Below are 72089 nucleotides of genomic sequence, written 5' to 3' on the forward strand. Positions count from 1 at the left end.
ACATCTGAACTACCCACTTGCTTTGATTTTCACTTTTTTGGTATATTCCCACTTCTACGAGCAAAACCTTTTGGAATTCTGATCCATTGCCCTTAGATACTTTCCTCCATTTATTAATTATAAATTTGACCTTGTTATATATTTCATCCCCAGTCATAGGTATTGGCGATGGTAAGAACTCTTGTTCTCCATTGAACGTCCTCTTTTATCTTCTTAACGGGTGGTCATACGATAGATATGTATGTGACCAGCGTAACTTTGCTTATTTGATTCAGGGAGTCTATGTAACATCCCAAAAATCATGACCAAAAATTTCGTTTTAAACCATTAAATATAAAACCGTAGTTATTAAACCATTCCATCAAATCATGAGTCAAATTATTTCAAAACATTATTATCAAAGTTTCCAAATCAAAACATCAGAGTAAACATCCCAGCCTAAACATCATGGTGTGTGCAATGCAGTCATCCCGAGCCCTTCTATTTGCAACTAGAAGTACCAGAAACCAAAACTGAAAACCATAAGCATGAAGCTTAATGAGTCTCCCCAAACTACCACACACCATACACATAACCACATATACTGGGCCCCCGCCCGGCATCGGACAGTATCCAGCATTAGGCCCTGCTCGGTATATAGATTTGTTTCTCCCACGCCCCGCCTATGACTGGGCCTTGCCCGCTATACACATACAAACAATATCATATAATCATGGTAGCACATAAAGAATCATACACAGTACTACATGCTCTAGTGCTAAGACCTCACCTATTATGGGCCCTGCCCCTACTTTGATAATGATGAGATATGGAACCCCATCCACACTCAGCTAATGATGAGATACGGGACCCCACCCACACTCACCTCCCTACCAGGCACATACAAGTATCACAAAGACAACAAGTATAACTAAACATGCACATAGTCATCGAGTACCACCCTGCATCGAACCGTAGTCCAAAATCATACATATAAACATTCCTCGGGACCCGCTCAGCATTGAACCGTAATCTGGAAAGCACACAGACATTCCTCGAGCATCGCCCGACATCGAATCGTAATATGCAAACATACAAATGCAGACACATGCGAGAATCACGAAGACATCAAGCATACCAACATTCATCGGGCACCACCCGGCATCGGATCGTAATCTGGAAACACATAACATAAATACGGGTTGGCATTGGTGCCTTCAACCCGTTCAAACAGGAGGAAACTCACCTCGAATGTCAGATGATAGCTGAAACGTTTATGTCCCGAAATCGGCTCTACTCACTCTCTGAACCAAGTGATCAATCCATCAAAATCCAGAAATACTCAAAATGCCCTCAGAAGTCAAACTTGTTCAACCATGGTCAAAGTCAAGGTCAACAATCCATGTTGACCCAACTCGTCGATTGCATCTATCAACTCATCGATGTCCTTCCGTCTTCAGAAAACCGAGAAAACCCCAGCCAACTCGCCAAGTCATCTCAACAACTCACTGAGTTTGCTCAAATTCAGAAAGGTCGGGGGACCACAATCCAACTCGCTGAGTTGGAGAAGCAACTCGTCGATTTTTCCTAGTCTTAACTCATACAGTCACTTCCAAGCGAGTCTAATGCCTCCAAACCATAGATATGGTCCCCTAGGGCTGATATACCACGTAAAGTTGCTAATTTTACGTCCATGCATGGTATCAAGAGGCTAATAATACTAAAACTAAGCTTCATAAGAGACCTAGGGCATGGAGGAGCGCCAAGACTTGATAAAGCTGGCAACTTTAAGTCTAAAAATGCCATTAAATGTCTAGATCTAAAGTCATTACTTCAATACATGCTCAAATCCAAGAATGACTCCAAAATAAGCTACTAAAGGCCATAAACTTCTCAATGAAGAGATCTATTTAATAAATGGTCAAGGTATCGACTTTAGACCTTAATATGGCTACCACAAATAGAGGAATTCCTGGATCCAAAGCTTCTCCCTTCAACTAAGCAACACCAAACTTCAAGCTCCTTCAAGAAAGCACCAAAGAAAACACTCTTTACACTCTCACACACTCAAAATGATAGAAAGCACGAATTAGGGCTTTACTGGCCGGAGGGAACGACGAGGGAGGCCTTAATGAAACATTAAGGCCTTTAAATAGGATATAAATCCCTGAAAATTTGGGTTTCATTTCTGCCAGCCTAATTGTCGAGTTGAGGCCTCCCAACTCATCGAGTAGGTCACTTAAACTATGCGTCCCTTTGATGTGTTATGAGCATTCTAACACCCCTAAGTGTACATGCAACCGTAGAAAACCTTGGATCTATGTTTGTCTAAAAGACATGCAAAATATGATTTCCAAGGTTCATAATCCTATCTAGCATACATGGGGAACTTTTAACATAAAAGATGGCTAGAATTACATACCTTGTAGTTGATTTGATTCCTTGAAAAACTTGAGAGCCTAGCACCCCAAGTGTGATGCCTCAAATGTTTCACACAACACCAAATGCTTTGGAATAACTTTGAGAGAATGTATAACACTTGCAAAAATCGACTTGCCGTCTCTTATGCTTCTAGTGGCCGACTTTGGATGATATCATGTTCCTTTTATAGTGTGTCACATCTAGGGTTACACCATGTAAACCCTAATGTGACATGACTCTTCATTTCCATGACCCATGGGGTTATAACTCCCATGGAGCATCCCTGGAGCATCCTATGGGTTTTAACCCAACTTGATAATCCATGGAGCATTAGCCCACTATACAAGTTATGGATGATTTACATAATCAACCCACATATTTAATTCATCATCTTTTGATCACTTAATTAATTCCAAATTAATTTTTGATCAATACTAATTAAATAATACTATTAATATATTAGAACTTATAATATATTAATAAACCACAAGTGTTATTTCTCTCATTTAGTCTATCCAAATGCATGATGCCATGCAACCCAAATGGGCCATGTCGGGTCGGGTCAAGTACATACCAAATATAGTTATGGACTTAGACACCTTATCCAACAGTCTCCCACTTGGATAAGTCTAATAACTATAACTGCAAGTATGACTTCAGGAACTAATCAGCAATCGTAGCTCTTTCAAGGTCTCTCGTAACTGAGAAGATGATGTTACACCATTTAAGATAAGTGATCATATAATCCTCTGTTCTAGATATCATTCGGACAAATACATGGAACAATGTCTTACTTATTGTCCAGCAGTTTGTTTCCCGATTTCTGATTTGTTTGCATAGAACTAAATTGAACACATCACTTCGGTTCTGACCGGTCCCGGTACATAGGTCAAAACAAAATCATCGAGGGGCCCAGATATCGCTTCTAATCCAAGAAGGAACAGATAAACTTCGACTCATATGCTTATTCTACTACTTTTTGAATCACACACAAAAGTATGTTTTATAACATCGAGTTACCAATGCGGTTTCATACGATCAATGCATAACCAACTCATAGGCAATAAGTCATATCTCTAGGTTTGAAGACTTATATGATATTACCGTCTCACGATCACGCGAGATAAAGTCCATGAAGTGATATCGGTGAGCGTGGGTTGAATCCAATACTCATAACTTATAAGCACTCATGAGTGTTGTAGCCATGTCCAGCAACTTAGACCTCTGCAACCAACTCATGACAGTCTTGATTTATACCTACTTCCAACATATGACCGACTGTGGAGAATTTGAATAATATGATATACCAAACATAATTATTCTAGAAGTCAAAACCTACAAAAGAAATATAGTAAACGATTGACAAAAGATAGTAACACTTTACTCATAAATAAACACAACTTTTATTCATCATCAAATGTCAATTACACTTTACAAATTTCAAAATTATCTAACTACTAAAACTAATATCATCCTTCAGCCCTATGCTCCGAGCATGTTGGAGATGCTTAACCCGACTCAGTCCATTCGTGAGGGGATCTGTTGGGTTCTTATCCTATGATATCCTCTTTGCCACGAGGAGTCCTTCTTCTATTCGATGTCTGATGAAATGGTATTTTCTGTCGATCTGTCTGGATCTCCCGTGATCCCTTGGTTCCTTGGCTAAGGCAATTGCACTTTCACTATCACAGAAAATTTCCACTGGTTCCTTTATAGCTGGTACAACTCCAAGGTCTCCAATGAAGTTCATTTCCAAGTGATTGCTCCTCCGTTTAAGGTAACGACCCAGCCTGACTGAGAGCGGAAATTATCCCTATCAGTCTGAAAGCTAGCATCACTATACCCTATAACTCTCAAGTCATCACTCCCACCGAGGGTAAGGACCCAGTCCTTAGTCCTCCGTAGGTACTTGAGGATATTCTTTACCATAGTCCAGTGAGCCTTGCCAGGGTTCCCCTGATATCTGCTGACCATGCTCAAAGCAAAGGCTACATCAGGTCGAGTACAGGTCATAGCATACATGATCGAACCTACTGCAGAAGCATAAGGTACTCGACTTATTTATGCTATCTCGGCCTCAGTACGCGGGCTCTGAGTTTTACTCAGTCCGGCGTTACTCTGGATGGGTAAGTCTCCTCTCTTGGAGTCCTGCATGCTGAATCTTTTCAGCACCTTCTCCAAGTAAGTACTCTGACTAAGTCCAATTAGTCTTTTACTCAGGTCTCTTATAATCCTTATCCCTAGAATATAGACAGCTTCTCCTAGGTCTTTCATAGAGAAAGACTTCCCAAGCCAGGACTTCACTTCCTGCAAGGTTGGGATGCCATTTCCTATGAGTAGTATGTCATCCACATACAAGACCAAAAAACTGACTGTACTCCCACTAGCCTTGACAGAGACACAAGATTCATCTTCACTCCTTGAAAAGCCAAATTCTTTGACATTTAAAGATTCCATCTTCGAGGTGCCTGTTTCAATCCATAAATGGATTTCTCGAGTCTACACACTCTATTAGGGTACTCTGTACTGACAAAACCCTCTAGCTAACTCATGTAAACATGCTCAGCCAAACTTCCATTAAGGAAGGTGGTTTTTACATACATTTGCCATATTTCATAATCATGAAATGCAGCGATGGCTAACAGGACCCTAATGGACTTAATCTTTGCTACTGGTGAAAAGGTCTCATCATAATCAACTCCCGGAGTTTGAGAAAAGCCCTTTGCAACCAATCGCACCTTATATGTGTGTACATTACCATCCATGTCGGTCTTCTTCTTGAAGATCCATTTGCACCCAACTGTCTTACGACCTGGTACATTGTCAACCAAGTTCAAAACTTGATTGTCATACATGGACTGTATCTCGCTGTCCATTGCCTCTTTCCATTTGGTAGACTCGGGGTCCACCATGGCTTCCGCGTAACTATTAGGTTCATCTAGACTTACCAATGTCTCATCACTGATAAGTCTCTCACCTTCCGCAGTAATATGGAACCCATAATAATGCTCAGGTGCATTCCTAACTGATAACGTCTATTTATACATATAATTATGATGTTTTCTTATTATTTTATAATATGTTTTTATGTTATTTAGAACTAAAAGATACTTAACATGCTTTGAAAGATTCAATTACAGTTAAAATGGGAGCTGGAATGCAAAAGGAAGAGAATGGAGCTGAAAAGATGCAAAAAGGATATTATTGTCAGATTGACCCCTCTTCGGTGTTTCGGGTATATCTGATGATTCATAAGTCCAATTGACTAGATTCAAAATGTTCTGAAAACTAGACGAAATTTCCTACGACGTATGTGAGAGGGCCTTTTTGCTAATTCCGCATTTATCTTATCCAAAATATCCCTAGAATATGAAGCATAAAAGCTGGATGGAACTTCCCTCCAAGTTACTTATTCCCTAAGTACCACTTACCCTATTTTTATTTGCTTAATCACTAAGCCACCATTAGTTTCCTTATTCCAATACAAATCTAATATTCCATATTAATTCCATCTCCCTTCAACTATAAATATCCCATATCATTCCACCATTTTCATAATCTACGATATTCCACTTCGACTTGTGCAACAAGAAAACTTCATAGTTGTCGTTTTGAGGGTCTAAAAGGCGGCCGGAAGGTCGTTAAGCTGACAGGAGCGAAGATCTAAGGGATTGGAGAGCGGATTCATGTCGGTAATCATGTGGTTTGTTATCGTGACCATGTTTACATTCCATTGTGATGCCATTATGTGTTTACTTTATGATTTAGGTGTTAAAAACTTTTACTTTGTGCTTATGACTGAATGAATCTTCGAAATATTGGTTTAACTGCTATTTGGATTATTTATTCTTATTTAATTTATTTTTTCAAGTTTGATTGAAGATCCATAGGTGTTAAGGATTGTTGTTTCGTTTCTTATTGTTGAATTAATAAAGTTTAGATGACCATCTAGCTGTGTTAGTTTGAATCATAGTTGTCCAATGACCATTGGTGATTATGAATAGAGTTTTGACCAAAACCTAGGGTTAGGAAATAAAGTAATGAACTTTAATGTGTGTGCATGAGTAGAATGACCATTCGCTACATGATTTAACTTCTAAGACTATTAGAGTTAAATAAGATCAAATCTTGCTTAATACGAACCAAATACTGATTTGCATGATTGTTTGTTCACTTGATCAATGAGTTAATAATTGTGTTGAAATCAAAGGATTAGCAGTCGTAACCATGACACTAGTCATATTAGGAATCGGTGAATAATGAATAATTATCCATTGTATCAGTAGTTTGCCATTAATTTAAGAAGTAATTCATCTAAACCAATGTACCTAAAGAAATTTGTATCCCTGTCAGTTTATCGAGAATTGCTATTAGTTATTCGTTTGAGATTTAATAAACATTTCTTTATTCCTTTCGTGTATTTTGTAACCTATAATCAAATATTTTAAATTAATTCACTACCGTTCCGCTTGCGTTCGACACCCTTGCTTATCAAAGCTATATTATACTCGATCGGGTTCACTGCATGTAAGGTGTGGTTTAAATGTGATAAATTAAGACTTATAAATAAAAAACTAGTGCATTAAATATACACATCACTAACCCTTGTGGAACGCCTCAGAAGTTTAGACTTGTCAGTTGGCTCAACAGGAGTTTCCTCCTCAGGTTGAGTGCTAGGGTTTGAAGTTCCTTCACCACTTGACTCTTGAATTTCTTCAAGATCAATTTGCCTCCCACTATTTCCTTGGCTTATGAACTCTCTCTTTCTCTCTCTTGAAAGACACCCCTTCTTGCTACAAAGACCACATTGTCACTAGGTCTGTAGAAGAGGTAACCAAAGGATTTATGCGGGTAGCCGATGAAAATACACCTGTCGCTTCGAGGTTTGAGCTTATCGTGAGTCTCGCGTCTCACAAAAGCCTCACAACCCCAAATATTGATGTGGTCTAGTTTGGGAACTTTACCAGTCCACATCTTATGTGGAGTTCTAGCAACTTTCTTCGTAGGGACCAGATTAAGGATATGGGCGACAGTCTCTAAGGCATACCCCCAAAATGAGACTGGTAGCGAAGCTCGACTCATCATGGAACGAACCATATCCAACAAGGTTCGATTACACCTCTCATCCGCACCATTCAAATGTGGTGTCCTGGGAGGTGTCAATTGTGAGATAATCCCACATTCCTTGAGATAGTCGAGGAACTCTATACTAAGATACTCACCACCGAGATCGGATCGAAACATCTTAATGTTCCTGCCCAATTGATTCTCGACTTCCTGTTTAAACTCTTTAAACCTCTCGAAAGTCTCTGACTTATTCTTGATTAAATAGACATATCCATATCTACTATAATCATCAGTAAAAGTCAAATAATAACGATTAGCATCCCTTGTGGCTGTTATAAAGGGTCCACACACATCCGTGTGTACGAGATCTAACAAACCTTCACCCCTTTCATAATAACTAGTGAAGGGTGACTTTGTCATTTTTTCAAGTAAGCATGATTCACAACTATCATCTGACTTTAGGTCAAATAACTCCAAGACTCCATCCTTTTGGAGTTGGCCTATGCGTTTCTTGCTCACATGTCCAAGATGACAATGCCATAATGATGCTTTATCCAAGTTATTATTACTCGAAGAATCAATACACAACACATTATTTCCTAGATTATCTACAACATATACAGCTTCATACACACCATCACAAGGTAATGCTTTAAAATAAAGAGCATTATTAAAGAAAGCATTTATTCCACCAATTTCATTATCAAAAGAAAAGGTAAACCCTTGTTTGTACAAAGCATGAAAGGAAATAATATTTCTTGCTATTTCTGGCGAATAACAACATTTATTCAAATCTAAAGTAAACCCACTACTTAACAACAAAGAATAAACTCCAATCTTGGTGACAGGTGAGGCTTTCCTATTCCCCATGATCAAGTTTATCTTTCCATGCTCCACATTCTTACTTCTTCTTAGTCCCTGCAAATTAGAATAGATATGACTACCACAACCGGTATCAAGGACCCAAGAGTTAGAATAGGGTGAGTTATTAGATAGAATAGTGTAAATACCTGCATGGTTGGGTTTAACTTTCACATCCTTCACATCTTGTTGATACTTTAGGCAGTTCCGCTTCCAGTGTGACTTTTCATGACAATAGAAGCATTCAGCCTATTTTGGGTCAGAAGAAGGAGTGTCGAAACCTTTCTTGGTTCCACTTGAAGAAGAGCCATCAAGGGTCCTACCCTTGCTACCCTTCGAAGAGCTCTTCCCTCTACCTTTCCCGATTACCAAGACAGGGGCGGAGTTTGGAGTAGGAGTAGGAGTGTTAACAACCGACTTACCTTTAAGACCGGTTTCTGTGGTCATTAGGAGTCCTTGAAGTTTGCTGAGTGTGACTTCTTCCTTATTCATGTGGTATGTCATGCAGAATTGATCATAACACGAGGGTAAGGAGTGCAAAGTGATATCTATTGCAAGCTCCTCGGGGAAGTTCACATTAAGCTTCAACAAACGATCCACATATCTTTTCATTTTCTGCATGTGGGCCGTGACGGATTCTCCGTCCTTCATCCTGGTTGTTATCATGGAGGAGATTATTTCATATCGCTCTTGACGAGCACTCTGATGGTATCTTTCCATCATATCTTGGTGCATCTCAAAAGGGTAGTAGTCCTCATAGGACTTCTGTAGTTCAGTTGTCATGGTGGCCATCATGATGCATGCCACTTTGGTGGCATCTCTTTCATGAGTCCGAAAGTCAGCGATCTCCTGAGGAGTAGCAGTGGACTCATCGATCTCCTTCAGCTCCTTATCGAGGACATATTCCTTGTCCTCATAGCGAGTCACCATCCTGATGTTCTGGATCCAATCCATAAAGTTGGAACCATGACCCTCCCACATAGGTTCATGAGGGAAAAGGAGCCAATAGGGTTTGAGCTAGAAGCAGTGTTGTTGGAAGACATCTGAAAAGAAGAGAACAAGTTTAATTTAGATATAAAGATAGTCCTTAATAAAACACCCAAATGTAATATTAAGGCTAGGATCCAATCACAATATATTATAACTTAGAAGAGGTATGCCGTAATCTAAGCTATAACATATTTGAAACGCAGGTGAATGACGATTCACCAATTTCCACCAAAAAAATGAAATATATACTATTAGGTTTTTTAATTGGTTCTTAGAAATTCCTAGACTCTTTTGAGATTCAATGAACTTTTTCAAAGGCATGTTTCAATCTCGAGTGTGCCCTCCAAGTTTTGTGACTGGGATACCGAGGATCACAAAATGAAGTGTGAAGTAACCATGCAAATCACTTGGTACCCTTAATGTTTATCACTCAATCAATGTGCCAGTTAACCACACGCGCTCCACTGATACTATGATAAACTTTAAGTCACCCTTTACCTACCTTGTTAAGTCCAGGTTAGTGTGCCGGTTAACCACACACGCTCCACTAACGACTTAATCAAAGTGTAAAGTGTAATTTCATGGATTAGCACCTTATTCACATTTTCCTAAAGTAACTAAGATTGGGAATTTAATAAAACATTTAGTTACTTTATAATATTCACCATACTTTTAAATGAGAATTTATAAGTCCTTGTCCTACCCGTTCGGCTAACGACCCTCCACCGATCAAGGAAGCGTTGGGTGAGAGTGGACACCCATTAAGCTGCCATTTTATAGGCAGCAACCTTATACCCCCCCCCCCCCTTATAGACCGGCTTCGTGAATGAGGCCTACTAACGGTAACACGACTTGCTCTTGTACATATATATATATATATATATATATATATATATATATATATATATATATATATATATATATTGTCTTATAATATTATAAAGTATAAGGGTTGATTTTTAACTTTTAAAAATCTAGGGGTTGGAACTAAAGTTTATTATGAGACTTTACATGTTCCAAAACTTGAGGGCAAGTTTTGTAACTTTACAAAACCTTTCACATTCATAACTTATGAGTTATTAAAATGAAGACTCTTCATTTTATAACTTATGTGTTCTTTTAATGTTTTTAACACAAAGAGACTTTTGGTTATCCATAACTTGAGGACAAGTTATGGAATCCATTAAAACACATAAAGATCATGAATTAATAATATAAACAAGTAACTCCTATGATCTATCAAGAACTCATAAGAACATGAACATTCATATCAAAATTTCAAGAACATATAAACACATACAATCATGTAATTTTGATATTAGCCATTGTAAATGGGTTAGAACAACCATTACACCACCTAAAATAAGTTTTATAACACCAAAACAGTTTAGGGTAATGTTTCTAGTCCATTTCCAACAACACAAATCGAATTTATGCATTCTACATGGCCAACTCGTCGAGTGCACGAACTGACTCGCCGAGTTGGATGAAGATACGCTTGGACTCGTCTAGTCCTCCCCATGGACTTGTCAAGTCCCCTGTGCAGACAGCAAAAAATTCGATTTTCAACTCTATTTTGCATCAAGTATTAACAAACAAGCCTAGGCTCTGATACCACTGATGGGTTTTGAGCATTCTAACACTCCTAAGTTTACATGCAACCCTAGAAAACCTTGGATCTATGTTTGTCTAAAATACATGCAAAATATGATTTCCAAGGTTCATGATCCTATCTAGCATATATGGGGAACTTTTAATCTAAAATATGGCTAGAATTACATACCTTGTAGTTGATTTGATTCCTTAAAAGCCTTAAGAGCCTAGCACCCCAAGTGTGATGCCTTAAATGCTTTACACAACACCAAATGCTTTGGAATGACTTTGAGAGAATATGTAACACTCTAAAAATCGGCCTAGCCCTCTTGCAACTTAGTGTAGCCGATTTTGGTATAGAACATGTAGCTTATATAGTGTGTCACATCTAGGGTTACACCATGTAAACCCTAATGTGTCATGACTCTTCCATGACCCATGGGTTTGTAACTCCCGTGGAGCATCCTATGGGTTTAACCCAACTTGATAATCCATGGAGCCTTTTAGCCCACTATATAAGTTATGGATGATTTACATAATCAACCCATATATTTAATTAGTTATCTTTTGATCACTTAATTAATTCCAAATTAATTCTTGATCAATACTAATTAAATAATACTATTAATATATTAGAACTTATAATATATTAATAAACCACAAGTGTTATTTCTCTTATTTAGTCTATCCAAATGCATGATGTCATGCAACCCAAATGGACCATGTCGGGTCGGGTCAAGTACATACCATAAATATTTATGGACTTAGACACCTTATCCAACAGTTCCATGTATTTTTCCGGCTGGTATCTTGAGAGCAGAGGATTATATGATCACTTATCTTAAATGGCATATCATCATCATCATCTTAGTTCCGAGAGACTTTGAAAGAGCTATGATTGCTAGTCGGATCCTAAAGTCATATCTGCAACTATAGTTATTGGACTTATCCAAGTGGGAGACTGTTGAATATAGTGTCTAACTGTTGAATATAGTGTCTAAGTCCATAACTACATTTTGTATGTACTTGACCCGACCCGGCATGGTCCATTTGGGTTGCATGGCATTGCAACACTTGGATAGACAAAATGAGAAAAATGACACTTAATGTTTATTAATATATTATAAGTTCTAATGTATTAATAATATTATTTAATTAGTATTGGTCAAGAATTAATTTAGAATTAATTTGGTGATCAAAAGGAGACTAATTAAATATATGGGGTTGATTGTGTAAATCATCCATTCTTATATAGTGGGCTAATGATCCATGGTTTATGGAGTTGGGCTAAAACCCATAAGGTTCTCCATGGATAGTCCATGGGGTTATAAACCCATTGATCATGGGAAATGAAAAGTCATGTCAATTAGGGTTTGCATGTGGTAACCCTACTTGTGACACGACTATAAAAGGACCCCATATGCTTCCAAAATCAGCACTAAGAATAAGAAGAAGAGGGCAAGCCGATTTTGTGTTATAGTGAACTTATCTCAAGTTATTCCAAGTGTTGTGGTGTTGTGTGAAGCATTTGAGGCATCACATTTGGGGTTCTAGGCTCACAAAGTCATCAAGGAATCCAAGCTACTAAAAGGTATGTTATTCTACTTGATTTTGTATTACAAGTTCCCTATAGCATGCTATTTATGATGTAAACCTTGGAAAATCAAATTTGCATGTATATTAGAGAAAACATAGATCCAAGGTTTCTAGGGTTGCATGCACACCATAGGAGTGTTAGAATGCTCAAAACCCATCTGTGGTATTAGAGCCTAGACTTGTTTTCTCTATACTTGATGAAAACTGCTTGAAAAAGTCAAAAATTGTTCACTGTTCGTATGAACTCGCCGAGTCCATGGGGGGACTCGACGAGTCCATGAGTAAATTCATCCTACTCGTCGAGTAGGATCATGCACTTGACGAGTAGAACGCCCTGTGAGTAGATTTTTGAGTTTTGCTGCTGGAAATGGACTATAATCATTACCCTAAACTGTTTTGGATTTATAAAATCTGCTTTTTGAAATGGTGATGATTATGCTAATCCATATTCAATGGTTATTATCAAATTTCAAGTTTTATATGTGTTAATATGATTCTTGAAATTGTTTGATATGAATGTTTTTACTTATGAGTTTTAGAAGATCATAGGAATTATGTGTAACTTGCTTATTAGTATGATTCTTGATTTTAATGCCTAATGACGGAGTCCATAACTTGTCCTCAAGTTATGGATAACCAAAAGTCACTTCTTTAAAAAGTGATATTAAAGAATAAGAGGTTACATAAAATGAAGAGTCTTCATTTTAATGGACCATTAAACTCATAAGTTATGAAATAAAAAGTTTTGAATAGTTTCAATACTTTCCCTCAAGTTTTGGAATTTGTAAAGTCTTACACCCTAATACTTTAATTCCAAATTGAACCTTAGGATTTTAAAAGTTTAAAATTCAACTCTTATACTATTATTATATTAAAAGTTTAAATATATAGATATGTATAAGAATAAGTCAGTCTTACTGTAGCACCTGGTTCTTGGTATGTTTTTTGTTATTTAATCTTCATTTATTTTTGCATTTTTGGCCTTGGACTCGGTGAGTCAAAGGGCTGACTCGCCGAGTAGAAGCGGGATGAGGCGCGGGGTTTAAGCTGCGGACTCGGCGAGTCGAGTCCCGGACTCGGCGAGTAGCCGCTGTTTGGACAAAAACCCTAATCCAGGGGTTTGCACCCTATTTAAACGGCCTTATGCAGCCTCCTTTCCCCCTTTATGCTCCCAAACACTCGAGGAGTTGCCTAGGATACCTCCGGAACGACAGGTGGAATTCAGGATCAACCTAGTTCCTGGTGCGGCTCCGATAGCCAAGGCACCGTATCGGTTGGCTCCTCCAGAGATGCAGGAGTTGTCTACACAGCTACAGGAGCTGTTAGACAAGGGTTTCATTAGACTGAGTAGTTCACCCTGGGGAGCCCCGATTCTGTTTGTGAGAAAGAAGGACGGGTCGCATAAGATGTGTATAGATTATCGGGAGCTGAACAAGGTAACGGTGAAGAACCGCTACCCACTCCCGAGGATTGATGACCTCTTTGACCAGCTACATGGAGCATCTTGGTTCTCCATGATTGATTTGCGTTCAGGGTATCATCAGATGAGGGTCAGAGAGGAGGATGTGCAGAAGACTACATTTCGGACGCGTTATGGCCATTATGAGTTTGTGGTGATGCCTTTCGGGCTCACCAATGCTCTTGCCGCGTTCATGGACCTCATGAACCGTGTGTGTAGACCGATTTTGGATCTGTCTGTGACAGTATTTATTGATGACATATTGGTTTATTCCAAGACGCGGGAGCAGCATGAGGAGCATCTGCGGGAGGTTCTGGAGAATTTGAGGAGGGAGAACTTGTATGCAAAGTTCTCCAAGTGTGAGTTCTGGTTGCGCGAGGTGCAGTTTCTTGGGCACCTTGTGAACCAGAACAGGATTTCAGTAGATCCGGCCAAGGTAGAGGCCATGATGAATTGGGAGGTTCCGAGGTCTCCATCTGAGATTCGGAGCTTTCTAGGTTTGGCAGGCTACTATCGGAGATTCATTCAGGACTTCTCCAAGATAGCAGTTCCGCTCACCCGACTGACTAAGAAGTCGGTGGTGTATCGCTAGGGGCCTGAGCAGCAGGCCGCGTTCGAGATGCTGAGACAGAGATTGTGCGAGGCGCCAATCTTAGCCCTGCCCGAGGGCATGGAGGATTTTGTTGTGTACTGCGATGCATCCATCGCAGGTTTGGGAGCGGTATTGATGCAGAGAGGGCATGCCATCGCCTATGCGTCGAGGCAGCTGAAGCCTCACGAGGCGAACTACCCGACGCATGATTTGGAGTTGGGGGCTGTTGTGTTCGCCCTCAAGATTTGGTGTCATTACCTCTATGGGGTTCGTTGTACGATTTACACGGACCACAAGAGTTTGAGGTATCTCATGGACCAGCCAAATCTGAATATGATGCAGCGTCGGTCGCTTGATGTGGTGAAGGATTATGATTGTGAGATCCTCTACCATCTAGGGAAGGCCAATGTTGTGGCCGACGCGTTTAGCCGCAAGGCAGCACCGATCAGGGATATCTGTCTAAGTATGACAGTGGTGACTCTACTTCTGGAGCGGATCCGGGAGGCTCAACAGGAGGCTATGAAGGAGGAACATCAGAAGAGTGAGCAGATTATGGGGCAGGTTTCCTCCTTCAACTATGATAGCCGAGGGCTATTGACTCTTCACCATAGGGTGTGGGTCCCTTATCATGGAGGAGTGCGCCAGGTCCTGATGGAGGAGGCACACAAATCCCGATTCTCCATTCATCCCAGGGCGACGAAGATGTATAGGGATCTTCGTCTGGACTATTGGTGGCCCTGCATGAAGCGGGATGTGGCATGGTACGTGGAGCGGTGCTTGACCTGCAGGAAGGTCAAGGCCAAGCATCAGAGACCTCACGGCAAGGTGCAACCATTGGACATCCCGCTGTAGAAATGGGAGGATATTACGATGGATTTTATCACGAAGCTTCCCAGGAACGCGCGGGGGATGGATTCGATATGGGTCATCTTGGATCGATTGACCAAGAGCGCCCACTTTATTCCGATTCAGGAGAGCATCTCGGCCGAGAAATTGGCCGATATCTATATCAGGGAGGTGGTGGCGTGACACGGAGTGCCAATATCGGTGATTTCAGACAGAGATGTGCGGTTTACTTCCAGGTTTTGGAGGAAGTTTCATGACGAGCTGGGTACCCGTCTGCATTTTAGCACCGCTTTTCACCCGCAGACGGATGGCCAGAGCGAGCGGACCATCCAGACTCTGGAGGATATGCTGCAGGCATGTGGTTTAGACTTCGGAGGTAGCTGGGATACCTACCTCCCGTTGGCGGAGTACTCATATAATAACAGCTATCATGAGAGTATCGACCGTCCTCCCTTCGAGATGTTATATGGGAGGAGGTGCAGGACCCCGGTATGTTGGGGCGAGGTTGGCCAGAGAGTCATGGGGAGCACCGAAGCAGTGCTCAAGACGATAGAGAAGATTCAGCAGGTCCGGAGCAGGCTTCAGACCTGGAATTCCAAGTCGGGGATATGGTTCTCCTGAAAGTGTCGCCATAGAAGGGCGTCATCCAATTCAGGAAACGGGGCAAGTTGGGCCCAAGGTATATCGAACCGTTCAGGGTTGTAGCCCGGGTGGGCAAGGTGGCGTACCGGCTGGATCTGCCAGCCGAACTTAGTCAGATCCACAGCACTTTCCACGTCTCTCAGCTGCGGAAGTTCCTAGTGGACGATACGGCGGTGGTACCTTTGGAGGACATTCAGGTTGATGGCAGCCTGAATTACATCGAGCGGCCTGTAGTGATCCTTGACCGGAAGTCTAAGGATCTGAGGAACAAAAGAGTAGAACTCGTGAAGGTGAAATGGCAGCACCAGAAGGGGTCAGAGTGGATTTGGGAGCCGGTGAGTGAGATGATGGAGCACTACCCCGAGCTGTTTCAGGATCGAGCGGCAGACTTCGAGGACGAAGTCTAAAATAACTGGGGTAGATTTGTAGCACCTGGTTCTTGGTATCTTTTCTGTTATTAAATCTTCATTTATTTTTGCAATTTTTGGCCTTGGACTCGGCGAGTCGAAGGGCTGACTCGCCAAGTAAAAGCGGGATGAGGCGCGGGGTTTAAGCTGCGGACTTGGCGAGTCGAGTCCTGGACTCGGCGAGTAGCCGCTGTTTGGACAAAAACCCTAATCCAGGGGTTTGCACCCTATTTAAACGACCTTATGCAGCCTCCTTTCCCCCTTTATGCTCCCAAACACTCCTCATAGCAAACCCTAGCCGTTTTTTAGAGGATCTAAGGCCTTTTGAGTGATTCTTGTGAGTTTTGATCTCAAGGAAGAAGGAAGAGCATAGAAGGATCAAGAGGGGACTGAAGGATTCGAGTTTGGTTCATCATTTTCAGTCTTTGGAAGGTATACAGTCTGAACCTTGCTCATTCATTTGTTAGATCCCTCTTTGAGGTGATTTAGGGCTTTTATAAGTCATTTTTGGTGGCCAACCATGTTTGCAAACATGTTTGGGGGTTTGGGCTTCTGTATCATGTCATTCTATGAGCCACAAGTTAGATCTAGGTTGCTTTTTGCACCAAGGAAGGCACTATGCAACAAAAGAACCATTTTAGAGCCTTTTAAGCTCTAATGTCCCATCCATGCACGTAAAGTTTGTAACTTTACGTGCTAGATCGAGTTTAGGGGCCTGGATCTATCATTTGGTTAAGTGTTGTACATTAGAAATCGAAGTTCTTAGTAAGGAATGTGATAGACTCGGCGAGTCCATTTCCTGGACTCGGTGAGTCCAAGGGTTTTGGTCCCATATCAGTGAGGGTCATAAGGACCAGTTGAGTGTGGAAGGGTTTTGGGAGTCCCAGGGAGTGACCCAACGTTCTGGACTAAGCAAAGTGTTCTGGGAATTCATGGTACTCGGCGAGTGCATGAACGGACTCGGCGAGTCCAAGACAATCTTCATGGTACTCGGCGAGTTGTTCATCAACTTGGCGAGTCGAGGACAGAACGTGTTCATAAGAGGAAGAGTAACTCGATGAGTTGTTCATACAAATTGGCGAGTCAAGACAGGACATGAGTATCAGTTGATGATGAACTCGACGAGTTGTTCATACAACTCGGCGAGTCGGATGTGGATTCAGTCGGTGTTCATTTAGAAGGAAAACTCGTCGAATCATCACCTAACTCGACGAGTAGAGACGGGTATGAGGTCTGATGAAGGGATAGGGACTCGGCGAGTTGGCGAGCCAACTCGGCGGGTCAGGTCAACTGGAAGTTGACTTTGACTTTGACTTGGTCAAGGGGTAAAATGGTCATTTTACCCTAAGGGTAGATGTCAGTTTCTGACTAAGTGTTTTTTGGGAATTATAGTCGGAGGATTTCCGGAGCAGCAGCGGCAACAGTCAGAGGATTCCCGCACAGTTCAGCAGCTATGAGGTGAGTTACCTTCCAGTAGGGGTGGGTCTAAGGCCACAATTTCGGCCCACCATTGAGGATTATTTAGAAGATAATTGTCTTTGTGATAATTTATCTTGGTCTGGTATGCGTTTGGTTATGAGTTATATCTGTATGATATGTTACATGATAGGGATAGTTTCCCTGACAGTGGTCCTTATGACCAAGGGGTAGGTCAGTACCCGGATATGTCTGAATGTGTGCTTATATCTCGCTATTGTATGCTAGTTGTAGGGGGTGGAATAGTCCCCAGTTACCGGTTGAAAGATATCGATGACGGTTACCGGTTGAAAGATACTGATGATGATTATCGGTTGAAAGATACCGATTGTATTGTATGGTATGTGGTGTGATGGGGGAACTCACTAAGCTTTGTGCTTACGGTTTCAGTTTTTGGTTTCATGTACCTCTTCATCCAAGGGGAAAGAGCCGGCGGCGTAGCATGGCATCACACATACTCACATTTGATTTCCGCACGGTGTTTTCTGGGATTGTACTCTGATATGACATTTGTTCATGGTTGTGGGTTTCAAATATGATACTTGGTTTTGAGATGACGTGTTTATACAATATTTTCTAATGAATGTTTTATGAATTAATTAATCAAAAATGAAATTTTTGGGCTTGAATTTCGGGATGTTACACTTACCGTTAGTAGGCCTCATTCACGAAGCCGGTCTATAAGGGGGGGGGGGGTATAAGGTTACTGCCTATAAAATGGCAATTTAATGGGTGTCCACTCTCACCCACCGCTTCCTTGACTGGTGGAGGGTCGTTAGCCGAACGGGTAGGATAGGATCTTAATGCTCATTAAAAGTATAATGAAATTATAAAGTAACTATACTTTAATAATTCCCAATCTAGTTACTTTAGGAAAATGTGAAAAAGGTGTTAACCAATGAAATTACACTTTGTACCATACCAAGTCGTTAGTGGAGCGCGTGTGGTTAACCGACACACTAACAAGGAACAGTAAGAGTGGCAAAGGGTAACTTAATTTTATCATAGATCGCTCGAGCGCGTGTGGTTAACCGGTACATCGATTAGGTGATAAAAGTTAAGGGTACCAAGTCAATTTGCATGGTTATTCACACCTTGTTTGTGATCCTTGGCATCACAGTCACAAACTTGAGAGGGCATAATTGAGATTCAAACATGCCATTGAATGTTCAATGTATCTCAAAAGATCTAGGAATTTCAAATCCAATAAAACTTAATAATCTATTTTGTTTTTGTGGTGGAAATTGGTAAATTATCATTTACCTACCTTCAAATATTTTATAGCTTGGATTACGGCATCCCTCTTTCAACTATAAATGGTTTGTTAGGTCCTAGCCTTAATATTTCATTTGGGTGACTTATTAAGGACTCTTTATCTAATAAAATTTGTCTTTCTTTCTTTCAGATGTCTTCCAACACTACTACTGGCTCAAACCCTACAGGCCCCTTTTCCTTAATGAACTTGTGTGGGAAAGTCACTTTTGATGGTTCCAATTTCAATGAATGGATTAGGAACATCATAATGATTACTCGCTATGAGGGCAAAGAGTATGTCCTCGATAAGGAGCTACAGGTTATCGATGAGTCGACTGCTACTCCTGAGGAGATTGCTAAGTACACTACCCATGAGAAAGATGTCACTAAGGTGTCTTGCATCATGTTGGCCATAATGACAACAGAACTCCAGAAATCCTATGAAGATTTCAACCCTTTTGAGATGCACCAGGATCTGATGGATAAGTACCATCAGAGTGCTCGTCAGGAGAGGTATGAAATCATTTCCTCCATGATAACAACTAGGATGAAGGAGGGAGAGTCCCTCACCGGTCACTTGCAGAAAATGTAAAGGTTCGTGGACCGGTTATTGAAGCTTAATGTGGACTTCCCTAAGGACATGGCAATTGACATCATTTTCCTTTCCTTACCTCCAAGTTATGATCAGTTTCGTATGACTTATTATATGAAAAAGGAGGAAGTCACACTAACTAAGCTTCAAGGACTTTTAAGGACCGCTAAAAGTGGCCTTAAAAGTAAATCAGTTGTTACTCCTACTCCTACTACTGCTCCTATTTTGGCAATTGGGCAAGGAAAGGGGAAGAATAGGAAGACCCCTTCGAAGGGTACCAAGGGAAAGTCTCTTGATGGCTCCTCTTCAAGTGGAAGCAAGAAAGGTTCCATTCCTCCTTCTTCAAACCCGAAGGAAGCACAATGCTTCTACTGCCAGGAAAAGGGGCACTGGAAGCGAAGCTGCCCCAAATACTTGCAGGATGTAAAGGATGGGAAAGTTAAACACACCCATTCATGTATTTACACTATATTGTCTAATAACTCATTGCGTACTAACTCTTGGGTGCTTGATATAGGTTGTGGTATTCACATTTGTACCGATTTGCAGGGCCTAAGAAGAAGTGAGAAAGTGGAGCACGGGAAGATAAACTTAATCATGGGGAATAGGAAAGCATCACATGTTACCAAGATAGGAGTTTATTCTTTAATTCTTAATCACGGGTTAATGTTAGATTTGAATAAATGTTGTTACTCGTCTGAAATAGCGAGAAATATTATTTCCTTTCATGGCTTGTACAAACAAGGGTTTACTTTTTCATTTGATAATGATAATGGTGCCATTAATGTTTATTACAATGATGTATTTTACTTTAAAGCATTACCTTGTGATGGCGTATATGAAGTTGTGAATGTTGTAGATAATCTAGGAAATAATGTGTTGTGTATGGATTCTTCAAATTGTTTAGACAAAGCATACTTGTGGCATTGTCGACTTGGACATGTTAACAAGAAGCGCATAGGTCAACTCCAAAAGGCTGGAGTTTTGGAATCATTTGACCTAAAGTCGGGTGATAGTTGCGACTCTTGTTTACTTGGAAAAATGAAAAAGTCACACTTCACTGGTACTTGTGAGAGGAGTGAGGGTTTGTTGGACCTCATACACACTGATGTTTGTGCACCCTTCAAAACTGCCACAAGGGATGCTAATCACTATTATGTTACTTTTACTGATGATTATAGTAGATATGGATACATATATACTTAATCATGCATAAGTCAGAAACCTTTGAAAAGTTCAAAGAGTCTAAGAAGGAAGTGGAGAATCAATTGGGCAGGAACATCAAGATGCTCCGATCCGATCAGGGAGGAGAGTATCTTAGTATCGAGTTCCTTGACTATCTTAAGGAATGTGGGATTATCTCACAATTGACACCTCCCAGGACACCACAACTTAATGGTGTGGCTGAGAGGCGCAATCGAACCTTTTTGGATATGGTTCATTCCATGATGAGTCGAGCTTCGTTACCAATCTCATTCTAGGGGTATGTCTTAGAGATTGTTGCCCATGTCCTGAATCTAGTCCCTACTAAAAAGGTTTCCAAAACACCTCATGATATGTGGACTAGGAAAGTTCCCAATTTGGACCACATCATGATTTGGGGTTGCAAGGCCTTCGTGAGGTGTGAGTCTCATGATAAGCTCGAACCTCGAAGTGAGAGGTGTATTTTCATCGGCTACCCACAAAGATCCTTTGGTTACCTCTTTTACAGACACAATGAGAATGTGGTCTTTGTAGCTAGAAGAGGAGTCTTTCGTGAGAGAGAGTTCATAAGCCAAGGAAGCAGTGGGAGGCAAATTGACCTTGAAGAGCTTCAAGATTCAAGTGGTGAAGGAACCTCAAACACTAGCGACCAACCTGAGGAGGAAACTCATATTGAGCCGATAGATGAGTATGTTCCTCTTAGGTGTTCCGCTAGAGTTAGGAACACACATGAGTTTTAGTATGGTTATCACACCACTACTGAAGGTGATACATTTATCAGTGATATTACACTGATAGATTTGGATGAACCTAATAATTACAGGGAAGCCATGGCAGGCCCTGAGTCTGCCAAATGGAAGGAGGCTATAGACAGCGAGATTCAGTCCATGTATGACAATCAAGTTTGGAACTTGGTTGAAAATGTACTGGGTCGTAAGACAGTTAGGTGCAAATGGATCTTCAAGAAGAAGACCGACATGGATGGGAAAGTACACACTTACAAAGCGCGACTGGTTACGAAGGGCTTTACTCAAACTCCTAGAGTTGACTATGAGACCTTCTCACTAGTAGCGAAGATTAAGTCTAGAGTTATGCTAGCCATAGCTGCATTTTATGATTATGAGATATGGAAATTGGATGTCAAAACCGCTTTCCTTAATGGAATGTTCGTTGAGGATGTTTACATGGATCAGCCAGAGGGTTTTGTCGATGCAAAGTACCCTAATAGGGTGTGTAAGCTCGAGAAATCCATTTATGGGTTGAACCAAGCATCTCGCAGATGGAATCTTTGTTTTGATGAGAAAGTCAAAGAGTTTGGCTTTTCGAGGAGCGAGGATGAGTCATGTGTATATGTTAGGGCTAGTGGGAGTATAGTTAGCTTTTTGGTGTTGTATGTGGATGACATACTACTCATAGGAAATGACATCCCAACCTTGCAGGAGATTAAGTCATGGATTGGGAAGTGTTTCGCTATGAAGGACCTTAGGGAAGCTACTTATATCCTAGGGATAAGGATATTGAGAGACAAGAGTAAGAGACTAGTTGGACTTAGTCAAATTACTTACTTGGATAAGGTGTTGAAGAGGTTCAGTATGCAGGATTCCAAGAAAGGGGAATTACCGATCCAGAGTAACGCCAAACTGAGTAAGACTCAGAGTCCGAGTACAGAGGCTGAGATAGCTGAGATGAGTCATGTACCATATGCTTCCGCTGTGGGCTCAATCATGTATGATATGACTTGTACTTTCCCTGATGTGGCCTTTTCCTTGAGCATGGTCAGTAGATATCAAGGGAACCTTGGCAAGGCTCACTGGACTGCGGTAAAGAACATTCTCAAGTATCTGTGAAGGACTAAGGACTGGGTCCTTACCCTTGGTGGCAGTGATGACTTGAGAGTGGTATGGTATAGCGATGCTAGCTTTCAGACTGATAGGGATAATTTCCGCTCTCATTAAGGCTGGGTCTTTATCCTAAATGGAGGAGCAATTACTTGGAAAAGTTCCAAGCAGGAGACGGTAGCTGATTCAACTTGCGAATCAGAGTATATAGCAGCAAGTGAGGCAGCAAAGGAGGCGATATGGCTAAAGAACTTCATTGGAGACCTTGGAGTTGTACTAGCTATAAAAGAGACAATGGAAATTTTCTGTGACAGCGAAAGTGTGGTTGCTTTAGCTAAGGAACCAAGGGATCACGGGAGATCCAGACACATTGACAGAAAAATACCATTTCATTAGACATCGAATAGAAGAATACTCCTCGTGGCAAAGAGGATATCATCAGATGAGAACCCAGCAGATCCCCTCATGAAGGAACTGATTAGGGTTAAGCATTTACAACATGCGAGGCGCATCGGGCTGAAGGATGATATTAGTTTTAATAATTAGATAGGTTTTGAAACTTGTAAAATGTAATTGACATTTGATGGTTAAATAAAAGCTGTTATTTATTTATGAGTAAAGTGTTACTATCTTATGTTAATCGTTTACTATTGTTTCAATTTTGCATGTTTTGACTTCCATAATAATTATATTATTCAAACTCTCCACAATCAGCCATACTTTGGAAGTAGGTATTGAATTAAGATTGTCATGAATTGGGTTTGTAGATTGTCTAAGGTGTATTAGACATAGCAATGGTTGCTGCAACATTCATGAGTGCTCATAAGGTCTGAGTATTGGCCTCAACCCACGCACACTTGTATCACTTCATGGAATTTATCTCGAGTGATCGTGAGACGATAATATCATATAAATCTTCAAACCTAGAGATATGAGTTGTTGACTATGAGTTGGTTATACATTGATTGTACATAAATACATTGGTAACTTGATGTTATAAAACATGCTTTTGTGCATAATTCAACAAGTAGTCAGTACAAGCATATGAGTCGAAGTTTATCTGTTCCTTCTAGGATTAGAAGTGATATCTGGGCCCCTCGATGATTTTGTTTTGACCTATGTACTGGGCCCGGTCAAAACCTAATTGATGTGTTCAATTTAGTTCTATGTCAAACAAATCAATGATCGAGAAACAAATGTTGGACAATAGGTAAGACCATGTTCCATGTATTTGTCCGGCTGATATCTTGAGATCAGAGGATTATATGATCACTTATCTTAAATGGCGTATCATCATCATCATCTCAATTTCGAGAGAATTTGAAAGAGCTACGATTGCTAGTTGGATCATGAAGTCATATCTGCAACTATAGTTATTAGACTTATCCAAGTGGGAGATTGTTGGATATAGTCTCTAAGTCCATAACTATATTTGGTATGTACTTGACCCGACCCGGCATGGTCCATTTGGGTTGCATGGCATTGCAACACTTCGATAGACAAAATGAGAAAAAGGACACTTAAGGTTTATTAATATATTATAAGTTCTAATGTATTAATAATATTATTTAATTAGTATTGGTCAAGAAATAATTTGGTGATCAAAAGGAGACTAATTAAATATATGGGGTTGATTGTGTAAATCATCTATTCTTATATAGTGGGCTAATGATCCATGGTTTATGGAGTTGGGCTAAAACCCATAAGGTGCTCCATGGATAGTCCATGGGGTTATAAACCCATGGATCATGGGAAATGAAAAGCCATGTCAATTAGGGTTTGCATGTGGTAACCCTACTTGTGACACGACTATAAAAGGACCCCGTATGCTTCCAAAATCAGCACTAAGAATAAGAAGAAGAGGGCAAGCCAATTTTATGTTATAGTGAACTTCTCTCAAGTTATTCCAAGTGTTGTGGTGTTGTGTGAAGCATTTGAGGCATCACATTTGGGGTTCTAGGCTCACAAAGTCATCAAGGAATCCAAGCTACTAAAAGGTATGTTATTCTACTTGATTTTGTATTACAATTTCCCTATAGCATGCTATTTATGATGTAAACCTTGGAAAATCAAATTTGCATGTATATTAGAGAAAACATAGATCCAAGGTTTCTAGGGTTGCATGCACACCATAGGAGTGTTAGAATGCTCAAAACTCATCAATAAGCACACGGTCCTCGCCCACAGGTCCCACCCAAACCATATCACGGAGCGGCCTTGCCCACAGGTCCCACCTATCTAGGGCTACACAGGCCCAACTTCACCTCGTGTCCCAACAACCTATCATTTCCTGATTATGATCCTAATTTGGCCTTTCCACGATCCTACAAACTAACCCACCCTAGCCTAACTTATATGAATGAATTTGTGAATGTTTTGACTTATTCCGCAGTCTAACAACACTCTCCCACACTATCTGACTGCATGAAGAATACTATGGCTCCCCTACAGCCGTACTATACTTTCCATGCTATATGGTTGCTGGTGAATGCTACGGCTATCTCGCAGTCTTACAACACTTCCCACGCTAACTCAAACACTGACCATGATCTTTCTGCTGATTACCAATCCGAACACATCTAGAGTCGAGCACTCATGTGGTCTGGCCTCCTGACTGAACTCGCGTCCTGACGGGAATTCCTAACCTGATTCCCCAACACCAGCTATCAAACACCAAATATACGCAAACCCAACGTTTGGGAAGTTTCCCAAACTACCAACTCATACACACCTTAACCAATCAACCACATGGTCGCCTTCCTCCCCAATGGGAATGTGAACTCATCCTAGTTTCACACTTACTTCCGTTTCTAAATACCTGAACGATTCCCGCCCACTTTGATTCAACTAACATCTTACAACACACTATACTAGAAGGATTTCCAATTCTTCTTACCATCTAATGACCAATCTGCTGGAAACCAACGCTTACCACTTTTAGTGTTCAAAAAATAACCAACACTAAAGCAGTACAACTCTTGAAGATTAACGAAACACCTCCCGAGTTCCAATCACACTTGCTACAGCTACCGCATCCTGGGAACCCACTCTATATAAGGAGACGACCTCGAACCACTACCCTAAGTTTCATGGTATGCAGATTGCATATAACCCGAACATAAGCAGAAAATATAACTCCAAGATACACTTACTCATACCGAGTCAAAACAATAGTAATAAAATCATAAATAAAAACTGATAGGAAAGAAAAAGATACACAGCTGCAACGTCGGAAGCCGCTCGCGCCTCCTCTGTAGTCAGCTGGAAAGCCCTGCTCCTCGCTACAGGCGCCTCTGCTCGGCCCGGACGGCCGTCGGTGATCCTCAATGTCACAGGGGCAGGTATCATCACCTGTCCCACTGCAGCCAAACTCGGACATTGGGCCTTCTTGTGGCCCCATTAACTGCAATGAAAGCAGACCAAGTCTGATCCCTAGGTGGTGGTAGCAGTACAATCCCTACTATAATGACCGATCCGACCGCACTTGAAGCAACCATAATTACCACCACTACCACTCCTACACGCACGCTCGTGTGTCCAGCCGCACTTGCCACAGCGGCCCCGGTCCTGATGACTCCTCACTCTAGAGTCTGATACCTTGGGCCTCTTTCCCGACCCTGTAGATGTGCGAACCTTGTATGGCTTCCTCTTCCTCTCCACCTCTAAGTCAATCTCCCTCTCCCTGGATCGAGCGATCATATCCTCCAGCGTCTTGCAGTTGGACCGACTCACAAACTGTCTGATGTTGCTCCTCAGCATCTCGTGATATCAGGCCTTCTTCACCTCCTTGTTTGCTACATACTGCATGACAAGAAGGTCCCTCTCCCTGAACTTGGCGGTGATCTCAGCCACCATCTTCGTAGTCTGTTGGAGGTCATGGAACTTCCGTGCTAGCTGCATCACCTCAATCATTAGTGCAAACTCGGCCCTAAACCTGGTCGAGAAGTCACTCCATGTCATCGCATCAATAGTCGCATCGTCTCTAATAGCATGTCCAACCTCCTCCCACCAATCACGCACCCTATCCTTCAGGAGGCAGCAAGCAAGTCGGACCTTGTCCCCCTCGGGACACCAGCTAGTACGGAAAGCGTTGGCGACATCTGCCAACCACCGACTGCTAGCAATGGGGTCCTTAGCCCGATGATAGTCTAGAGCTCCACAAGCTTTGAACTCCCGGAATGTCAGCGTGCGCGCCCCCATTATGGCCGCCATCTCAGTGCGGAACGCACTCAACCTCTCATCAATAATCTCCAAGATACCCTCCTTGACTGTACTGAAGATCATAGGAGTCTGGTCAATGATAGTGCACATAATCACAGCTGAAATAAACTCTCTCATCTGATTATCAAGCTGCCCGGCTCCAGAGCCCGATCTTGATCCCTCGACGACACCAGAACTGCCAACTGGTCTAGTACGTAGCGTCACCATGCTATAACATATCATAACAACCATCAGAATACTCATCACTATCAAGGGATCACACACGCACTACAAGTTTCTTGGTTTTATCTCATCTCTCCTTGATTCGAGTACGGATCCTCTACTTTCAGTAGTACAGGCCCATACTACCTTCCACATATATTCGTACTTTCCGCAAAAATTTCCTTGACTACACCAAGTCCCTTTCACTACTACTGCTCCCAACACTAATCTCATTCTAGGTTTGCCCTAGGGTAATCTCCGACCCACTCTCTGCCATCTACTGCATAAGAAGTCCCTACTATCTCCCCCTAACTAGCTTACGAATACCATTATATATTACTAAGACCAGATAATTCTTCAAATGAGAGGTCTCTTCCTACAACGGTTAGACTCAAACGAGAGCTGCGTAATAGGGCTAAACCTAACCTTCTGAAATTATTTATTCCTCATAATATGTAACTTAACATATTCGTTTACTAGTTAGTTAAAGATAACTAGAACTCCTAAAAGCACAAAGCAAGTAGCATTTGAGCATTGAGAAACCCAAACCAAGCATATCCTAATCAGGCCATCATATCACTGACTAATCGGTACTAGCATGCAGTTCTACAAGCTCATACAGTAGGCATACAAGGCATCCTTCCTATATCCTTAGCCCTAATCTAGCATGCAGTTCTCATAATCATATCATATCATAACAAACATATATGGGTAATTTGGGAGAACTTACTTGAGCTCGTCTGATTGCATGCACCACACTTTTTTTTCCTTTTTTGAAATCCTTTTTATAAAAATGATTTTCTTTTAAAAATTTTCATACCAAGTCCTCAGTTTGAGTTCAGACACACCCGAGAGTGTTCTCGAATCCCTCAAACAAAGGCTTTGATACCAACTTGTAACATCCCAAAAATCATGACCAAAAATTTCGTTTTAAACCATTAAATATAAAACCATAGTTATCAATCTATTCCATCAAATAATGAGTCAAAGTATTTCAAAAAATTATTATCAGAGTTTCCAAATCAAAAAATCAGAGTAAACATCCCAGGCTAAACATCATGTTGTGTGTAATGCAGTCATCCCGAGCCTTTCTCTTTGTAACTGGAAGTACCCGAAACCAAAACTGAAAACCGTAATCACAAAGCTTAGTGAGTCTCCCTAAACTACCAATACCATATACATAATCACATATATTGGGCCCCCACTCAGCACCGAACATTGTCCGGCATTAGGCCCCGCCTGACATCAGGTCCTGCTCAGTATACATATCTATTTCTCCTAGCCCCCCCTGTCACTGGGCCCCGCCTACTATACACATACAAACAATATCATATAATCATGCTAGCACATAAAGAATCATACACAGTACTACATGCTCCAGTCCTAATGCCTCGCCTATTATCGCCCTACCCCTACTTTCTAATGATGAGATATGAAACCTCGTCCACACTCAGCTAATGATGAGATACGGGACCCTGCCCACACTCACCTCCCTATCAGGCACATACAAGTATCAAAAAGACAACAAGTATAACTAAAAATGCACATAGTCATTAGGTACCACCCGACATCGAACCATAGTCCGGAATCATACATATAAACTGAAGCTTTTGGAATGAGTTGATTTATTTTTCAACAGAAGAAAAATGCCTATTTATAGGCTGATTACAGAGGATATCCTAGTTGTACAATCAATGTTAATTCCTGTAAATCAGGGATTCTACCTAAAATTCAGGGATTTACAATAACTAAGATTATTCAGTAATTAATACACATAAATCTACACTCCCCCTCAAGCTGGGTTATGTATGTCAAACATTCCCAGCTTGCATACTAGTTTATCAAAGACATTCCTTGGAAGGGCCTTGGTGAGAATATCAGCTATTTGAAGTCTTGATGGAGTATAAATGGTTTGAATTGTAGCATTTTCAATCTTCTCAGTGATGAAATGTCGATCTATCTCAACATGTTTTGTCTTGTCATGATGGACAGGATTCTTAGCAATGTTAATTGCAGCTTGATTATCACAAAACATTTTTATAGAACCTCCTGTAAAGAGTCCTAATTCCACCAGTAGTCTTTTTAGCCAGATTCCTTCACAAATACCTAAAGCCAATGCTCTCAACTCTGATTCTGTTGTACTTCTAGAGACCACAGATTGTTTCTTGCTTCTCCATGTCACTAGATTACCCCAAACATAAGAGCAGTATCCTGAAGTACTCCTTCCATGAGTTGCACCTCCAGCCCAATCTGCATCGGTATAGATGTTAATCTCTTTGGTGCTATTTTTCTTGAATAGTAGACCTTTTCCTGGATTCATCTTTAGGTACCTAAGAATTCTCGTAACAGCCTCCATGTGTTCTTCAGTAGGATTGTTCATAAACTGGCTGACAACACTAACTACGAAACCAATGTCAGGCCGTGGATGTGATAGGTAGATCAAGCGTCCCACTAATCGTTGGTATCTCCCCCTATCTGTAGGTGGGCTGTCAATTACTGATCCAACCTTTTTGTTGGAGTCCATAGGAGTTGAGGCTGGTTTGCATCCAAGCATCCCTGTTTCTTTTAGTAAGTCTAGGACATACTTACGTTGGGAAATAAAGATACCGAGTTTTGATCGAGCAATTTCCATGCCCAGAAAATATCTAAGATTTCCAAGATCTTTGATCTCGAATTCCCTAGATAAGAAGTGTTTCAATCTTTCTATCTCTTCCACATAATCACCGGTCAGAATGATGTCGTCCACATAAACAGTTAGGATAGATATCCTTTTATCGGATGAAAATCTGACAAATAAAGTGTGATCAGCTTGACATTGAGTGTACCCATTTTGAATGATTGACTTGGTAAATCTTCCAAACCACGCTCGTGGGGATTGTTTAAGACCATATAGGGACTTCTTGAGTTTGCAAACCTTTTCTCTGTTCAAGGAGTTCTCGAAGCCCGGTGGAATATTCATATAAACTTCTTCTTCAAGGTCGCCGTTCAAGAATGCGTTTTTTATGTCGAGTTGATGTAGGGCCCAATCTTTATTTGCAGCAAGGGATAGCAGTACACGAACAGTATTAAGCTTAGCAACAGGAGCAAACGTCTCTTGATAGTCAATCCCGTAGGATTGAGTGAAGCCTTTAGCAACAAGGCGAGCTTTAAATCTCTCAATGCTCCCATCAGCCTTGTGTTTAACAGAGAAAACCCACTTGCAACCAACTGTTTTCTTTCCAGGTGGTAAATTGGTAAGTGTCCATGTATTGTTTTTCACCAGAGCATTAATCTCATTTTGTACAGCTTCTTTCCATTGAGAATCAGCCAATGCCTCCTGAATTGTGTGAGGAATTTGTATGCTATCAACAGCAGAGACGAAGGCTTGATAGGATGGTGACAATGTTTTATAGGACACAAAGTTGCCAATTGGATGTTCTGTACATGCACGAACCCCTTTTCGCAAAGCAATAGGTATATCTAAATCATCGTTGTGATCAACATTATCATGTTTAGAATTACCTGATTGACCTGGTTCAGATTCGTGGTAGTCCTCAAGATGTGTTGTGTGCTCTATGTCTTTGCCTGGTTGCTTCCTTCGTGTATACACAAGAATTTATTTTTCTTTTCCAGTTGGTTCTTGGCAAGGAGATGGAGCCATGAATGGAGGATGGGAAGAGTTTTCCATGGCTGGATTTGAAATAAAAGGACTCTCATCGTGAACACCAGAGGGTTGAGTATGGGAACTTTGATCGGTATCTGGAGATAAAGTATCGACACTAGGAATAGAGTCCCAAAGATGAGATTCGTTTATATTCTCCCCCTGAAGCTCAGATTTGTAGTAAGAATGATTTTCAAAGAAGGTAACATCCATAGAGTTGTATATTTTTCGTGTTGCAGGAGAATAACATTTGTAACCCTTTTGATGCGATGAATACCCAATAAAGATACACTTAATAGATTTGGGATCTAACTTGCTACAACTCTGAGATTGATTGTGTACAAATGCAATGCAGCCAAAGACTTTAGGATCAAGAAGACTGATGAATTTTGTATGAGGAAATACCTTCAGGACAGATTGACATGGAGTTTGCAAGTTAAGAACCCGTGAGGGCATTCGGTTTATAAGGTAGGTGGCTGTGAGAACAACTTCACCCCAAAAGTCTTTAGGAACTTGAGTAGAAAACATGAGAGATCGAGCAACTTCAAGGAGATGACGATTTTTTCTTTCAGCAATTCCATTTTGCTGAGGGGTGTCTACACAGGAGCTTAAGTGTAGGATGTCGTGTTGAATGAGATAAGGGCTAAGAATAGAGTTGAAGAATTCTTTGCCGTTATCCGTTTTAAGGATTTGAATCTTGGTGTGAAATTGAGTTTGAATCATAGAATGAAAGTTTTTAAAAATTTCACCCACTTCTGATTTGGAATTCATGAGATACACCCAGGTTAACCTAGTGTGATCGTCGATAAAAGAGACAAACCATTTTTGTCCGGTTATAGTCTTAACTCGTGAGGGACCCCACACGTCGCTATGAATTAATAAAAATGGTTTGGAAGGTGTGTAGGGTATACTATGATAAGTGTTTCGAGTATGTTTTGCAAGTTGGCAAATTTCACAGCAAAGAGAGTCGGGACTTTTATTAATAAACAATGAGGGAAACATTTTTGACAAATACCAAAAATTCGGATGACTGAGACGATAGTGCCACATCATGATATCACTATCTTTATTGGAACGAGACTGGTTATTTAAAGAGAACAAGCTAAACTGTTGAGATGTCCCGACAGAAAGAGCGTCGTCTTGTAAGACATAGAGCCCATAACACGTCTTAGCACTGCCAATCATCTTCCCCGAAACCAGGTCCTGAAACACACAAATATCTGGGTAAAACTTAGCCACACAATTGAGTTCACGTGTAATTTTACGAATAGATAGTAAATTATATTCCAATTTGGGTACATAAAGAACAGATTTGAGGGTTAGATTTGGGTTTATTTTGACTGAACCCACACCCGCAACTTTGGAGGATGTTCCATCTGTAATTTTTACTGTGTGATGTTTTGAACTTGCATGAAACTCAGAAACAATGCCCAGATTTCCTGTCATATGATCTGATGCTCCAGAATCAAGAATCCAAGGGTTAATATGCTTTTTACTGACCATAAGGGCTAGTGAATGGTTACCTTTAGTGGTCAACAACCCTATACCGGGAGTGGTGTTTGGTTGAATGGACTGACTTAAAATTTTCTGAAGTGCCTCCAATTGTTCTTTGGTGAAAGGAGATGAGTTTGATGTGTCCCCTTTTCCTTCAACAACACTTGAAGGAGTAATGGCCACATTTCCATGAGTTTCTTTGTCTTTCCATGATTTTGGTTTCCAATCAGCAGGTTTTCCATGAAGTTTCCAACATGTTTCTCTATAATGTCCAGATTTACGACAATGTTCACACCATGGTCGTCCCTTCTATTGTCCCCGGTCAGCAAGAGCAGATGAATCTTGAGTTGATGGATTAGGGGAAGCACCAAGCATGACCTTTTTCCTACTCTCTTCCTGTCGAACCTCTGAGAATGCTTCCTTAACATGAGGAAGAGACTTGATACTCATGATCCTACTCCTGACTGCATCAAGTTCTTTATTGAGTCCATGAAGAAACTTGAAAGTTCTCCTTTTCTCAACGATATTCCGGTATAGAGTAGTGTCATCAGTGCACTTCCAGGAATAGGTTTCAAATAGATCTAGTTGCTGCCAATACCAAGTAAGAGTGTTAAAGTATTGTGTACAGAGGTGTCGTCTTGGCGGAGGTCATAGAGGGCGGCTTCAATTTCGAAAAGTTCTGATGTATTTTCAGAACTGGAGTAGGATTCTTTGACAGCATCCCAAAGTTCCTTTGCAGTCGGATATAGAAGAAAGTTTTCTCCTATATCATTATTCATAGAATTAATCAGCCATGAATTAATCATGTGATTATCAGCCTTCCATGTTTTGTACTTTGGATCATCTGATTTTGGAGTCTCAATCTCTCCAGTAAGATATTCCTCCTTTCCTTTTCCACCAATATACATCATCACAGATTGTGACCATTGAAGAAAGTTATGGCCATTAAACTTGTGACTGGTAACAAGAGATACGGCTTCATTACCGTGAGAGGATGAACCAGAGATGTTGAGGTTATTGATGGTAGAAGGATGTGAAGAAGCATCTGATGTGAGACTGCTTTTTTCATGAGCCATGAGTTCTGTTGAAGAAAGAGAAGGCTAGAACAAAGATTGTTGGAAGAGATGAAGGTGAAAAAGAGGCTTCTAATGCTCTGATACCATGAAGCTTTTGGAATGAATTGATTTATTTTTCAACAGAAGAAAAATGCCTATTTATAGGCTGATTACAAAGGATATCCTAGCTGTACAATCAATGTTAATTCCTGTAAATCAGGGATTCTACCTAAAATTCAGGGATTTACAATAACTAAGATTATTCAGTAATTAATACACATAAATCTACATAAACATTCCCCGGGCCCCGCCCGACATCGGACCGTAATCCGGAAAGCATAAAGACATTCCTCTGGCATCATCCGACATCAGACCGTAATATGGAAACATACAAATGCAGACACATGAAAGAATCACGAAAACATCAAGCATACCAACATTCCTCGGACACCGCCCGACATCGGATCGTAATCCGGAAACACAAAACATAAATACGGACCGACATTGGTGCCTTCGAACCACTCAAACAAGTGGAAACTCACCTCGAATTTCGGATGATAGCTGAAACATCTCTGTCCCGAAATTGGCTCTACTCACTCCCTAAACCAAGTGATTAATCCATCAAAATCCTGAAATACTCAAAATGCCCTTATAAGTCAAACTTGGTCAACTATGGTCAAAGTCAAGGTCAACAATCCATGTTGACCTAACTCTTCGAGTGCATCTATTAACTCGTCGACTTCCTTCAGTCTTCAGAAAACCGAGAAAACCCTAGCTAACTCACTAAGTTTACTCAGAATCAGAAAGGTCGAGGAACCATAATCATGTATTACTAACATATTCATTGTTGTTTCATTTTAGCGCTTTTTTGAAGTTGATGAAACTGGAAAACAGTTTGTGATGAATAGGCTTAGTATCCTTCTACGGAACTTCAGAAGGAAATTATATGCATATTACATCAAGCCACATCTAGGAAATCCCAAAAAGCTTGCAAAAATCCACATTCGTTATCGTGCACTAATTACTGAAAAAGATGACTGGAAAAAATTCGTGACATATACGCAATCTGAAGAGTTTAATGTTACATTTTTTTTCCAAATAAACTTACCAAAAAGTGCTTGACAAATCTTTTATTCTTTTTTGACAGGTTGTGTCACAAAGGAATATCAAAGCGCGGAAGATGTCAAAGTATGCTCATTGAATGGGACGAAAGGGTATACGACTCTAAGACGAAATTTGGTAAGCTTGGTCTTTAGCTATATGATCCGATTATATTAACTTCATAACATTTTAGTTAACAGGGTTTTGTTTTATATTGTTTACAATTTTTTATCAAGATTGAAGAGAAAGTGATTTCAAAGGAAGAAATGCCCCCAAGTTCAATTATGTGGTGTAAAGGACGTGAAAGTAAAGGAGAATTTAAGGATGAAGATGTTAAACTCATGGCGGATAAGCTAGTAACTTCACTAAAAAAAATTATTACTTTTACTTTAAGGATTTTTATAAGTTTTTTTAGGACAATATTAATCATATTTTGTGTGCTAGATGGAACATGAAAAGCAGATAAAAGAAGGACAACTAAATGTTGAACCGGGCACGGATGCCATGACCATAGTTTTTGGCAAAGAAAAGGGCGGATTTTTAAAGGGTGTCGGCACGGGAGTCACTTACATCAGATATTTCAATGTTCCTTGCAACAAAGGATCTTTCAAGGAGGAAATTAAAGATCTTAAAGGTGCACCGCAAAATGGAAAACTTGAGCTTGAGAAAAAAGATGTTGAACTCAAGGCTTTGTCTACAAAGTTTAATGAACAAGTTCAAACACTAAAGCTATTTTTGGCTCATCTTACTGCAAAAGGAGCAGACTTTCCAAATCTGCCTCAAACAATTGTAAGTCATCTTATAAGCAACATCAATTGACAATGTTACTTGTAAATTTCATTTGTTATATATATTTTACCTGTTTGTTAATATTTTCTAGGGTATTTCAAGTGACAAGATTGTTGAAAGTAGTGAAACTCTTGTTAGTCTCAAAACCAAGGAACCGTCAGAACCCTTAACAGTTAACACCATTATGTCATCATCTCACAAGATCATCATTTTTATATTTTTGTACTAATTTCTGCTTTTCATTTGGAACTTTAACTTATTTAGGTAATTGCAAAACCCACCAAGAAAACATCTCAAACCAAATCTACAACTGCAACTCCCGATACACAATTGTCTTCCTTGAAATCTGCAACACCAGTACATACTAACTTTACAGTTTTCGTAACTTTTAATTTATCTTTTATATTAAAATATGATTTTACATATATATCTTAAATCTTTATATTAGGCAAATATAAAACCCATCAGAAAAGCTGTTGATTTTAAGACTTCCACTATCAATCCTGAGATACCAACAGTTTCACCAAAAAAAAACCCTTCACCAGGTCAGTGTTTTTTTTCATGCTAAATATACATTTCTGTCTTTTTTTTTCTGATTCTAATATTACTTATCATTGTAGCCAATCAAGTGTAGTCTCTCATATCCGAATAAAAGGAACATCGTTGCTCGTGGTACCGTTCACTTATCATCAGAAAGACAATTCATTTATGGAGTTCCTCTACAAGATGATTGCTATAAAGTTTCCATTGATGAATTGGTAAAAAAAATATTCATTTCTATCCCATGAAACTGCATAATTCAAAACATTTGGGCAGGCATATTAAAGTTTTGTTCCATGGCCAAAAAACTTGTGAAAGCTGATTCAAAGGTTTGTTTATGTTAACTTCTTTGTGCATTACACTTTTTTTCTTCATAAACTGGTCTACTAAGTTTTTAATGAAATCGTTTTTTGTTTCAATTTTGTTGGTATAGATACTAGATATGATATCACATCAAGACAATGAACCTCAAAACTCAAAGAAAAGGAAACCAACTTACATATGATCTGATACCCTTCTCAAGAAGAGAAGTAGCAGTACCAAAAAAATGAATGTCTAGTTGTGTCTAGGTTTTGGTTTATGATGTGTTTGATTTATTTACCATAATTTAAATACTTGCAATTAGTACAATTTTTTTTTTGTATTTTAATTAGGAATTTAATGTATGGATTTGGATTTCAATTATTACTAATGTCCAATTCTAAAATTTGATATTGTTTCATATTGTTGGGTTTGGTTACTTTAATTTATATTATTTTGATGTGTTTATAATATAGAAAAAGTAACAATAAAAATTGAATTATTGTGACTTTAATATAAATTTGGTCATGTTTTATAGGTTTTCAATGTCTCTAAAATTATACAATGCTTACTTTACATCATTTCTTAACATATGGCTAAACGATTAACAATGACCATAATATACAAGAATTATGATTTTACAATTGTTTTAAAATTATGTTTTTTCTAAAGTTTTTGTGACTATAAGTTAAACAATAACAACATAAAAAAAATATGTGAAAAATAAATACCATTATTGATTGTTTTTGTGACTACTTATTAGCAAATCGTCACTTACAAAATTAATTACATGTGACCATTTAACGAACATAGTCATGTTCACCGTAATTACATGTTTCTAAAACATACCTAATAGTCTTATACGATACCCAAAAGTCATTAATTTTTAAAAAATGTGTCTTTATGATACTTATGATTGTGTTTCACATAATTGTGTGTCTCTATACGATAGGCAATAGTCACAAAATTTGATTGTTTTTGTGACTAATTATTAGCAAATCGCCACTTATGGAACTAATTATGTGACCATTTAGCGAACATGGTCATGCTCACCGTAATTACATGTTTGTAAAAGATAGGCAATAGTCTTAATAAACTTTAAACTGTGTGACAATATATTAGAAAGCAACCACACTAAAACAACATGCATGTAGCAAGTTGGTGATATACAGTCACTACAATTACTAAATAAATGTGTCTATTGACGGTTTAACTCTACAATATTTGATAAAATGATTGATTTTAGGAACAAAATTCCGTACACAATTGTCACAATTTTATTATACGGCCACATGTTTTCATATCATACGGACATTACATTTTAAAGTAACCATAAGACTCGTACGATGACGTCACCTTCCGTCACACTTTCAGTGAAAAAATAAAATGTCACTATACGCATATGGTCACACTTTTTAGTGTGTATGTAGGTCATTTTTGTATTAGTGTCCACCACCACTACCATTGTCTTTAACTTTTATCTAGAAATCAATATGGTTAATGTGTGTATATATACATATGGTTTGTTTCGTTTTCTCATATATGATCAATGTTTAATGTCATTTATATAACCTTCAAACTTAAAAAAACAACAAACACAACTTTTTTTTTTGCGAACTGCAAATATTTAGGTCATATCTTTTTCAGCATATGTTGTTTATAGACCGTAGACATTTACCTTTTCAAAAACAAACAACGCCTAAATACACATGGTGTCTTGTGAAAATAGTTGTTACCCTACGAAATTGTTATTTTACTATAAAGATGACCTCGTTTTAACTATTTCGAAACTCCTATAAATGGATTTATGAAATGACCCTTGTGAGTTGGTCAATAAGCCTTGGTTTTTTTAAACAATTGAAATAAATGATTACAACATTATAGGAAAGTGTCATTTAATTAAGTTGACTATCTCATTAATGTAATAACTAAAATTCCTATATTGACCCTTAGAAAGTGATTGGTCAACAATTGTTCTCGCGTTCTCAATTTTTTTTACTTTCTTAATATATAATGTTTTTTTATTTTATTTTTATTATTATTTCATTTATGATTACCATTTTATAATTTAAACAACTTAAATCAATTTTATATCATAACTTTCAATATATAAATTTCGGTATATCATTTGTACCGTTAACATCATTTAAGTCTTATCAACCTTCAAATATAACATTTTGTTCCAATCGAACATAAACAAACAACAAATTCAATAATTTTTTTTTGTTTTTTACTTCGTTATAGTATAACTTTTGGGCATAAAATCTCGATAAAAGATATCAATTTTATGATCTTCACTATAATGTTAATGTAACACATCCGTCATTTTTTTATGATCGGATACATTACACAAAATATTGTATCTTCACAAATTAACTAAATTAGTGTTTAGTCAGTTTCGTTGATAAAACATGTTTACAGAAGTCTTTGATGATGATATGAAAATGACATAAAAACGTACATAGTTGATACGAGTGGATTCACCTAGTTATATTATAAAAGAAGCAAAAAAATTGCACCATATTATTTTGAAACTTTTATGATCTTTCAAATTTTAATAATACATTAATTGGTTAGTTAATTTCAGGTAAATACAAGAAAAATTTTTATAATTTTCAATAATAATAAGTGATTTTAAAATCAATTAATAATAATAATTTACAATAACATAAAATTATAAAGTACATTACAAAACCTTATAAATATTGATATTTTAAATAATGATACAAACTTAAAAAATAGTCAAATAATTAGTTTTTAAATCACTTAATCATAAAAAATGTTAAACTAACATTAAATCAAGAATTATATTTAATTTATTTATGAATAAGCCACGAATAGATATCATTAAACAATTTGATTTTAATATATCTTTAATTTATTATATCGTTCAAATTATATATATATATATATATATATATATATATATATATATATATATATATATATATATAAAAGTTACTATATTATGGTTATTGTTAATTATCATATATATATATATATATATATATATATATATATATATATATATATATATATATATATATATATATATATATATATATATATATATATAAAAGTTACTATATTATGGTTATTGTTAATTATCATTTTCAACAAAGTTGACTATATAATTTTTAATCTGCACAAGAAAAATGACATTTGCCTAGTGATATACCGCAAGAAAGGGAAAGGGATAAAGGGACTAATCCTTATTTTCAATTTTCACATAGACCCCATAACGTTTGATTAATGTGAACTTATTAGAAAAAAAAATGAAACAATAAAAAATATATAAAAAGGGATAACAATGTTTTCTTAATGGTTGTTATCAATGGAATTAGCCGATATGACCAAGTGCTTAACATTGTGAAATCATGGGAACCAAACATGTAGTTTTTCTGAATTCTGATTGTTGTGGTGATATTTGTTTTTGCAAACAAGCACCAAATGTATCTTATTTTAATTTGTAAAAACATGAAATCTATATTATTATTATTACATTTGTAGCATACTTGATGGTTAAGCCTACATATAAGAAAACAATGCCGTTTTAACTTTCAAGTTTTTCGAGTAGTTTCTATATTTTCTGGGTTGCATACAAAAAATACCCGAAGTTAACCTAGAAATTCATTTATTTTAATCCGTCTTATTCTCAAATATATACTTTCACTGTGCTTTGATTAATCAGATCGACTATTTCACTCCCAAATCTATTATGCATCAACGTCAAAAGTCGCAATCATTTCCCACGATTATGCATTAATTACTCAGGAATCAGCCGAACCTTCACTAGCAATCCATCACAAAAGACACCTTTACAGAGAATTACGCGATGAAACCCAAGTAATTTCCCTTAACTTTTTAACAAACGCCATGGCAGAACCTTCAAAAAGACACGATTGTTCTCGATAAAAGGATCAAAAACCTTCATACAACTTACACAAAAAGATGGACCCAGAAATGGGTTCTTATGGAGAGGATAATAGAACCTACAAAGCAAGAGAACTCTATGTACTTTCAGACAAGATCGAAGAACTTCATAAAACCAATGAAGAACTTAAGCAAGCTAAAGATGAAGCCATGCAATCATGGTTAGATTCAAGGCCGATAATTGATGAGCTCGAGAGGCTACAATCTGAGCTAGCAAATGCCAAAGAAGAATCCGAGAACAACACACTCGTTGCAAAGCTTGAGTCCGAGCTCATGGCCATTAATATGAAAATTAGAGCGAAAAAAGAAGAAGAATTGAGATCGAGAACCGAGATTAATGAAATGACTAAAGTTTCCGAGAGTGTAAGGGCGGAAATGGAAAGAATTAAACTTGAAATAAACGAAGGTAAACGAGAAAGATCGAAGATGAAAATGGTGATTAAGATGAAACGGCAAACCCTTCAAACGCTTGGACTCACTTTGAGGGCGGTGCGTTTAGAAGTCGAGGCATACAGTGCTGCTTCAGAAGCAGCACTGGAACAGATCGCTCGTGGCAAGGTATCTGACAATACTGTCACGACCGATATGACACAAGAAGAGTATTTTGCTTTGATGAGGCAAGCGAAAGAAGAGACGTCTTTGGCGGATTGGCGGGTGGTTGTGGCCACAGAACAAAGACTTGCAACTGAAAAAAGCCGTGATTTGGCTTTAAAAAGATTGAACGACCCGACTATTAGAGTCAGGTCGATAAAAAAAGAAAAGGAAGTAGAGATGTCTGGGAAAGGAGCTCTAAGCTCTAGAGCTCAGACTCCTTTCCCAAGAGGTCAGACCAAACTAATAACCCACACAGAGATGAGAAGGGATCCGAGTCGGAGGCAAGTTATCAAGAAACGGTCGGTCTTTGTAAAAATAAAATCTTTTCTTGCTCGAAAGATTAAGTACCTATTTGGATGAACGCTTGGTATGTACATAGCAATAAGTTTCAAGCTTCCGATGACAAATATTTAATATTTTGTTAGGTGTCTATAGGTTTGCAAACTGAGTGTAAGTGAAGCGTCAGATTTGAAACTTATTTATGATCTTTTATTTAATAAACGAACGAAAATTAACAAAATATTTTACACACAAGCTACGTTGGTTGTGCATTTACCTGTGTTTGTGCGTGTATTTGTTTCTTATGACCGTTTAGGTTTGCCTATTATACTATATTATATATATTTGATTATTTTAATTAGTAGTAATTAATTTAGTTATAATTACTGGAATGAACTACTTCAAGAAGCTTTTGAAAGCTTTTAAGTTTTAGTTTATTTTAAATATTTAAAAAATTTATAGTTACTTCAATTGAACATTTCTATGCAAATAAAAATTACACCTTCCAACTAGTTTTGCGAATTTCTACCATGTATATTTAAGAAAAACATTTTTCTATAATTTGAAATACTTGTCATAATAAATATCCATACAATACATCACATGTTTGTGACAAATATTCAAAATATTTCTGCTTATTCATACATACAGACATGACCAAGTTTTCGATCAAATCCACAACCTTTCTAATTCACAACGTTGCATTTATTTCTAATTTGACCATTTTGCCCCGTAATCACACCAACAGTACTCAGCTTCACCATGGATGCACCAAAATCCTTAGCAAACAAATACGGAAACTTACTATAATTTAAAACCATACCCGAGGTTCTATTATCGGTCATAAGAGCTTGATCTGAACCCAAAATTCCCGAATTATTCACGAGGTTTCTATAATAAACATTGTCAAACTTTGTTGTTGTGACTGCGTCCAATGGGACCAGATTTGTGTTCGAATCATCTTGATTCGGACACACAGTTTGCAAGCTGCTTGCAAGGGACGCGTCTAGTAGTGGATCGGGCCCACCCGATCCATCAAAGTTGAATAAGCGTTGCTTGAATGTGAAACATTGTGCAAATCCTATCGTGTGTGCGCCTTAAAAAGGAGAAAGCAAGCGTTTAGTAAGTCGTTGGTTACAAACACAATTAAATAATTTTCGGGCCTTGTTTGTTACGCAGGACATGATACTGTGTTAGACATGTACCGGAGTTAAGACTTGTCTCGATGGGGGCAAATTTTTCAATTTTTTTGTTTCATCCAAAAAGATGCAATGTTTGACTCATGTCAATGGAAAAAAATTACAATTTTTCCCAAAAAATATGAGCCAGACCCACAAAAAGGTACGAGAGTTCTATTTTTTTCCACCAAAATAGGTGGGACCAAGAGTCACAAAAAGACAAAAATATGGACACATAACCACAAGAAGACAAAAAAGGTAGAACAGTTCCATTTTTTTATCCACTAAAATAGGTACCAAGAGTCACAAAAAGACAAAAAGGTAGGATTGCCTTAAAAAAGGGAGACATGATAATCAAAATAGTATTAAATTACGTGTCTATTTTTTTTTTACCTGAGAGTACAACCATGTCTTTTAGGTTGAGACCTTTGGTAGTAAATTTTGAGGTGATGTTATCTAGAGGTTCGAAAGGCGATGGAATATCTGTGTTTGCTAAAGTTATATTAGCCGTTAGGCCATCACGACGCCCCATGGGTAAAGAATAGTAAGGCCCTCCCGACTACAAAAAAACACAAACGTATATGAAAAAAAAATTATATGATAAAGGGCACGTCAGATAAACTTATACTGTGTTTGACATTCATTAGACTGGATCCGTGACTGATGTCAATGAAACAAAAAAATTTAATCTTTTTTTCGTCCCACCCATGGACATGGATCTTGATCTGTTGTTTGTGCAAAAGACGTAAATACCCCTGTAATATAAACCTATTAACTTACAAGGAAGACGGCTTCTCTAACCGCGAGTGTCAATATATCGGTACAAGAAACGGTTCCTGGACAAGCTTTTTCAACGTTTGCTTTTATGCTCTCAATAAGCTCAAATCCTCTTGCTGAATTTCTATTAGGATTCGCGTCCTTTTCACTCTGGAAACTATTGGTTGCATCAAGTAACACCGACCCTTCGCACCCCTAAACACAAAACACAAAAAATAAAATATATAATTCGATTAAAAATTATTTAAGGAAAAATAAAAAATTGAGTAGTTACATTAGAAATACAATCATGAAAATGCAAGCGAAGAAGCGAAGCAGCGATCCTGGAGTCGTTATTCATGGCTGACCAGAGGTTGAACTTAACGATTTTTGTTAAGTTAGGACAAGTGGAATCATAGAATTTGTAATCAAGTTGACTGTTGACTAATGGTTGAAAAATTAAGGAAAACATGAGAATAAGTGAACATTTTAAGGCACAAGGTTGATTCATGTTTGTGAATTGTAAATTGTAATGGATATTGAATTTGTTAGAAGTTTTATAGAAACATGGGTTTATATAGATGTTTTTTTGTCGAGTGGATGTGCCACTTAGAAAGAATTTGGAATTAGTCTACATCAAGGTCAAGTTGGTAGGTGGAGTTGGGGTTATTAATATATATATATGCAAGTGATTGTGGTCATTTGAAATTGAAAATTCAAGACACAAGGATTACACTAAGGTTGTATGTTTGATACGATGGAATGGAATTATAAAGGAACGGAATGGAATAGATCATTACATTCCATTGTAGTATTTGGGTTGGCTTGAAGGGATGGGATGAATCGTTTAAACATGTTGTTTGTTTGTGTATAACTAGAAAACTAATTAAAAACAAATTTGTAAATAAAGAAAAATAATGTTATTTTTAGAAATAAACTGAATCAGATAAATATGGGTTATTGTTAGAAAAGTCCCATTATTCTGTTTTAGTTTATGGAAAAGTCACAAACTTTTATTTTGTTTTTTGAACAGAAAAGTTTCTAATTTTACATGATATGATGATAATCCATCATTTTCTGTTAAAAAAATAAAATAAAAGACTTTTCAGTTAATTTGGACAAAATATTATATAATCGGGACTTATCTGTTCAAAAATAAAAGTTAGGAATTTTGCATAAACTATGACAAATAATGAAGACTTTTCCAGAATAACCCAGATAAATATTTATCGCTTATTAAAATACATATATATTATATGTATTTTCGAAAAAAGTTATTTATCAGTTAAAAAATTGTTTACCTAAATATAAAAAGGTACTTTTAGTTTTTCTGGAAAACAAAAAAAAAACAGTTTAATTAAAATTTTGAGAATTTATAAAAACATTAGTATTATTGATGATTATATAAATAAAATTAAATTATAATTATACTATATACTTAATTCTATGGTGTAAGAATGTTTAATTCATTGAGTTTTAGTGTAAGATGTCTAATCAGCATTTACTATAAGAGATTTTTTGGTATAATATATAATAATAGAGATAAGGCTACAGGAAAGAAGAAGCAGATCTTAATGGCTGCTGAAGAGTTTCTAGATTTCTTTTCTTTCCTACATCAGCACCATTAAATAGTCAAACACTTTTAAGTCACTTAGCAAAGACTTTGCAATATAATATAATATACACATTTTGTCTTAAGCTAATGCAGCTTAGAAGAGCTCTGAAATAATTCTTAATGATAGTGGTAAGTATCATGTGTTAGGCGGCTTATCACTATTGATAGTGCTAATTAATTCATTTAAATATAAAATAGGGTTTTTTACCGTAAAGTCACATTATTTTAGGAAATTTTTTGATAAAGTCCTAAAAAAAATTGAACAGAAAAGTCCCCAATTATTTAAATTTTTTAATAGAACAACCCAAGAAACCGGTTAATTTATTCACTTTAGCCCCTTTTGACCTGATGAGCAGGTCATGGTATCAAATCGTTAATTTTCCCAAAAATATAGGACTTTTTTGCAGATTTCTTCAAAATTTGTATATAATGTATAAGCATAGTGTGTGTGTATATATATATATATATATATATATATATATATATATATGTGTGTGTGTGTGTGTGTGTGTGTGTATTTTTTATGTTTTATATACATATGTTTACGTATTTGTATGTATTTTAAATGTATAAACCTATTTTTTTATGTATTTAAAAAGTTTTTTTATATAGATATTTATGTATTTTTCTGTATTTTAAATGTATAACCATATTATTTTCAAGTATTTATGTATTTTTTACTTTAAGTCGTCTTCACCATTTCATCTAATTCCCAGAGCTTCTTCGTGTATGTCTAGATGGTTTTCCTACATACCCATATATTTTAAGTTTTTCCCATTTGCTTATCTTGAAATTAAACATCGAATTAAAAAACAAAAGAATAATTTATGCACATACGAAAACTTCACCAGGCTCATGTAGCCTCAAGGGAACCCCAAGTTTTCGTATGTGCATCTTTTTTTGTTTAATTTCAAGATAAGCAAATGAGAAAAGCGTAAAATATGTGGGTATGCAGGAAAACCATCCAGACATACTCAATGAAGCTGTAGGAATTGGATGAAATGGTGAAGACGACTTAAAGTAAAAAATACATAAATACTTAAAAATAATATGGTTATACATTTAAAATACAGAAAAATACATAAATATCTATATAAAAAAACTTTAAAAATACATATAAATATGTAAAAAAAATACGTTTATACATTTAAAATACATAAAAATATGTAAACATATGTATATAAAACTCAAAAAATATAAATACATAAATACTTAAAGATACATATAAATACGTAAAAAATACGTTTATACATTATATACAAATTTTGAAGAAATAATTTGGTCCCGTGCCCTGCGAACAGGGCAAAAAGGGATAAGTTTTAATAATCCCAGACTTTTTTGTTCAAATTTTTTTTAGGACTTTATCAAAAAATTTCCTAAAATAATGGGACTTTACTGTAGAAAACCCATATAAAATATAGAGAATTCATGTATTTAATAGAAATAATAATTAATACGTACTTGTTTAGAAGCTTCCCTTTTGTCATTGACAACTAATCCGGTCTATGCCTTGAACGTTCTCTTCGGTTTTGCACCTGAAAAAAATGAGAATTCAATTTTTCTGCAAAAGGGTTTACTATTCCAACAACTTCTGAGCTGACCCACACTGTAGACAGTGGCCCACTAGATTGCTGACATAAGAGCAGAGTGTCCGTGAGTTAATCCACATTGGAATTGAAACCGTAACATCCATAATTTTGTATTTAGTTTATTCATTTTAAATTTAATTAAGGGCCCCATTGATGAGATTTAGATATTATGGGACTATAAAAATAAGAAAATGGGAATTAAAATGATAAAATGTCAAAATTGGTAAAACCGAAAAGGAAAGTGCGTTGATGTTTTTGAAATGATCTCACTATGCTTTTTTAGCCTAAAGCTTATACTTTGGTGACATAGTTGACAATGGGAATTTTGATGATATCAACTACCAAACTCTCATGAAATATCAATGGTTGTCGCCTTTTTTTTTATAAAGATTTACAAGTTGGTTTAATTAATTCATGATTTATATATGCAAACCCACTAAAGCAATTAAATCCTTAAAAAACTATCAAAGCTTCAACTAAATTCCAATTAGTTTATGTTAGCCATTGTAAATATGATATGTAAATTGAGTTCATTAAGTTTTTCTTTTTAATTCTCCCAAATGTACCCTTTATTAATTATAAAAAAAAACTCAATCTTCTATATGTCCTTTTATGTCATTTTACATATTTCAGCTAGCTTATCAACTAGTTTTACCAAACGTCATTATTCATCAGCTAGTCACCAAGCATGGTCTTAATGTGCTCTTTAGTAAAGTAACATTCTTTCCTATATAAGATACATACTAAAGAAAGAGGAAATAAATAAGAAGGTAGTTTTCCTTAAAGTTTTAGATGTGTATTGTACAATGAATGCTAGTTCATGATTTTTAAAAATTAGAAGAAAAACTAAATATGGAAATGAAAATTACCGTTAATGTCATCCTATTAGGTGAATTGGTAGAAGCTGGAATGTCAAGCTGGCTTGAGTTGTTCAAGAACCTATGTTCAAGTAACATTGTAGCTGTTGATCTTTCTGCAGGATTCCTAATAAAGCAACAATGCAAGAAGCTTTTTCCTTCAGGTGACATTGATTCAGGTATTGGTGGAGTCTCCTTCATCACCTTGAACATTGCTGCAGGCTGCAGTAAGATATATAGCAAATGGTGAATAATGAATTATGTTAACTTTCTATATCTGATCATGATCATAAGGATCAGGAGGGCATTCACGTCTTTTGACAAGATAACTAGAGCCTAAAGTTTCAATTTTTGTGCCATTGAAATCAGTGGACAAACTTTCTAGGGCTACTTCTGACATGTGGATGAGGAGGGCATTTATGTCTTTTGCACAGATGAGAAAGTAGCTGCTGCTTACTTACCCCTTCAAACTCACTCCAAGGAGGTTTTCCATTCATCATTTCAATAATTGTACAACCCAAACTCCATATATCAACAGCTAGAGCAAGATCAGGATTAGAATCCTTTTGTGTCTCACCCTGTAAGAGCTACATTAAAGAGAATAATATCAATAATGAAAGAAAATTTGTAAATTGTAGAAAGTTCTGATGAGAAGAATAGTACCTCTGGAGCCATCCAATAGGGACTTCCTTTCAAAGAAAGATGTACTTGTCCACTGAGCTGTGTAACAAGATTAAAGTTTCAGTAAGTATGTTGTATAAAATATAAATAACACAATCAAGAACCAATACAAAAATATTAAGAAACAGAAAACCAGAACATGACATGAGGTGTGAAGAATCTTTAATCTTACATGTTTAGCCATCCCAAAGTCAGCAAGCTTCACAACACCATTTGCATCAACTAGCAAATTAGCCCCTTTGATATCTCTACAAAACACATCACATAATCACTATCTAAAGTCAAAACACAACACCCTTTAAGATAATAAATAATCTTCAAATTTTGCATCAAGAAACAAACATGTAACTGTTACCTGTGTATGGTCTTTGTGCTATGCAAGTAGGCTAGCCCTGATACAATATGACGTGTAAAACTTCTGACAATAGATTCTGTCATTCCTCCAAAATGATCACGAGCATACTTATTGATTGAACCAGGATGAACATACTCCAAATATATGTAAAGCCGATTTCCAACCTGCATGTTCTTAATGTAAATCTCTAATGTTGCTTTGAAATAGATAATTGGTAATTACAATTTGAAAAAAAAAGATGCTTACTATTTCGCTACCATAATATTGTACGATGTTTGGATGTTTAAGCTGGCTTAGAACATTGATTTCCTGAAAAAGAAAAGAAGGTATGACTTATGAATACTGGTCAGGTATAAGTAATCAAAGATATAAGGGGTTGATACTTGATAGAAACTACCAACCTGCTCTAATTGCTTTATAGACTCTGCAGATTTTAAGTCATCTGGTAATATTTCTACTTCTTTCATTGCACATAAAGCTCCAGTCTCTCTGTTAAAGAATGAAATGGTATTAGCCTATTAGGATATGCTCTATGCACCATATGAGACAAATGAAGGTATACGGGATTTACACACCTGTTAGAGCCAACATAAACAGTTCCAAATGTCCCACGACCTATAAGCTTTCCCTTTTGCCATTGACTTTGTCTTGGTGTCACCGAATGAGGTTTGTTGTTAGTATTTGCTGGGGAAGAAGGTGGATGCACAGGAGCTCCTGGAGGGAGAGGCAAAGGGTGGACTGAAGCCGCTGACACCTGTGCATTGCTGCCATGTCGACTCATTGGACTTTCAATGGGCGATTTCTTGTGCAATGGAGAGCTTGATGGCGTAGGATTTTTGGTACTGGTTCTTATTTGAGGGCTATGAAGAGGTGAAGACAGCTCTGGTGGTGACCATACTTGAATTGCGTGGCTTGATATTGGAGTGGTTGGAGCACTGACAGTTGTACCATGTTTGTGTCCATCTCTTGAGCTTGATGAGAAATTGAATCGTTGAGGCGAATTCTGGAGAAACTTTGATTCCTTGCGTTCTGTATCCCTTGAGCGATCTAGGCTAGTTATGCTGAAATAGGAAACATGTTAAAGTGAAATCAAGGCATCTGACTGTATTCGATTCCATTTTATGACTAATCGATACACATTGCAAGCCACTGGATATACTTTTTGAAATTAAGTTGACCTAGATGTTGAATTTAGACAATTGCAGATGAGACTAATGATCCTAATATAACACCATGATCAGTAAAATCGAAGAGTTAGAGAATGAATAATAGGTTACCGAGGAGGTTCTTTTAAATCGCTGTGATTGGCATCGGAAACTCCTGTTTTCTTCACGGATTTCCTAATGGCGTCTTCCGGCGAAGGCAGGACGTACTTGGATGTCTGATTGGCGGCAGATTTACAGCGGAAACCGCTTTTTAGCAGAACTCGAAATTCAGGGAGAGGCAAAGTCTGAGGCGTGGAAATGGACCGGGAAGGCGTCTGGACAACGACGTCGTCATCGGTGAGGTGCTGGTCAGTCCTTGAGCTAGTAACACCGCGCCGGTGATGAGATCCTACCGGACGACTAGTGGAGAACAAGGAAACAGCATTGGACATACGACCGCCATTAGTCCTATTGTTAATATAGTTGTCATCGGCGGAGGAGGAGGGAGAAGAAACTGCGGTATCCCACCAATGCATTGCAATTCAGACCAAAACATGCGGAACAAGAGCAGTTACCTACAACACTGCCTCATAGCAAGTCAAGGAATCACAAAATAGCGAACGCATGGCACCACGGTGTTGCTCCGGTTCCTCTCTCTCTCTCTCTCTCTCTCTCTCTCTCTCTCTCTCTCTCTCTCTCTCTGCCTCCGGCGAATGAAGCGGTTCACGATTCCGGTGCAGAAGGATAGGAGGGAAGGTGTCTCCGACTTGGCAATGATTTATATGCCCTTAATGTATTGACGGGAAGTCAAAACTTTGACTTTCCATATGCTTTAGTAGAACCTTTCCGTATTTATCAAAACATTTATTAAACTTTGTCCCCTACAACTAAAAGTCTACAACTAACTAAAAAGTAAAAACAAAGGTAGGAAAGTATTGATTGTTTTTTTTTCCCGATAGTAAAAAAGGTATCTTGTTTTTTTTAAATAATTTATTATAGGTTGATTTTTATTAAAAATGTTTATAGGGTGTTTAAGAGTGTTAATTTAACAACATCCAGTACGATATATAGGTGATATATATGATTTTATCATAATTTGCCTATAATAGAATGTGGTGATATTTTTACCTTTAAAAAATAAAAAAGAAAGATAAAATTAAAAAAAAAAAAAAAAACAACTTAAATTCTCATTGACCAATCAATAGTTTGAATTCATAATTTACCACCGGTGGATAGGTACCGTCGATATTATACCGGCAGTGAAAAATGAGTTCTGACATGGTGTTTATTACTGGTAAGTGTGTCACATAAGTTTGTCATTGGTAAGTAATTTGTGACACCGTAGAACCTTACGGTGATACTTGAAATTGGGTAAAATCTTTTTTTAATGGTTATTAAAGAACGGGTATCCATATTATAGGTTTACCTTTTTTAGTGTTTAAGATGTTTTAGTGTATTTGGCAATTTTGATAACGTTTAAGTGTGTTGTAATTATAATTAGGGGTGAACATTTGGACCGGATCAAAACTGGTTCTTGGATCAGACAAGTTTGGCGGAAATTGATGGATCCTAGACCGGACCTGTTGAGGCTTACCGAGTCCAGGGTCGGGTCTAGGTTCATATTTTTTTATTCTTGTACCTGTTGGACCGGTACTACTTTAGGTACATATGGTACGATTCAAAATCTTATTTAAGTTACTTTATCTATTACTTCACAACAAATACCCGTTGGACCGGACATGCCCGGTTTTGTACCCCATCGATTTTACATGATTCAAAGAACCAAGAACTCAACCTACTCTAAAAACCGGTCCAGGTCCGGTCCTCGGTCCTTTTCAGTCCCAAGATCCAAATGTTCACCCCTAGTTATAATATTAGATGTTCTTGATGATCAAAAAAGCTTTAAGGTGACAAATGGAGAATAATGCATACCTAAAAACCGAGATGAGTCTATTTTATTTTTTAGCATGTATTAAGTGTGTACCTTTTAACTTGTTTGTTTTTAAAAACATATTTATATGTTTTGGGAACTCTAAGATCTGTGATTATTTTATAATATTATTTAAGGGTTAATGTTGTAAAAAATATAATTTTAGGGCGTTTTATTGTGGAAAACTGTTTTTTATTTTTCTGAAATGTTATATATATATATATATATATATATATATATATATATATATATATATATATATATTAGTTGAGTTTTCATTTTTAATTTTCAAATTAAAATTTTATAAAATATGTTTAGTTGCATATATATATATATATATATATATATATATATATATATATATATATATATATATATATATATATATATATATATATATATTAGTTGAGTTTTCATTTTCAATTTTCAAATTAAAATTTTATAAAATATGTTTAGTTGCATATTTTTTACTAGGTGTAAAACCCGTGTGTTACACGGGTTGATTAAAAAAGAGATTAAATATTAAAATGTAAATAATAAATATTTTTTAAAATAAAATTTCGAAATAACAAAATAATGGAATGTATTAATTGCAATTTAGTATCATATTTATTATATTTAATACTTTACATATATAAATATTATGTGGTTTTTTAATTTTAAAGATTGAAAAACCTATGAATTTACATGGGATATTATTTATTTCAAAAATATTACAAAATAACAAGTGTCAAAACTCATGACAGATTGACATGTGACAAAATAGATATTATTTATTATAGTTGATTGATTTTTATTTTTCAGTTTTTGTTATTTTAAATCGGATAAAAATTGTTTCTTAAAAAGAAACTATTGAAAGTTGGCCCAAAAAAAAGTTATAAAAAGGTATCGAATTATAAGCTTTTGTTTTTCTACACAGGTCATATTCAATATTATATTTTTGGTTCATGCTTTAAATTTCATTACAAATTTAACACAAAGTTTAAATTTTTTTTATTATAATGGTTCAAATGATTTTATTTTACAATCCACCCCAACTTTAGTTGTTTTTTTTTTTACAAATTTTGTTTTTTACTTGAGGGAGAGTTTTGAAACATTTCAAAACATTAGGGTTTAGAATTTAAATATGCATTAAAATTAAACTATTAATCAAAATTTAAATTCCAAAACTTGAGGGCAAGTTTTGAAACCCTTTTCAAAACATTAGGGTTTTAACTATTTAAATTTCAAAACAACAAAACTTTTGGGTTCAAATTTAAACTATAAAACCTAAGGGGAAAATATGAAACTTTTCATAAGAACAAGGATCAAATAACAAATAATCTAAATCAACATTTAATTACATAATTATCCATATTTGATTTATTTAATGATTTCTTGCAAAACAATTTACCAATTAAGTCAAAATAATTAAACAATTATCATATAAGGAAACAATTATCTTATTAATTGATAAATATCTTCAATTAGATCAAGAATATAGTCAAATATATCATAAAATCGGATTTATATTGATCTAACATGATAAGGTAACTATCCATAAGTAAAAACAGCAAGAAATCGCGAAAATATCCCCATCTAACGAGTTGACTCGTCAAGTCAAGCTTGGACTCGTCGAGTCTGCATGGACTCGGCGAGTCCAGCCTCCAGAAACCAAAAAATCGAATTTTTCAAACAAATCAAACATCAATACAATAGAAACCAGTCTAGGCTTTGATACCACTGATGGGTTTTGGTCATAAGACATCCTATGTGCTCATACAAACCCTAATGCTTGGATCTAGGTTTCTCTATTGTACATGCAAGTTATCCAAGGCTATAAACCCTAATTCTAGCATATGGGAATCAATATTAACATATAATTAGGTTTATGATATTACCTTGATTGTTATGTAGCAATAACAATCCCAATTCCTCCTTGAATTGACTTTGGAAGGCTTAGAGTCACAAGTGTCACTCCTCTAATGGTTCACAAACACCATAAGCAAGAGGATGAAGAGGAGAGAGGATGGAGGCTGCCCAAAACGTGTTCTAACCCTAGAAAAGAAGTTCCCCACGTTTTTGGGTCATAAGGGTCTTATATATAGTAAGGCTATTAGGGTTATCTAACAAGGAAACCCTAATTTGGATGCTTAAGCCCTAAGCAACCCATGGACTCCTTTAATTAGGGCCTTGGACGATTTCCTTATGGGTTTCCCCATAGAATTCATCCACTCCTTAATTTAAGACAATCCATGGCCCAAATTGCAATTATCTTATAATTACAATTCCAGTCCCTTAAGTTTAATTAATCTCTTTTAGTCACAAAACTAATTACCAATTAATTATTGACTAATATTAATTAAACAATATGATTTCTCCTTTAATATATTATTCCCATAATATATTAATAAATCATATTTAATCCTTTCTCTCCATAATTCATCCTATCAAGTTGCTTTGGTGAAGGCAACCCAAAAGGACCATGCATCATCGGGTCAAGTACATACCAAAATAGTTATGGACTTAGACACTAATCCAACAATTCTTTCCTTCTTGCTTTTATTACTCATGGGTATGTGATTATATGTGAGAGGCGTAATGTTCGAAGTGCTTAAGCCTCCACCTAAGGTTGATGATTTCTTTATGATTGTCTGGTTATTCTCATTTGAGGGTGTAACACTCATGTTCCAATATGGTTTAACCTTTATTCTCTAGGGATAAACATGGAGTTTTTGGGAAAAACTCTATGCCACAACGTAAAGCAAGGATGCCCAATACGTGGCCTTTAATAAACAACACACACACATTGTATTGAGCCACCACGGCGTGGCTAAGAGTTGCCATAGCATGCCAACTGTTTTGGCCCAACCCCATCATTCTTTTAGGGTTCCCTTCGTATTTAAACCCCTATAAACCCAGCCTCCAAGCCCCCGTAACCTTAGAAAACCCTAGCCTCCATCCCTTGTTTGATTCTTGAGCTTTTTGGAGATTTCTTGGCTTGAAGAAGAAGATAAGAGGAAGAAGGTGATATTTTGGTGGAGCTTGTAAGGAATCAACATTATCATCACCTCATATTATCTTTGGACCCTTCTAAGTGTCCAAGTTCTTTGCTTTATGTCATTTGGTGGTTAGATCTTTAATATTATCCAATGTTCTTCATGTTTGTGCAAGTTTGAAAGGAAGGAAATGATAAAGTTGGGAACTTTATGACTTTCTCGAGTCCCATGAGCAGCATATATTGTATATCTAGGTTTTGGTTTGCAAGAGTTTTGGTCATTTCTAGCTCATTTTGACCTAAAATGAATTCTATACATGATTTGGATTGCATGTCTATAAAGCTTCCACCTTTATGATAAATATTGTAATATAAACCCTTCTGGAGCAGTTGGGTTAAGGACTTTTTCAAATTAAGGACTTAATGGTTAAGACATTGTGGATTTTGGCTTTATTTGGACCTTGGGTTTGAGATCTTGATCTCTTTGGGTGTCTTTACGGATAAAGTTGGAAACTTTATCCATTTAGACAATAATATGAACCAGATCTGAACTTTGGGGCCCTTAGGATCAATGGAGGCAACTTAATCCATTAAGTTGATGAAGACCCAGTGCCCACAGCGTGACACCAGGTCGCCACGGCGTGGCGATAAGGAATATCGCGATGAACTATTTGTTGGAGAGCCACAATGTGGCGGTTGACTAAATTCAACGTTGACCATTGACTTTGACCATTGACTTTGATTGTTGAGTTTGGATTTGAGTTGACTTTTGGTCAACACCTAGTTTGGAAGGAAAGCTAAGGGTTTATCTGGTATGGCCGTATAGGTGGTGTTGGTGATTTTTTTGATCATCAATGTTATTTAACTGTAATGAGATTACTTTGTGTTGACCAAAAATGATCTTGATAAATATTAAACAAGTAAGGAAGGTGTGGAGTACGCACTTGTTTAAGTTTGATCAAGTTTCAAAGTACACTGTCATTTAGGGGCGAAGCCCCTAAACGAACGGGGGTCCGGGGGAAGCGCCCCTGGGAGCGGGGTCCAAGGGGCAGAGCCCCTGGCTGGGATCGAGCTGTCATATGACAGTTTTCAGACAAAGATATTAAAGTTGGTTTTGGTCTCATTTTCTGGTACATACAAAAATATCATCAAACATTCTCGGTTCTTGTCTCTCTGAGTCTTATCCAATTGAGGATTTGGGAGTACCACCAAATACTTCGATTTGAAAGTGATAATCACAATTCTAAGAATTTCCAAGCTTTTATACACCCAAATTTCTAACAGGTGGTGCGTAGCAACGGTAATCTGTCAGTGAGAGAAGTAGCAGTTGAGCATTCTGTAACACCTCGAATTCATAAGACCTAGAAAGGAAAGGAAAATATCAAGATCATAAGGCAACTCATCGAGTAGGTGGGATGAATCGATGAGTAGGAGCATATTTTGGGTCGTGGGTTAAGTGACCTACTCGGCGATGTAACGCCCGTAGATCCGGGCTAGTCAATTTAGAGATAATAGGGGTCGAAAACGACTTTTCGACAAAAGATTATTTAGAATAAATAATCTTAACTAAGTTTTAGAATATGTCTCAAGGGTTCCGTACATATAAAGAACACCGAAATCCAATTTATAACGAAGAAGTTATGGTCCGTCAAAGTTTTACAGCAAAACCGACACGACACAGGGAGACGTAAATAGTGAATTTACGATAGAGGACTTTTTAGCCTTAGTGATCTAAAAAAAAGTTGTAGTATATGTTAAACCAAGAGCATAAAAAAAAGAACGCCCAAATCTGACTTCATATGAGGAAGTTATGAATTTTCTTAGATTTGGCATAGTAGTGCACGACCCAAAACTCGAATTTTAGTTCGAGCGGTTTTTTGCCTATGCGACCTAAATTAGAGTTGAAGATCTCATTAATAGGAACTCGACGATAAAAAGACAGACAAATACGGAGTCTGTATGTAGAAGTTATGAATTTTAAGCGGACATTTAACAATATAATCTCCTCCTACTCTTAAATTTAAGATCGGTCGAGAATTAGCCGATGGAGTCTAAACGAAAGTTGTAGATCTTGTTTTTACCTACGCGTGGAAAAAAAGAACATCGAAAACGGAGGTAGTATGCGAAAGTTACGGGATTTAGAAGTCGGCTGGGTGCTGCTGCAAAAGGGGTGACGTGGCTGAATATGGGCCAAGGCTTTCTCCCCAAGAAAATACATCAGGTGATGACATTTTTCTCTCTACTTTCTCTCTCTAACCTCCTTAACCCCCCCCCCCCTAAAGTCGAGGTAAAACCCCTAGTACCCGAAGGAAGCCCCGAGGCTCCCGAAGCCTCGAGAAAAGAGCTTTTCGGCTCGGAAACACTGCTCCAACAAAGCCCGGTTTTCGAGAAAACCCGTTGTAAGTGAGCTATGCCTACCATATCTTCAGTATAACTTATGTTTCAATATAGTAATGTTATTAGGGCCTTATAAGGAGTATTTGGGCTATTATTATGGGTTATATAAGTATTGTTTAACGCTTATATAATAGTAATAATAGCTAGACTATTAATTAGTCTCGGTGAATATTAGACTAAACCCTAGTGGTAATGATACTAGGTTTTGTCGAATGAAATTGTTTTAAGAGTAACGAAGTTTTGTCCGAGTGCCGAGTCACCACCTTGTCCAGTGAGTGCATAGTTACTTTCTTCTTACACATAAATATGAAATATTTTATATAAATTACGTGCTATGTGCTCATATTATCTGAATACTTGTTGTCTATGCTGGATGAATGATTTTATACATGTTTTAAAATGATTTAAACTGTATATGTATTTTATATCTACAAATATGTTAGGTAAAACATGGGTAGATGAATAATGAGAGATAAAAGATGATGTGAGTAAACATTGGCAGCTATAGACTTAGTGCCTAATAAATAACATCGACAGCTATGGACTTAGTGCCTATTGGACAAACATCGGTAGCTATGGACTTAGTACCTATTAGGTAAACACAGGTGGCTATGGACTTAGTACCTGTTAGGTGATGGTAGCTATGGACCTAGTACCTGGCAGCTATGGACTTAGTGCCTATTAGGTAAACATTGGTAGCTATGGACTTAGTACATACACTCGTAGCTATGGATTTAGTACCTGATGAATGAACTTTAGCAGCTATGGATTTAGTGCATTGGAAGCTATGGAATTAGTTCCTGTCTTATAAACCCTAGAAGCAAGGGACTTCGAAATGAACGAATGCAGGATAGATGACTCTTAGGGTAGACCCTTAAGAGTAAGGAAGTTAATGGGGATGGGTAATTGGGTCGATTGTTTGATGTTCAAACATAATAATTATATTATTGTGGGTTGAAAACCCTATGTACTCACTAGGGTTCCCAACCTGACCCACTCAATTTATTTATATCACAGGTGTTGATATGAAGTCACATTACACTGAGAGATTAAGGAGATATAAATCACTAGTGATAATGAATGTCAGTTCTGTTTATGCTTATGATTATGTGTTGACGATGACATCCCAAATGTTTTAAAATGAATAAAAATACCTTTCTTCGGAAATGCCTTGATAACATATTTATCATGTTTTACTGGGAACAAATTCCGCAACATTTTTATTAAAAGAGGTACTATGATTTTTATAAAGAATAAACAAAATCGGTCTTTTCTGGCCATGAAAATGGGGATGTCACAAGAGAGTTGGAGGACCAACTCGGTGAGTTGGTCAGGGTTTGGAAAACCCTAAATCTGGGACTTGGTGCGCTATTTAAACATCTTATTCTCCTCCTCTTGGTTCCATTCCCAACCCCCATTTTCCAGAACTTAACCCACGAAACCCTAGAGCCTTTTGAGAGTGTGTGAGCCTTGAGTGTTTTGTGTGTTCTTGAAGGCTAGAAGAAGAAGAGGAAGCTTAAAAGTTCAAGGAGAAGGTTGTGGATCCAGGGATTTCGTTCTAATCTCATCACTTTCTAGTAATCAAGCTCCTAACTTGCCTTGTAGTTTCTTAGATCTCTTTATGGTCCCTTTTATGGGGTTTTTTTCCAAGTATGATTCATGGGTTAAAGATGTCTGAAGTTGATGATACTTTCAGATCTGAAGTCATTGAGGGTTGTGAAGGCATAAAGGTGCAAACTTTATGCCATTAGAGTCCCATGCAAACCCTAAGGATGCTAGTATGGCCTTTTAATCCCCAAAGGGCCATGCATGGAAGTAAAGTTCAGGACATTACATGTTTATTGGGTGACTAGGGCCTAGATATTGGTTCCCCTACTGTGGATTGAAGTAATATGGGTCTTGGTCATATATTTATGTCTTAAAGGGGGCTAGGGTTTTGGCTAAACCCATTAAGAAGGATTAGGAGTGGGTAAAGTTGGAAACTTTACCCTTAAGGGGTCATTTCCAGCATGTAGACGAAGTTTGGGGTCTGGATCTGAAGTGTAGGGGCTTAATATGTTAAGATGGCGCAAACAGAATGAAGGACTCGGCGAGTCCAAGAAGGGACTCAACGAGTCGAAGCGAGTTGTCCCGTTTCTGTTCATGCTAGAACTTAGCGAGTATGAGGACTGACTCGACAAGTTTGACCGCGATTTCAGGATTCTGATTACTGGAACTCGGAAATTTGATGGAGAAACTCGGCGAGTTGATTAAACTCGAAGAGTTGACTTTGATCGTTGACTTTGACTTTGACCAAGGCTGACCTGGTTTGACTTTGAGGACATTCTGGGACTAAGTGTCATGTTGTTACTGATAGTTTGGGGAGCCAAAGGAGCAGTAGTTCGAGGAATTTCCAGTTAGCAGCCAGAGAAGTATCAGTAGGACTTCAGTAGTGCAAGGTGAGTCCCCTCACTAGATGCATGGTTCTAAGGCCACAATGTCGGCCCATTATGTTTGTTTATAGTAGGAAGACCCGGGGGTTAGACCTAGGCATTGTATGTTATATGTTCCGGATCACGATCCGATGTCGGGCGAGGCCCAAGGAATGTTAGTATGCTAGAGGTCTTTATGATTCTTGCATGTGTCGGTATGATAGGTTCCGAACCAAGGTCCGATGTCAGGGCAAGCCCAAAGTATTTTTATATGGTAGTATGTTTCGGACTAGGGTCCAATGTCGGGGCAAGCCCGCGAAAGATTTATATGTGCATGTTAGATTATACTTGTTGTCTTTGTGATACTTGTATGTGCATGGTAGGGAGGTGAGTGTGGGTGAGGTCCCGTATCTCACCACTAGCTGAGTATGGATGGGGTTCCATATCTCAATATTAGCAGAGTAGGGGCGAGGCCCGTGATAGGAGAGAAGTGAGTATGGGCGGGGGGTCGTATCTCACCATCAGCATAAGTGTGGACGGGATTCCATAACTCAACAGTAGCAGACCAGGGGCGGGGCCCAAGTTAGGCGAGGCCTTAGATTAGGAGTACAGTAGATTATGTTTCTTCATGTATATATTTATATGATTATATATGTATAGCGGGCGAGGCCCAGAGATAGGCGGGGCCTAAGACAGACATATCTTTATGCCGAGAGGCGCTCGATGCCAGGCGGGGCCTGATGCCGGAGCAAGTCCGATGTCGGGCAAGTCCCGATGCAGCGAGCAGGGGCCCAGTACGTGATTATTTGTATGGTATGTGGTAGATTGGGGAACTCACTAAGCTTCATGCTTACGATTCTCAGTTTTGGTTTCAAGTTCTTCCGGTAGCGAAGAGAACAGCTCAGGATGACTGCATCACACACACACCATGAAGTTTAGCCTGAGATGTTTTACTCTGATAAAATGAATTTAAGTTAATACTCTATTTTGAGAAAACAACTTATGTTCATGACAGAAACGATTTGATAATTATGGTTTGTTTAATGATTTAAAAATAAAATTTTGGACCATATTTTTAGGATGTTTCACATTCTTTGAGAGGCGAGTCTCTTCACTATACTCGTGGGTCGAAGGTACAAATTCCGGCCCGTTGGATTATGGTTATAGGATGATAATTGTCTTTGTGACACTTGCTGATATGTATGTATGCGCTTAATTGTTTATGCAGTTATTACCGGTATGATTATATGTTCTATGCATAGAGCCAATATGGGCTCGAAGTCATTATGGACTCGGGGGTTGATATGGGCTTGGCACAACCTCTTGTTGTCATATGGGTTGATACGGACCCGAAACAACTACATGTTGTCATATGGGGTTGATACGGACCTGACACAGCCACGTGTTGTTGTATGTGTTGGATTAATGTCGAAGTCCATAACTATAATTGGTAAGAGTTGACCCTACCCGGCATGGTCCATTTGGGTTGCATGGCATCATGCATTTGGATAGACTAAAATGAGAGAAATAACACTTAAGGTTTGTTAATATATTATAAGTTCTAATATATTAATAAGATTATTTAATTAGTATTGATCAAGAATTAATCTAGAATTAATTAAGTAATCAAAAGAAGACTAATTAAATATATGGGTTGATTGTGTAAATCATCCATACTTGTATAGTGGGCTAAGACTCCATGGATTATCAAGTTGGGCTAAAACCCATAGGATGCTCCATGGTATATTTGAACCCATGGATCCAAGGAAATGGAAAGCCATGACAATTAGGGGTTTACCCTAACTGTCACTAACTATATAAGCATCTTATTGTTGACAAAATCGGCCACTATGTATGTGAGAAAGGGCTAGCTGATTTTATGAAGTGTTCCAATTTCTCTCAAGTCATTCCATGTGTATTTGGTGTTGTGTGAACCATTTGAGGTGTCACACTTGGTGCACTAGGCACTCAAGCTTCATGAAGACTTTCTACATCAAAGAGCTATGTAATTCTAACTTGATATATTTATATGAATCAATGCTATTATGTTAGTTAGGATGAATACCTTGGAAAGTTCATATTTTCATGTATAATAGAGAAAACATAGATCCAAGATATTTAGGGTTGCATGTACACTTAGGAGTATTAGAATGGTCAAAACCCAACAGTGGTATCAGAGCATAGGCTTGTTTTCTTGTTACACTTGCAAAATTGGCTGAAAAATCGAGTTTTTATGATGTCTGCTCATTAGACTCGCCGATTCCATGGAGGGACTCGAAGATTCCAAGGCAAAATGCATCCAACTCACCGAGTTAGTTCGTGTACTCGACGATTTGGACCCCAGACAGCATATATTCGACCTTTTTGGCTAGAATTGGACTAGGAACATTACCCTAAGATGTTTTTGGACTTATAAACTTGTTTTTGATGTGGTAATGTTCATGCTAATCCAATTTCAAAGATAATTGTTAATAGATTCATGTTTTGTATTAGTTTAGTGATTTGGCTAATTACATGAAAAAGTTTGATTTGAATTATCTTGTTCTTATGAGTTGCTTAGATTAATAGAAAAGTTAATTGATTATGTGTTTTCAATCCATTTTAATCTAAGAGTTGATTCTAAAATGTGTTTTTGTAACTTGTCCTCAAGTTATATGAAAAGTCACATTTAAGTTTCATAAAACTTATAAAAGTTGGCAATGGTTACAAAAAATGAAGAGTCTTGTCCTCAAGTTATGGAGGTTCTGTTGGAATAGTGTCTAAGGCTGCAACTATATTAGGCAAGTAATTGACCCGATTGTGCATGGTCCTTTTGGGTTGCCTTCACCATAGCAACTTGATAGGATGATTTATTAAGAGAGAGTAAATATTATTAGTATATTATGAGAATAATATAAAGAATAATATATTGTTATTTGATTAATATAAGTCATAGAATTAATTGGAATTAATTTGGTGACTTAAAGAGATTAGTTAAATAAGAGGGTATAAACTGTCAATTGTTTGATAGTTAAACTTTAGACTGTAAATCCATATAGATATGGATTGGACGGATTCTAGAAGCTAAGGATTGCTTCAAATCGTCCAAGAGTTATCTAAGGAATGGATTTGGATAGCCTTAAGAGAATATTATCCAATTAGGGTTTAGGTTGTAACCCTTAAGGAGTCTACAAGTATAAATAGACCCTATGGCATAAGGAAATCGGAACTTCATCAAAAGTAAGAGAAACCTGGCCGATTTCCTCCCCTCTCCTCTCTCCCAAATCATCGTCATTGCTATTTGGTGTTTGTAAGCCATTAGAGGAGTGACAATTGTGACTCTAGAAGCTCCAAGACAACAAGATCAATAAGGAATTCAAAGGTATGATTCTAGATATGTTTCAATATTTTTATTACATCTAAATAGTCATTAGAAGTCTTGGATTCAAATCATGTTTAATTAGAAAGCCTAGATCCAAGCATTAGGGTTTTGCATGTGCACATAGGAAAGTTCTTATGGCTAAAACTCATCAGTGGTATCAGAGCCTAGCTTGGTTTTCATTAAATTGTTGCTTAATTGTCTGAAACTAAACTGCAAAATTCGATTTTTTGTGTTTATGAGTCATGGACTCGGTGAGTTCCATAGTGGACTCGGCGAGTTGGCCTGACTCGGCGAGTCCCTTGGTGCACTCAACGAGTCCAAGCGTCAGGAATGGCCAGATTCGGGATTTCTTCATGATTATCTTATGGAAACTTACCTTAATCATATTAGATCAACCCTAATCCGATTTTTTGATATATATGACTATTATCTTGATCTAATTAAAGATATTTATCAACTAATAAAATATTTAATTTCCTTATATGATAATTAATTAATTATTTTGATTATTTTGGTAATTATCTTGCAAGAAATCTTGAATAAATCAAATATAGATAATTAGGAAATTAATTGTTAATTGAAATTATTTGTTATTTGATCCTCCATGTTTTAAATGTTTAAAACTTGTCCTCAAGTTTTGAAATTTATATTTCGTAATTAAAAGTTTTAATTTAGACTATTTAAATTTCAAACCCTAGATTTTAAAATGTTTAAAATACAACCCTATACTAATATAATATTACAAGATTAATATATATATATATATATATATATATATATATATATATATATATATATATATATATATATATATATAACTAAAATGCTAGTCTTACCGTTAGTAGGCCTCATTCACGAAGCCAATCTATAAGGTGGGTATAAGGTTGCGGCCTATAAAATGGCGCTTAATGGGTGTACACTCACACCCACCGCTTGCTTGATCGGTGGAGGGTCGTTAGCCGAACGGGTAGGATAAGGCAACCTCATCCTCTCATTAAAAGTATAATAGGAAATACAAAGTAACTACATTTTTTAAAATTTCCCAATCTTAGTTACTTTAGGAAAAGTGAATTGATGCAATCCCATGAAATTACACTTTTCACCCTTGCTAAGAAGTTAGTGGAGCGTGTGTGGTTTACCGACACACTAATTGGTTCTAAGCAAAGGTGGCAAAGGGTGATTCATTGTTTATCATAGTTCTATGGAGCGTGTGTGGTTTACCGGCACATCGAATAGGTGATCGTTACAATGAAGGCACCATGTGAGTTTGCATGGTAATTCACACCCGCTTTGTGATCCTCGGTATCCCAGTCACAAGCTAGAGGGGCATATCGAGATTTAAACATGCCATTGAATAGTTTCAATGAATCTCATCTGAACCTAGGAATTCTCAATACATTTAGAACTAATAGTTAGGTTTTATGGTGGAGAATTAGTGAATCGTCATTCACTTACCTTCAATTTATTTGCATGTTAGATTACGGCATCCCTTTTCTCATATGTAAATATTATTGTTGGATCCTAGCCCTAATTTTTCTTATTGGGTGATAATTAAGGATTCATATTCTAATCTATCTCTGTCCTTTCTATTTGTAGATGTCGAACGCAAACAACGCTGCTGCTAGTTCTTTCACGTTGATGAGCCTTTGCCAAAAGGTCACCTTCGATGGAACAAACTTTAGCGAATGGATAAGATACATTCGCACCATTGCTCGTTATGAGGATAAGGAGTATGTCCTCGATGAGAAGCTCGAGAAGATCAACCCTGAAATCGCTACTCCGGCTGAAATTACCGCTTTTGAAACTCATGAGCGAGATGCAACGAAGGTACATTGCATCATGATAGCCACCATGAACTCCGAATTCCAAAATCCTACGAGGACATGTACCCGTACGAGATGCATCAAGACTTATTGGAGAGATACCACCAAAACGCGAGACAAGAGCGTTATGAGATTTTCACTAACATGATTTCCGCTAAGATGGGTCATGGAGAATCTCTTACCGTGCACCTGCAAAAGATGCAAAGGTATGTCGACCGCCTTCGCAAGTTAAATGTTGACTTTGGGGAAGACTTGGCTATCGACATGGTGCTTCACTCTTTGCCTCCGATGTACAATCAATTTAGGATGACCTACCACATGAACAAAGAGGAGGTCACCCTAAGAAAACTCCAAGGTCTCTTGAGGGTCGCTGAGAGCAACTTCAAAGACAAGTCTGTTGCACCAACTCCCAATCCACCTGCTGCTCCTGTCTTGGCTATTGGTCAAGGAAAGGGAAAGAAGTGGAAGGCTTCATCTAAGAACTATCGCAAGGTTAAAACCCGAGATGGTGCCTCTTCTAGTGGGACCAAAGTTGATCCCGCTAAGCCCTACCCTAACCCGAAGGAGGCAGAGTGCCACCACTACCACAAGATAGGACATTGGAAGAGAAGCTGCCCGGAATACCTGCAAGCCATCAAGGAAGGAAAGATCAAGCCATCTTTCACAGGTATATATACAATTAAATCTAACGATTCGAATCATGCTATTTCTTGGGTTCTTGATACCGGTTGTGGTTACCACATTTGTTCTAATGTGCAGGGACTAAGAAGAAGTAGGGATGTGGAGCAAGGAAGAATCAATATAATCATGGGGAACAGAAGATCGTCACCTGTGACCAAGATTGGAGTGTATTCTTTAGTGCTTAGGAATAATTTATGTTTAGATTTGAACAATTGTTGCTATTCGCCAGAAATGGCTAGAAACATCATTTCATTTCATGGTTTATATAGACAAGGTTTTAGATTTTCTTTTAATAATGAAAATGGTTCTATTTTGGCTTATCTAAATGGTGTCTTTTACTTTGAAGCTATACCATGTAATGGAATTTATGAAACTGTTATGATTGTTGATAACTTAGGAAATGATGTTTTGAACATAGATTCTTCCACTAGTATGGATAAAGCATCCTTGTGGCATTGTCGTCTTGGACATGTCAACAAGAAACGCATAGCCCAACTCCAAAAGGATGGAATGTTGGAGTCATTCGACCTTAGGGAAGATGACACGTACGAGTCTTGTTTACTTGGAAAGATGACTAAATCACCCTTCACAAGTAGGTGTGAAAGGGGTGAGGGCCTATTGGACCTAATACATACCGATGTATGTGGACCGTTTAGATCAACCACGAAGGATGGGAACCGCTTCTACGTGACTTTTACCGATGATTATAGTAGTTATGGGTATATCTATTTAATCAAGCAAAAGTCAGAAACTTTTGAAAAGTTCAAAGAGTTCAAGAATGAAGTGGAGAATCAATTGGGCAGGAAAATCAAGATCGAGGAGGAGAGTACCTAAGTCTTGAATTCCATGATTATCTCAAGGAGTGTGGAATAGTTTCGCAATTGACGCCTCCTAGGACACCGCAGTTGAATGGTGTGGCAGAAAGGCGCAATCGAACCTTATTGGATATGGTTCGCTCTATGATGAGTCGTGCTTCAATACCTTTCTCTTTTTGGGGGTATGCCTTAGAGACTGCCGCCCATATCCTTAACCGAGTCCCTACTAAGAAGGTTGCCAAAACACCTCACGAGATGTGGACAGGGAAAGCTCCCTCGTTGGCACATATCAAGGTTTGGGGTTGCGAGGCTTTCGTAAGACGAGATACTCACGACAAGCTCGAACCCTGAAGTGAGCGATGTATTTTCATCGGCTACCCGCAAACATCCTTTGGATATCTCTTCTATAGACCGAAGGACAATGTTGTCTTTGTTGCGAGGAGAGGAGTTTTCCGAGAGCGAGAACTCATAAGACAAGGAGACAGTGGGAGGAAAATCGAGCTTGAAGAGATTCAATAGTCGATAGATGAAGGAACCTCTACCGCTGACACTCAACCCGAGGAGGAAACTCCGATTGAACCGATTGACGAATCCTTACCTCTTAGACGTTCCGATAGAGTTAGAGTTCTACCCCAGTTTTATGGTTTTCATATTACTACCGAAGGGGACACGTATATTAGTGATGGTACACTAATAAATCTTGATGAACCTAATAGCTATAAGGAAGCCATGGCAGGCCCGGAGTCTGCGAAATGGAAAGAGGCAATGGATAGCGAGATCCAATCCATGTATGATAACCAAGTTTGGAATTTGGTTGATTATGTGCCTAGACATAAGACCGTTGGGTGCAAATGGATCTTCCAGAAAAAGACCGACGTGGATGGAAACGTACACACATATAAAGCGCGATTGGTTGCGAAGGGCTTTACTCAAACTCCCGGAGTTGACTATGATGAGACCTTCTCACCAGTTGCGAAGCTAAAATCTATTAGAGTGATGCTAGCGATTGCCGCATTTCATGATTATGAGATTTGGCAAATGGATGTCAAGACCGCCTTCCTTAATGGAAAGTTGGCTGAGGATGTTTACATGGCTCAGCCAGAGGGGTTTTTGGATCCGAAGCATCCGAATAGAGTGTGTAAGCTTGAGAAGTCCATTTATGGACTTAAGAAAGCGTCTCGCAGATGGAATCTTTGCTTCGATGAGAAAGTCAAAGAGTTTGGATTTGTACGAAGCGAAGATGAGTCTTGTGTATATGTCAAAGCCAGTGGGAGTATAGTAAGCTTCCTCGTTCTATATGTCGATGACATATTACTCATAGGAAACGACATCCCGACTCTGCAGGAGGTTAAGTCCTGGCTCGGGAAGTGCTTCGCTATGAAGGACCTCGGAGAGGCTTCTTACATTTTGGGAATAAGGATAGTAAGAGAAAGAAGTAAAAGACTAATTGGACTTAGTCAGAACACTTACTTGGAGAAGGTACTAAAACGTTTTAGTATGGAAAACTCAAAGAAGGGAGAATTACCGATACAAAGTAATGCCAAGTTGAGTAAGACTCAAAGTCCGAGTACCGAAGCTGAGGTAGCAGAAATGAGCCGAGTTCCATATGCTTCCGCAGTTGGCTCAATCATGTACGCTATGACTTGTACTCGCCCTGATGTAGCCTTCGCTTTGAGCATGGTTAGCAGATATCAAGGGAATCCTGGCAGAGCACATTGGGTTACGGTGAAGAATATCCTTAAGTACCTTCGGAGGACAAAGGAATGGATCTTATTCCTCGGAGGGAGTGATGACTTGAAGGTGCGAGGGTATAGTGACGCCAGCTTTCAAACCGACAGGGACAACTACCGTTCGCAGTCGGGCTGGGTCTTTACCCTGAATGGAGGAGCAGTGACATGGAAAAGTTCCAACCAGGAAACCGTAGCTGATTCAATGTGCGAATCAGAGTACATTGCAGCGAGCGAAGCGTCGAAGGAGGCAATATGGCTGAAGAACTTCATCGGTGATCTTGGAGTTGTACCTGCCATAAAGGAGCCCATGGAGATTTTCTGTGATAACGAAGGAGAGGTTGCCTTGACCAAGGAACCGAGGGATCATGGTAGATCACGACGTATCGACAGAAAATATCACTTCATTAGACATCGTGTAGAAGAAGGACAACTCGTAGTGAAGAGGATATCATCAGAAGATAACCCAGCAGATCCGCTTACGAAGGGACTGAGTAGGGTTAAGCACTTGCAACATGCTAGGAGTATTGGGCTGAAGGATGATATTAGCATAGATTAGATAGTATTAGAAACGTGTAATAGATAAATGTAATTAACATTTGATGATTAAATAAAGGAGTTTTATTTATGAGTAATGTTACTATCTTATGTTAATTGTTTAGCTATTGTTTCACTTTGCATGTTTTGACTTCCAGAATAATTGAGTTTATTAGGAATAATCGAATTGTTCAAATTGTCCACAATCGTTCATATGTTGGAAGTAGATATGAATGAAGATTGTCATGAATCGGTGCGTAGATTGTCTAAATGGTATTAGACATATCAAAGGGTTGCTGCGACATTCATGAGTGCTTATGAACTTGTTTTGAGCATTGGAACAAACCCGCGCTTGCTGGAATCACCTTATGGAATATGATATAAAAGGGTGATCGCAAGACGATAATATCATATAGTCTTAAAACCTAGATATATGGTTTGTTATTTGCTAATTGATTGTACATTGATATTGCGAAAATGCATTGGTAACTCAATGTTATAAAACGCATTGTTGTGTATAGTTGATCATTAAATAAGTAAATGCATATAAGTCGAAGTTTATCCATAACTTTTATCTAAGAAGGTAAAAGCGATATCTTGGCCGCTCGATGATTTGTTTGACTTATGTGTCGGGCCCGGTCAGAACTGAATTGATGTGTTCGATTAAGTGCTATGTCGAATAAATCAGAGATCGAGAAACCTAAATGCTTGACTAAACATTCCATAGGATTGTCAGCATGATATCTAACAGAGGACTGTATGATCCCTTATCTAAAGGACAAGATTGATTAGATCAGAGTTTGACAGCGTCTTTGAGAGCTACGATTGCAAACCGAATTGTACTTGTGCATATAGTTACTAGACTTATCCAAGTGGGAGACTATTGGAATAGTGTCTAAGGCTGCAACTATATTAGGCAAGTAATTGACCCGGTTGTGCATGGTCCTTTTGGGTTGCCTTCACCATAGCAACTTGATAGGATGATTTATTAAGAGAGAGTAAATATTATTAGTATATTATGAGAATAGTATAAAGAATAATATATTGTTATTTGATTAATATAAGTCATAGAATTAATTGGAATTAATTTGGTGACTTAAAGAGATTAATTAAATAAGAGGGTATAAACTGTCAATTGTTTGATAGTTAAACTTTAGACTGTAAATCCATATAGATATGGATTGGACGGATTCTAGAAGCTAAGGATTGCTTCAAATCGTCCAAGAGTTATCTAAGGAATGGATTTGGATAGCCTTAAGAGAAGATTATCCAATTAGGGTTTAGGTTGTAACCCTTAAGGAGTCTACAAGTATAAATAGATCCTATGGCATAAGGAAATCGGAACTTCATCAAAAGTAAGAGAAACCTGGCCGATTTCCTCCCCTCTCCTCTCTCCCAAATCATCCTCCTTGCTATTTGGTGTTTGTAAGCCATTAGAGGAGTGACAATTGTGGCTCTAGAAGCTCCAAGACAACAAGATCAACAAGGAATTCAAAGGTATGATTCTAGATCTATTTCAATATTGTTATTACATCTAAATAGTCATTAGAAGTCTTGGATTCAAAGCATGTTTAATTAGAAAGCCTAGATCCAAGCATTAGGGTTTTGCATGCGCACATAGGAAAGTTCTTATGGCTAAAACCCATCAGGTTCAAGAGTCACTTCATTAAGTAATAAAATGTGTAACCTTAATTAATTCCATAAGTTACAAAATAAAGAAAAGTTACTTTCTTTTATTAGTTTAAAGTTTTCCATAACTTGTCCTCAAGTTATGGAACCTGAAGAGTTTTTGGATTAAAACTACTTTAAACACATAAGTTATGGAATTAATTAGTTTTATATAGTTTCAAAACTTGCCCTCAAGTTTTGGAATTTGAAAAGTTTTCACTCATGAATACTTTAATTCCAAGTTAGCCCTTAGAATTTTAAAAGTCAAAATTCAAACCTTATACTTGATAATATTATAAGTTAATAATATATATATATATATATATATATATATATATATATATATATATATATATATATATATATGTATGTATAAGAGTAAAGTCAGTCTTACCATTAGTAGGCCTCATTCACGAAGCCGGTCTATAAGGGGGTATAAGGTTACTGCCTATAAAATGGTAGTTTAATGGGTGTCCACTCTCACCCACCGCTTCCTTGACCGGTGGAGGGTCGTTAGCCGGAAGGGTAGAACAAGGACTAGAATTCTCCCTTTATTATAAGTATTAATGATAAATACTAAGTAGCTAAACCTTTATAAATACCCAACCTTAGTTACTTAGGAAAATATGAATTTGGTGCTAACCCATGAAATTACACTTTTCACTTTGTTTAAGTCGGTTAGTGGAGCGTGTGTGGTTAACCGGCACACTAACTTGTATTTAACAAGGTAGGCAAAGGATAACTTAATGTTTATTATAGTATCGATGGAGCATGTGTGGTTAACCGGCACACCGATTGAGGGGTAAACACTTAAGGGTACCAAGTATATTTGCATGGTTATGCACACCTTGTTTTGTGATCCTCGGCATGCCAGTCACAAAACCTGAAGGGCACACTCAAGATTGAAACATGCCATTGAACAGTTCAATGAATCTCAAAAGATCTAGGAGTTTCAAATCCAATTAAAAATTTAATAATTTATTTCGTTTTTCAAGGTGGAAATTGGTGGATCGTCATTCACCTACCTTCAAATATTTTATAGCTTGGATTACGGCATCCCTCTTTTAAGTTATAAAATAGTTTGTTGGGTCCTAGCCTTAATATTTCATATTGGGTGTCATATTAAGGACTTTAAATCAACTATCTTGAATATCTCCCAAAGAATGTCTGGTTTAGACATTTATGATCTTCCCAAATCTCTTGAAACAAGCTTTCCTAAATGAAGATGATGTCCCGTGGAAATCATACTTCTTTCACCTCCTCCAACTATTCTCCTTAACCCACATGTTCTTGAAAAGTTTAAGGTCACTAAAGCCTTATTGGCAAGCAAATATCTATGTGTGATCACATCTTGGAGATGTAGTCACATATTGACAAGCCGGGAGAGTTGGGTGTCAACGTCTTAAGAAAGTTGGTGGTTCAATCACTTTCTAAGTCACATGGTGAGTTCCTTTGGGGCTCCTATGAAACAGACTATGACAAGAATCTTAATGATCTTATCTATTTGCTAAGATCAACTTCCTACAACTTTATGGACATTGACAATGATGACATTGGATATCCAGTAAAGCTCTCTCTTCCCAATGGAAAGGGATCAGACATAGTCAACTCGGTTGACCAAATGGTAAAGAGAGGGGCTAAGTCTGAGATAGTCCCATTATCAAGGGTCCATTGCCAAAGGAAGGGACATTGGTTGCTGTCACACCCCAAAACCAAGAACGGCGGAAACGTTCTGGGGAAGAGGACGTCATGTACAGTATCACAACAATGAAAAGTAGTATACAAGCAACAACATCATCCATTGCATTAATAATATAATTATTATACAAGTGTGTTCTGTCAAATTTTGATAAACACTAAAGCATAAATCAAAATGAAAGATGAGTCTTGAACAAGCTCCATCTTCCTTTCTCCTTGCATCGGTACCTGTCCATGATGACCTGAGGATACAAGTAATTTTGAAAGCGAGTATCAGCTTTAAAGCTGGTGAGATCATAAGTATTTAGTGTCTTAAATTGTATGTAAGAATTTGTAAGTAAATGAATTGTAAGTATTGAAAATGTATATGAACTGTAAGTATGAAAATGTTTGTAAAACAACTGTAAACGTTTGAAAAACTCTAGAAATCCCTATGATTCCTACTATTATATAAGGGTGTCTTCTACCAAGACCTAACTGTTCTCAATGCAATCTTCTACCAAGACTTAACTGTTCTAAATGTTCGTGTCATGTAAAAGTGTGTAATTTTCCCAAGTGTAACTATTATTAACAAAATATAGTTTTTACATTTATAGTTTAAGTGAAAAGATCACTAAATATATGTACAGGGAAAATTAATGTAGTACTAAAACGTAGCGCTATAAGAACTACTGCTGTACTAACTACCTTAAACCGGATTTATATTAAGGCATCATGTGATTAATTGCACCATACTATCGACTGGTAACAATGACAAGGTATAGTCGTAAAAAGGTATGACGTTTGGCACCCGCAGACCTTCAGGTCCCGCTGTAGCTAGCAGCAAGGTGTAGGATAGTCAATCCAGTATAGATCTATACGCAAACTCATGCTCTCCCTTCAAGAGACTCTGGCTACAACTCGGGCCATGACATTTAAGGCATGC

At 37.6% G+C, this 72089-nt stretch overlaps 2 protein-coding genes across 3 annotated transcripts; both read right to left on the minus strand.

Annotated features, from left to right (window-relative positions):
• Window positions 1-29030: 29030 nt before the first annotated feature.
• On the minus strand, window positions 29031-33448 carry LOC145095771 (uncharacterized). The gene is made up of 4 exons (XM_079033601.1): window positions 32999-33448; window positions 32778-32927; window positions 31894-32678; window positions 29031-30813 (listed from the first exon to the last, which is right to left on the minus strand). The coding sequence occupies exons 1-4, from the start codon at window positions 33446-33448 to the stop codon at window positions 29031-29033; spliced, it is 3168 nt and encodes a 1055-aa protein (XP_078889727.1).
• An 8052-nt stretch (window positions 33449-41500) lies between these two features.
• LOC145093232 (peroxidase 10-like) lies at window positions 41501-49920 on the minus strand. Of its 2 annotated transcripts, XM_079031308.1 has the most exons (11): window positions 49272-49920; window positions 48570-49055; window positions 48396-48483; window positions 48241-48303; window positions 47995-48158; window positions 47812-47887; window positions 47622-47678; window positions 47420-47545; window positions 46971-47180; window positions 45974-46047; window positions 42976-43113 (listed from the first exon to the last, which is right to left on the minus strand). In XM_079031308.1, the coding sequence occupies exons 1-10, from the start codon at window positions 49673-49675 to the stop codon at window positions 46006-46008; spliced, it is 1716 nt and encodes a 571-aa protein (XP_078887434.1). In that variant the 5' UTR covers window positions 49676-49920; the 3' UTR covers window positions 42976-43113; window positions 45974-46005. The 2 variants fall into 2 exon arrangements, with proteins under 2 accessions (XP_078887435.1, XP_078887434.1); XM_079031309.1 differs by lacking the exons at window positions 45974-46047; window positions 46971-47180; window positions 47420-47545; ... (5 more) ...; window positions 48570-49055; window positions 49272-49920 and adding exons at window positions 41501-42059; window positions 42535-42700; window positions 43193-43456 and having other exon boundaries at window positions 42922-43113.
• Between the last annotated feature and the right edge of the window lie 22169 nt (window positions 49921-72089).

Source organism: Lactuca serriola, chromosome 3 (assembly GCF_051521515.1).
Source record: "Lactuca serriola cultivar US96UC23 chromosome 3, Lser_US96UC23_V15, whole genome shotgun sequence".
Lineage (NCBI taxonomy): Eukaryota > Viridiplantae > Streptophyta > Magnoliopsida > Asterales > Asteraceae > Lactuca > Lactuca serriola.

What these genes read in the sequence shown, in the direction of transcription:
- LOC145095771 (XM_079033601.1), bottom strand. Translation starts at nt 33,448, where the DNA reads ATGGCTCATGAAAAAAGCAGTCTCACATCAGATGCTTCTTCACATCCT. An exon ending in TCCGCCAAGACGACACCTCT is followed by an intron (nt 32,928 to 32,998) that starts GTACACAATACT and finishes TATTCCTGGAAG; the next exon opens with TGCACTGATGACACTACTCT. An exon ending in TTAAGGAAGCATTCTCAGAG is followed by an intron (nt 32,679 to 32,777) that starts GTTCGACAGGAA and finishes GGACAATAGAAG; the next exon opens with GGACGACCATGGTGTGAACA.
- LOC145093232 (XM_079031308.1), bottom strand. Translation starts at nt 49,675, where the DNA reads ATGCATTGGTGGGATACCGCAGTTTCTTCTCCCTCCTCCTCCGCCGAT. An exon ending in CTATAAAGCAATTAGAGCAG is followed by an intron (nt 48,304 to 48,395) that starts GTTGGTAGTTTC and finishes TTTCTTTTTCAG; the next exon opens with GAAATCAATGTTCTAAGCCA. An exon ending in CCTATTGGATGGCTCCAGAG is followed by an intron (nt 47,546 to 47,621) that starts GTACTATTCTTC and finishes TCTTTAATGTAG; the next exon opens with CTCTTACAGGGTGAGACACA.